Genomic DNA, 72,089 nt, shown 5'->3' with positions numbered 1-72,089 from the left:
GTGTGTGTGTGTGTGTGTGTGTGTGTGTGAAAATGCGTGTGTTTTGGCAAATTATCGGGGCTGAAATGTTCAAAAACAAAGTGTTCGAACTTTTGGTAATTCGAACATTTCGTTGTCGGATATTTCAGCCTTGATAATTTCCCCTTCGGTCAAATCACTGGGATTCCATACAACAATGTGTTAGCTACAAGAAACATGATGTAACGTAGCACCAGACTTAAACCTTATGGGTTCAAGATGCAAGACATGGTTTTAACAGCAAGCTGTATGACACAAACAAGGGAATTTCCCTTCAGTGAAGAAACAAGACACATGGCCCCTTGGGCTAGCAAAAGCAACAAACAAACATTGCAAACATTACATTTAGCAGTGCTCTTCTTAACTTGTCTAGAGGAGCCACCCCTATCATGCATGCATGTAATATTCGAAATAACGTGTCCTTAACATCCTTTATCAGCAGGCATGGCATGCTTTTAAACCTCATGGGCATATGCACTGCACAAAGGTATTTTCCAGCATTAACCACAAAGAATGTGTCTTTGAATCTCTCTCATTCACTCTTGAGGTTTGTTTGTGCACCCAATGATATAATCACAACAGAATTAATTCCGTAGCATCATATGCAGAGAAGCGTGATGTCCTTTCTATGTTTCCTTATCAGTTGCAAATATCGTACACAAGACACGCCTACACATTCCTCATTAGCGAGTAAGGGAGCCGTAACACAGTATTCCCCAAATAGTAGTGAATACCAAAGCACTTATCTGTGTGTCCGGGTGCCTCACGAGAACACCCGGACCCTGAAGAATGACGCAAGGATACAGCCGGGGCCACCTAAGTTCACCAACGTGGCCAAGGATTCGGAATCAGCATGCTGCCGGGGCCGCTCCGAAGGCAAAGTTCCTCCGGCCTCACAATTACATTCAGATCCTCAAAAAACTCCACAGCCGCCCGTGCTGCACATCCGTAATTATCCGCACCGGAGATCGGGCGGTTGACGGCTTATGAAGCCACATGATTACACCCAGCTGGCTTGACGAACGAATGCTCTGATCTACACATTGTCCCACAGCCTGCAGGGAATTGTAGTTTAGAGCTGTTTTTTTGCAAGTTACGCGCCTCCTCTTGCCCCAACCCTTAACCCTGACACTTATGACATTACAGTGGAGGATCTTCTTACCTCTCCAAAGAGAGTAAAAAAAAGCAATTTTTGAATTTGATTGGATAGAAAAAATCAGGCCTTAGCTATGGATGACCATATTTTTTTAATCATTTTAAATATAAAATTAAAGCCTACAATGTCTTACCTTTTTATTTAAAAATGCACCCATCTAGAAAATATAGACAAAACATATTTCATTTTAAACTAAACTTACTCTCTTCTAGAGAGGTAATGGGTGCTGTAAAAGGTGCTAGGGAAAGATTTTGAGGAATGATCATACTTGTAGGTTTTATGGTAATGAAGTCGAGACACTTTTTCCATTTTGTGAGTGTCTGTGAAGTCCGGTCCGAAGTATGTTATGAATTCTTTGGTAGGTTTGTTTATTATGAATGTTTTTTTTAAAGACAGGGTAGTTTTGGTTGAGAATTTTCAATAGTAATGACTTATTTTCATTTTTTTGGAACAGATTTTAAAATAGATTATTGATTGTATGTGGGAAGGCTTTTTTCTTTTGAATTTTATATTTCAAGGATGTTGTTTTGGATAAACTTGCCTCTATTGTAATTAATAATTTGTAAATGATATTGCAAAGGTTTGTTATGAACTATATGCTATTAAATATATAAAGAATCCATTAGAACTGATCTTTTTTCTTGATGTATATGTCGATGGTGTACTGAAACTAATAGGAACTTTGGACATTTTGATTTTTCCCTCTCTTGGTTTGGATTACTTCGTACAACTTGTGGGAACTTTGATGAGGCAGTTTATTGTTTTGAACAAGCCTCTGGAGAAAGAGGAAAGATCTTGGTTTGTTCAGAAACTGATTCCTTCACTTCACACTCCGATACGTATAGACCCTATTATTTTTACTTTTAAAGCAACATACATCCTGATATTTCATATGCTGTGTGATTTCAGTATCCTGTACAAATGTATTACTTTACAATTGTATGTAAAAGGATTTTCAAACTCCTTAAACCTATACATTTTTGTTTCTGTCTCCCTTTTGAAAGGAAATGTTGCAAACAGATAATAAAACTCACATTATGGCTGGTTTATCACAAATGGTGTCAGAGGTGGGTGCAGAATGAGAAAGCTAGAAAGCCTATCCACTACAGACATTCATAAACTTATATCCTGTTAACTAACACTACTAGAGCAGGTTTTTCTGGAAAACCTTTAGGACCAGAAAAGGGGAACAATTCCAATTGACCAGGACAGAGTCCATCAGAAAATAGGTTTTTTGACCAGAAGAATGTCCCGGTGATTAACTTGTTTTTTAAGATTTCTAGGTAGAATGTTTATGATGCATCCACCCAAAGGAGGGACAACAGTTGCCTGTGCAAAGAGTGAATGACCAAGCACAGTAGATTCAGTAAACTGGTCAAAAGGCAAATAAGTGCAGACCCTAAACACTTATGATGTTGAAAGACAAGTCACACTCTACAGCATACTTGGCCCGATTGTTGCAAATCAAGCCACCTCAGAAAGGAGGCTTTGAGAAACTTGACAGTGTTCTCCGACCTACTCCCTAGGATCCTCTGTTCAGGTGGACATGGGAGGGCCATCACTTTTGGATCCGACCCTGGGGGTGGACAAGGGAGGGAGGATCACCTAAGTGGAATGTCACAGGGGATTGGAAGTTGAACTCCTAAGGGCGAGACATGTTATTCCCCCTTTTCCCATTTCACCTCAAAACCCTCCCCCTCAGCTTTCATAGGGTGTTTCCAAGCCTATTACATCTCCCCGTCCCCATTTCCAATCAATACTGGGATGAGGAAGAGACAACCAGGAGTAGTGAAGATTTCTCATAGGAATGACATGGGGAATGTAAGGGAAACTGGCTATATAAAGAACTCAAACTGTCCTACTGATAGTCAGGCTGAGTCAGGCATTTACTAATTATCATTCACACCTGACTCCACTTGACTATTTTCACAACTATGAAAGGTGTGGTCTTTTCCAAAGAATGAGCCAGATGGGGATGTTGTCTGGACCAGTGAGGGCAAGAAGCAGAGAACAGCAGGACCTGAAGCCTGGAGGAGAAAGGCATGCTGAGACACTGAGCTGGTGTGTGAAAGGGGCTGCAGCATGGGCCGTGCCTCCAAGAATCCAGAGTGAGGCACCCTGCATCCTGCTGTTGGCAGTCAGAAAAGTGCTCATTCCCTTTGGACTTGTGCCTGTCCCAAGGGTATCTGAGGGGCTGGTGATGAGACCCTGACCTCAATCCCGTGTATCAAGAGGAACCGCTCGTCAATGTCATGCGGCCTGGTGAGCTTCATGCCAGTGAGAGAGAAACTCAGGAGCATGCGGTTGACTGTAGCAGTGTGGGAGGACACAAAGCGGCATGGAGGAGAAAAGTGAAAGACGCTAGAGAAAGCTTGTAAAGCGGCATGGAGCGGAAAAGTGAAAGAAGCTAGAGAAAGCTTATAAAGCGGCATAGAGCGGAGCGGCAAAGTGAAAAGAAGTGAGAAAAAGCTTATTGAGCAGCACAGAGCGGAAAAGTGAAAGGAAATATGAGAAAGACAGAAAGTGCAAGATATAGATAAGGAAAGCAATCAAAAGGAAAAGGGCTCTAGCGGGGCAGACAGATAGTAAAGACATTAAGAAGGTGCAAGTGTGCATGAGAAAGCAAAGAAAGTGCAAGTGTGCAAGAGAAAGAAGCAAAAGAAACTAGTGCACAAGAAAGCAAGGAAGGCGCAAGTGTGCATGAAAAAGAAGCAAAAGAAACAAAGAAGAACAGGAAGGAGTGAAGGAAGCACCTGAAGGAGAAAGATTTAAAAGTAGGAGCAAGGAATCAAGATAGGGGTTACAGATCAGAGTGGTGATGCCAAGGAGGAGAAAAGAACCTGGTGGTTTCGAAAGTCTCTGATTGTACCCCACAAGTGAAGTGTGTGTGTAAAAACTATATTTGAGAGAAGGCTACTTCCTAACAAACTGAACTTGTGTTTAAATCCAAGAGGGGCCTAAGCTTGGGGAAAGAAACACCGAGAAGTTTGAAGAGGAGCAGTGCATATTTCTCTTTTTTGTTATGTTTAGAACTTGGAAGAGTTAAAGTTTGGGAAGGGATTCCCAAGGAGGTTAAGACATTGAACGTGTTTGAGGCGACTGCAAGCGCTGTGGAGAAGGTCTTAGGAACAGTCCTTATTTGATTGAACTCATTTTTGTGAAACTGACCAACCTACACTTGGTGAGAAGACCACCTGAAACCAACCTTGGTTTCCAATTTTCTGTTGAACCACTATGTTTTTCTTTTAAGAGACTTCTAACACATTTTATCAAAGAGTGAGGGTAAGCATAGGTTTAGACACGGGCGGATTGTTACTTTGGGCTTTCAGACTTCAACGCCCTCAGAAACATCAGTTAAGGGAACCATCCATTTAGATTTAGGGCCAGTTAGGCATTACACCAAACCCAGAAACCATAGTAATTAAAGGATTTGAAAGATCATCTTTGAGTCTGTGTCTCTCTTGATATCATGCCTGTTTCACAAAGCATAGAAGGAACACAAGACAGTTGAAGAGTACAGTCAGTGGCAAGCCCTATCTACCTCCATATAGCGAAAGGGCAAATCCCCAGGAGGTTTCTCATGTTCCTATGAGGCTAACATCCTGCCTAACCATCAATTGTAACCATTGCAGATATGCTGTAGGGATCAGACCTAGAAAAGTGAGACCTGGGAAAGACCCAAATGGAGAAAGAGATCAAAGGAAGAGGAAAAAGCGGAACCAAAATCCTGCAAGAGATACCACCCAGATGGGCCAGAGCAGACTACCAGCACATACCTACATCCAGACCCAGAAGTGCCACGATTGAGACTGAAAATTTAATACAAGGTTGCAGTACAGAAGGAACTTCCCCAGAGCTATCTTCAAGGAACGGGTAAAGGGGCTAATGCCCTTAGATTCACCTTGGCAAAAGCCTCCACATGGCTGCCTGATTCAAAGAAGTAATTCCCAATTTTCTTTAAAAAACATGCCTGCATGTTATATGGTGCACTGTTGAAGCTGTAAACCTGCTGCATGGATGTTGGTCACAGGCGCATTCAGTTCTGATCTATTAATCCTGTAAAGCTTTCTGTGTTCTCTGTAGTTACACACAGTGGGCCAGATTATCAAGCCTTATTGGCTTAAGTGATAAATGTAATTTGCGCATCCCATCACCTGCGCAACAAATGTGCACCCAAATCCACAAAAGGCCTCTGAAAGAGTGCATCTTAAATGCATACATTCTGATGCCCGTTTTCACTGATTTTTGCTCGAATGGGGGAATTTCTGTGCATTTCAATGCACACCCCCTATCCACAAATGAGAGCATCCTTTGTAATGCACAAAAATAAAAGACCTTGCCCTGTGCCTGTTTGGACTAAGCACAGGAAAAGGCCCAATGCATGAAAAGTTAATTTTTGAACCTTTCATGATTTTTTTTTTAAGTGGAACACCACTTCTGTCCCTCTTCCATTTCTATCCTTCAAACAAGGATAGAAATTATTTTTTAATTTTTACTACATTTCACAGCAATAGGCCCTTCAATGGCCCATTACTCTTAAGTACGACCCAAGCACCCATATGGGTGCTGGGAGCCTGTAATACATTAGTGCTGTGAGCACGCTTCCAACACTAATGTATGTGAGGGGGCTGGGCAGCGCATGGTTGTGCTACTGTTCAGCCACCTCTGAAATGCATAGGTCACCGTTGAGAATAAAGGGATGTGAGCATTTCTGAAATGAGTGTGAATGAAAAAGGCACATCCACTGTGCTTTTTTGATTTGCACTCATTTTTGGGAATCTGCCCCAGTTTGTTCCCTATAGCACAACTCCAATAGCAATCTCACCCCCTCTGTGGGGAACATATTGATCATGTGCCTATTGATACATTTAAGTGCCATGATCTTTCAGAATATAGCTCAGTGTAATAAGCACTCATTACAGAGATGTGTGTTCAAATGCCAGATCACAGGACCAAATTCCAGCAAGGCAGACTCAGTTTTTCCTATGTCTGAGGTCAATACATGTGTTTGTACAATCCAAAAAAGCCTGGGATAAACCGGACTGCTTCTATCCTATAGGTCTAGAGTATGAGTCTCGCAGTGGAGTTGGAAATGTCATATAACCCAAATGACAATATTTATCCGAGCAATGTAGTACATAGTTATATCTGTATAGTTTAAATGACTATACTCCATATGTCGTAATGTAGATATCCTTTTTTTTTGTTCAACTCTCTAAATATTTTTGAAGCTACATTGTTTATAACTTTTCTTCAACTTTTTGTAATATGATATATGGAGCATTATGATTTAGACATGTATGAACACACAGTCGTTTTCCAGCCCCAAGAAAGCCTGGGGCGGGATGGCTATGGACTATGACCATTGCTTTTTTCACATGATGTATCATATTAAAATAAAATGCATATACAATAGGATGAAAGTCTATTTTGAATGCTATAATCATAAGTAGCTGTATACAAGTTAATAGTACTTATTATTGATATGGTGGAAGATCCCATGATAAGTAGACAGTTTACATAGTAATTTAAGCTATACAGACATTACCATATACTACACTGCTTGAGTAGAAGCCCGTGTCGCCTGGATTCCTGCTTCATTTATCAAACCTGCGTGTATATATAGTTTTGTGGTAGTAACATCTACTACGATAAAAAACAATGTTCTGCAACAGATAGCACTAGCTATAAAAGGTAACATTGCATTGGTCTGAGGCAGATCTAAAGCTTGGTTCCTTCAAAAAAGGGTTGTAAAATCTGGCAGCAACCCCCAATAAGAGCAGAAGGTTTTAGGTTGGAGAGGTGATTAGGTAGTCAAATTCAAGACTGTGGTACGAAAGTGTTGAGGCTCATATCATCACTTTGCAAGCAGACAATGCAGTGATCCTGGACAAATCATCTTACCTCACTGTACCATACTCTGCGGCCTTCCATGAGAAGGTTTGCCTTATCACATACTGGCAGAATTGATTAGTCAGTTGTCTGATCATTCTTTTTATGTTGGCCATTTTGAGAGAAGGGGTAGAAGAGAGCCAATCAAATCTCACATTCCTATGGTAGGAATGTGATCACCTGTCCTGCTCCATTGCAGAAAGTTATTGTCCTGCAGGTCTTGTTGGACCCTTTGCTCTCCCTGGACTATCACTATGATATCCAGGTCTATGTTCTTTTATTCATGGTCTCTAAAATGATAAATGGAGTGTTTGACTTTTTCTCATGAACTTCAGCTGCCAAACGCTTTTGTTTTCAGTCGCCTGGATTCTTGCAGTGCAGTTTATTAGGGTCTGCCTAATCTGCTCTACATCACTTAGTGATTGTCTATAATGCTACAGCTAGACTCATCTTTCATCTGTGTTGCAAGTCTCATGTCTTCCCAGCTCTGCAAATATTACACTCACTAGTTTGCAGTGGAGCAACAAGTTAAGTTTAAAGCTTTGTATGTTGTGCAAAATTCCTACCATAATCTCCCTCTGAGCCGACTGTGCTGTTGAGGCGGGGCTGCAGCCAGAACCTCCTGGATGGTGAATGGTGGTAGAATGCAGTGCTCCTCTCCCCATAGCAGCCAACGCAAAGTGATAGTGTCAATGGTGGGAGAGGAGTTGCATGGTCCATAAGGATGGATCATCAAAGGCAAGCCCTTGTGCACCGCCAAGCGACCAGAGGAATGCATGGAAGAAGCTTCCACAAGTAATGGAGTGAAGCAAGAGGTGGAACAAAGCAGCTGCGGGCAGGGCCAGGGAGTGATCATCTAGAATACCGTAGTGCCTTTCAAAATAGCAGGACCTCTGAATCTGGAGAATCTACAGGAGGGAAGCGCATCGAACAAGCAAACCTCCACCTTCCAAGAAGAAGAGAGTTCTGTGTGATTAACATATGAACAACGAGCAGCCAAACTTCGGCGGTAGTGTGACTGAGTCCACACGCAGGGACCTAGCCGTTCCTACTGTGTAGAATGAAGGCCTTTGTGTACCTAAGGCTACTCTCTGTGAATTCAATATGTTATTTTTCTTAGAGATACGTTTACTTCGAGAAACTGTAAACTAATGCCCTATTTGATGTTCATTTGGTCTGTGGAGACAGAGTAACTGTTTGTAACTGTCATGGTTGCTGTGTATCGCTGCCTTTCCACAAGAGAATTCTCTGATGGTGTGTCGCATGATTTATGTGTAGCTACGTGTTAAAATCGTTAATAACTTCCACCTTACTCATCAGAGTTTCTAATTTTAGTAAAACTTTCACTTCAAAATTGTTTTTTCCCAAATGATCATTTCTATTATGTAAGGTAACTTTAATCTACCATTAGAGGAATAAGCATGGATCAGTGCGTTTACAAGAGTTAATGAGTTGTGATGAACGGTCGGGGTCTTATGGTTAATGTGTGTCATTGGGTAGAACTTGCCATGCATATGGCACTAAGATTATTAAGGTTTGTGTCACCTTGAATGGAAATCGGTGGCTTTTGCTACACAGGTGGTGTGTGTGTGCTGGAGTGATGTTCATCTGATTTTGAGTTTATTATCACCTCAGTGGAGCTATTTCTGCATGGATGGTGGGCGTGGTGGCATGATGACATTTACCTGATGTTGAGTTTATTGTCACCTCAGTGGAGCCATTTCTGCATGGATGGTGGGCGTGGTGGCATGGTGACATTTACCTGATGTTGAGTTTATTATCACCTCAGTGGAGCTATTTCTGCATGGATGGTGGGCGTGGTGGCATGATGACATTTACCTGATGTTGAGTTTATTGTCACCTAAGTGGAGCTATATCTGCATGGATGGTGTGCGTGGTGGCATGGTGACATTTACCTGATGTTGAGTTTATTATCACCTCAGTGGAGCTATTTCTGCATGGATGGTGGGCGTGGTGGCATGATGACATTTACCTGATGTTGAGTTTATTGTCACCTAAGTGGAGCTATATCTGCATGGATGGTGTGCGTGGTGGCATGGTGACATTTACCTGATGTTGAGTTTATTATCACCTCAGTGGAGCTATTTCTGCATGGATGGTGGGCGTGGTGGCATGATGACATTTACCTGATGTTGAGTTTATTGTCACCTAAGTGGAGCTATTTCTGCATGGATGGTGTGTGTGGTGGCATGGTGACGTTTACCTGATGTTGGGTTTATTGTTACTGCAGTGGTGTTGTTTAAACACAGATGGTGTGCATCCTGGTGTGGTGTCGCTCACCTAATGTGGAGTTTATTATTACCTGAGTGGAGCTATTGCTACACAGAAGGTGTGTTTGCTGGTCGGGTTACCTTTACCTGATTTTGAGTTTATTGTTAGCTAAGTGCAGCTATTGCTACACAAATGTTGTGTGTGCTGTTGTGGTAATGTTCACCTGGTCTTGAGTTTATTGTTACTTCAGTGGAGCTATTTCTACATGGATGGTGTGCATGGTGGTGTGGTGACATGCACCTGATGCACCTGATGTTGAGTTTTTTGTTACCACAGTGGAGGTATTGCTACACAAATGGTGTGTATGCTGGTGTACTGATGTTGTCCTGATGTTGAGTTTATTGTCATCTCAATGGAGCTGTTTCACCACAGATGGTGTACAGGCTGGTGTGGTGATGCTCACGTGATGTTGAGTTTATTGTTACCTCAGTGGAGCTATTGCTACACAGATGCTGTGCGTGCTGGTGCAGCCACGGCACTCCTCTTTTTAGTCTTTTAGTCGGTTAAGTGTATCTGACATCTCGCCACTTTCTGCCCATTTGCAGCGCTATTACTGTGGCGCTATTAGCCCATAGCTATGTACTCATAATAAAATGGAGACTTACAGGCTTATCGCAACTCGGGATCTGACGCTAATAGCACCGGACCGAGTTGCGGTAACGTTATTTGCATTGGGCCGTATCCTGGCGGATTTACCGCCGGGATGCTGCCCAACTTGTGACGAGGCCCTATGTGTTAACATTTTAGTTTGTTGATCTTGCAGCATTTACTGTTCTTCCATGAACCCTATGTCCGAGGCGCAGGCGCAAGTAATCATGTGTTTGCGTGAGGGTGATTTTCTTAGATCCCCCTGGCCTGCATTAGTGGCAATCTAAGAATTGTTTTCTTATGACCTTGGGTGCACTTTGCTATTAATTAACTAGACCCCACTTTTGTGCCTATCCGTCTATAGGGATGCAGGTGTCTTACATTTTGCATCTTTACACAGCCCTGCCACCCAGTTCTTAATCTTGCATTGACCCATTTGTTTCTATTCACAGCTAGCATCACTTTTGGCCGCACTTAACCCTGGGTTACTCTTCACTGGTGGGTGAGAAGTGAGAAGAGGAGTATTATCTGAGAATTAAAAGAAAGGAGAGGAATACAGGAAGAAAAGAGCATTAAAGAGAAAGACAGAAATAAATGGAGCAATGCAGAGCCTCAGATTTAAGACAGAGAAAACAGAGAGATCCAGGACAAACACGTGGACTTGACGAAACGTGTAGTGGTGGATGGAGGGTCAAAATGTCATGTTATCACCGGAGGACAGGAATTAAAGTGCAGTGATAGACAGGGCAGGTGCCTGGCCCAAGTGAGCCCTGAGAGGCGCAGTCAGAGAAAGGGAAGAGTAGCGAGTGACAACATTCTCAGTTCGACCTGAAGATATTTCTTGATTTATCATTTAATCATGTGTTGAGACTAAGAGGAACTTTGCAACATTTTGATTTGCCCGTCTCTTGCTTGTGATTACCTTGAACTGCTTGCTGCAATTTTGAATATACTGAAAATTGATTTGGGGATTGCTTTGGAGCAAGAAGGAAGATCTTGTTTTGACGGGAGACAGGCACCTTCTTTCAATTGACAGCATGACACTTATAGGACATGGGCCGGATCACAGAAACTTTGCACCGGTGCAAGTGCAAATTTGGGCTGTATTAGCACTAGGGCAACCTTTTTCCCATTTCCAAAACAGATGGGGCATATTCGAAATGTGCACAGTGAATCTATAAACACTGGGACAAAAATTGCCTAGTCAAAAAAACGTGCACTTTCAATGCATTCTACATTTTAGCATCAGGGCCGAGCCACATTCAAAAATATTTGCACAAATGCAAGTTTAATTTTCCATGGTATAAGCACTAGGGTAAAAATTGCCCTAGCAAAAAAACATGACCTTTCAATGAATATTTGCACCACTGCAAAGTTTGTATGAGTGCTAATACCATTCCGCATAACAGGATTATGATTGATGGCAAGGCAGTATAAATCCCCATTTGTGGAGTCCATAGAACTTCATGAGGTTATTGGTGGAAACAACTAGAGCGGAAATTCCACTGTAGCAATTACACTGATTTTTGAAGACAATGTGGAAAATTCATTCTTGCTTTGTGTGGGTGGTGAGTGGTGAATCCTCCACTCTACCGCCAAAGTCTGAATTCGGCAGTGCCATAAATATACTAGTAATTATGTTACTGCCAAAGAAATGGGGGGTAATGGAATTACTACTATTTTTACCAGACCGACAAACAGGTATTAAGAACCATTGTGGTTTTACATACATGCCTGCACCAGAAACTAACAGAACCAGAGATATGTATTTGAGAATGACCCAGAGAATAAAAAAGTTACATGTGTATTTGATCAATATGAAGTAGATTGTATTTCCCTCCAATACTTGTCAATGATGTGAGTGAAAATCAAGTAAAATGCATGTTTGAAATGTTTCTCTGATGTCAACACGTGTTGATGTTAGAGAAAATAAAATGTTTTAGCTGGCCTGTTGCTGAGTAAAATAAGAAAATAAAGCCCAGCAGCGGTAATAATTTGAAATTACATTACATATTGTTCAGAATAAGATACATATTGATATTGATTGATAATTAGTGAGAAAAACGGGCAGGTTGTTGTTCTCTTTTATAGGAGTGTGATTATATAATATTGTGGGTAAGTTCCCCAGGATAAAGTTAGAGGATCACCATTTGCTTTTGCATTTACTATTTTAATAAAACTGAATATTCAGATGAAACACAACATTTTTCATGTCCCACCATTTTGTGGTGGGATTATTGTGATTGGGGGTGTTAGATCAAGAATGCTACTCGATAGAATAAGCCGTTAAAGCTACGACATGTTCTATACATCAATAAATTACTCTTCAGTTGTGCAAGGGAGCTGGTTTGTAAAGGTTTTGCATAGACATTTGTGAAATCCATGAGATCACCAGGTATGATGCCTATGCTCTGTCCCGCATAGATGATATGGTGAAAATATTCGGGCAGGCCACATACATCTCTAAGCTCGATTTGACCATGTAATAATTTCCCGTGCTCTGGAAAGGTAGGAAAAGAGCACCTTTTGAACCACCACAGCCGTCTATCAATTCACTCTTCTACTCTTTGGTCATCACAAGGTACCCACAACGTTTCAATGGCATAGGTGTAGACACTATTGTCTAACAAGTGGAGCCTGAAGCTAATGTAGTTGGGCCCACTGCAGTGACAAATAACACCTGCAAACCCCCACAACTCCCACCTTTTCACTTTATCCCTGTCTCCCTGACGGACATGCTTACTATCATCCAACACCTCAAAATGTCCAACTCCTCAGTTGACATCTGCCAGGCCCACTTCATCAATCTGTGTGTTGACTCACTAGCCCACACTATTGCCAATTTCATCAACACATCCTTCAATTCCCATATAGTACCCTAATCCTTCAAAGAAGACTGGGTCATGCTGCTACTGAAAAAACCCTTCACTAGTTCCCACCCTTCCCACCAACTGCCTCCCTATCACTACAGTGCTATACATTCTGAAGATTCTTGACTGCACTGCCTATTCACAACTCCAAACTCACCTTGGAACCCACAACCTACTGGGTATCCGCCAGTCAGGTTCAGACCCAGACATAGCACAGAATCACCCCTCCCCGACCTTAAGATTCAGTTCGATCACATCCGTGACGCAAGTGATCTCTCCATCCTCTGCTTACTCAATATCTCAGTGGCCTTTGATCTCATCGACCACCTGATCCTATGCCACCATGTCACAGCCACTTTCAACCTCTCCTCTGAAGCAGCTAATTGAACCAAGTCCTTCCTGACTGGATGATCATCCAGGGTCTTTGCTGGGGCTGAAGCAGCCAACCCCATCCCAGTCTCCTACGGTATCCCACAAGGATCTTGCCTCTCACCTGCACTGTGCAATATGTACGCAAAGCATCTCTTAAACCACCGAGATACCCTAAACATCCCATACACAAACTTTGCTGACCTGGATGGCCACACACCATCTCTGCCTGAATGATAAGATGGAGCTCCTCATCGTCGACTCTCTACACCGCCTGAAACACCTCGACCCTGCCTTTGCCACTTTCTGCATTGATGGGAACATCACCCCTGTATCAACCCACTTCAAAACACTGGGAGTTGATCTCAACTCGGAGCTAAACATCCAGAAACATGTCGAGGCGGTCGCCTCGTGCGCTGCCAACTCAACCAAACTCATCCAACTTTCCAGAAAATTGCTTACCACCAGCAACTGCCTCACCCTTGTCAGGGCCATCATTGGAAGTAAATTGGATTACTGCAATGCCATCCTTGCAGGAACTTCTCAAAAAACCTCACCAAACTACAACTGATACAAACAATTCCCTCAAGGCAGTTTGGGGCCTGAAACAATCAGATCACATCTCGCTAGCGAGACAAGAAGCATACTGGCTACCAATTAAGGCATGCATTGAGTTCAAAATCCTGTTCATCACTCATCGCTGTCTTCACAACACTTCCCCCTTACCTCTCCGATCACATCACAAAAAAAGCCTAACATACGCAGCTTGTGCTCTTTCTCCTCCTCCCCACTAATCACCCCCCGATTTAACTGAAAAACAGTTGGTGGATCTAGGTTCACTGTAATTGCTTCTGCCCTGCGGAACTCACTACCAGCTTGTATCCAAGATTAACCCTTCCACCCTATTTGTCGCAAAAAAGTAAAAACGGCACTGTATAATAAATATTCATGAACCTACTGGGCGGCTTCACCACAAATGTTTCGCCTGTCAACAAAGAACTGTAACTCTGTTAACAGAGAACTATTAATCTGATACATGTATTACAACAACTTCACCAGAATCTTACTGCCTGTAACAAAAAGAGTAACTCTGCTACCTGTATTGTAACCTCTCTAGCACTGTGATACCTCCGGATCTGGGTGCTATCAACAAATACAATATATAAAATAAATATATTAAATAAATGCCCACACAGCGCTGCTGGGTGGGCATATGCAGATGTTGGGTGGACCTTGCCCGCTCTTGCCCTACCCTGTCTAGGCCTCTGCAATGGACTTTGGGTTATATTCTTGATAACCACCAGGAGTCTCTGAGGGCATACCTATGATAGTAAAATGGTAAGCAGAATGCGTGTGCCATCTGAATTTGTTAATGCAGAGCCTAAGATAGGCAGGCCTCAAAACGATCACAGGCACCTGCTATCTGGTTATGCCCACTGTAAAATACCTACGGTTTAAGGTCAGTAGATGGCCCATAAAACCTCAAGTGGCTAAGGTGTAAACCATTCAAAATGTCCCATGGCATAGCACCAAAAAGAAGATAATGGGGTTTCTAGGAATTGTTAGGTGTCACAGGTGGCCATTCCCCACTATTCAACCTTTCTGGACCTCTCAACGACCAAGGTAAAGCAGCCAACCTCAACAAAATAAAATGGACTAATATATTGGAGGAGGACTTGAGGGATTAAATAACTCATTATGTCAACTAACTGAATTCATAACGCCAGAAATTAACAAAACCTTTATTTAACAAACCGATGCTTCAAGAGTGGGTTTTGGGGCTGCCCTTTCTTAATGATGTAATGGGCTCAAACGGTCCATCGTATAGGTCAGCTGAAAGCTTTTTCCACAGTAGAGAAACCATGTGGCAATAGAATTGTCTAGCCATTGCCTGGCCCATTGAAGCCCTTAAATATTACCATATGGGCTGTATGTTTAAATTGGTGACTGATCATGGCTTGCTAGAAGCAAAGACCTGAATGCATGGGTGCTAAGATGGTTTCTCACCCTACAGCTCTAAACATTTGTGATATCAAACTGGGAGAGCCATTTGAAGGCTAATGGAGATTTTCATAGCAGTCGCCCAGTTGATTACACCTTGTGAGGCTCCGAAGAAGGGGGTAATATGCGACCAAGTGCCCTATGCCTCTGTATATTGGATGGGGTATAGAAAGACAGGTGTTGTCACCCACACTGTTATACTGGGCCTCCCCATCTCTCCCCAGGGATTGCCTTTGGTGATTATAACCAAAGATATACACTGTAGGGGGCACTGTTGAGTGAACAAGGAAGATGGCTTACTCAATAAAGGAGCTCTCTCCCCCGCCTGCTAATCATGTTAAATAATTATTCTGATGAACAACAGTGACTTATTTAGAGAGGGAATTTAGGTCCCTCTGAGAAGGTTGTCATTGCTGGAAGATTGAGGGTGAGCCGGGCGGTAATTGACTCAGTGTATAGTCTTTTGATCACACTGCGGCCTATTCCAAGATGAGAGATGAACAGTGGAGTGTTCCTCTCTCAACTAAAAAGTGCCTCAACTAAAAAGTGCTACAGAGTCTGTCAGGATGTGTAAAGTAAGGAGTCCACCATCCTATTTCCTTCCCTTACACTACAAAAGAAACTAAATAACTAAGGGAGTTTCGAAAAGTCTAAACCTTTTCATTTATAATCTGTTCTTTTCATACAAATTTCAAGTGTGGGGTACAATCAGAGACTTTCGAAAACTGCCACATTCTTTGCTTCTCCTAGGCATGACCAATCTGTTCTGTATCCTTCTTTATCCCTTGCTCTTTCCTTCTAACCTCTCACCTTCAGGTGCTTCCTGCATCCCTTTGTTGGCCTCCTTTGTTTCTTTTACTTGTTCGTGCGCACTTGCACCTTCCTTTATTTTGTTCTGTTTTGTGCCTCTTGCACACTTTCCACACTTTCCCTTCTTTAACGTTCACACTTGCACCTGTTAATTTCCTTCCTGTGTCTCTGCACACTTTTACACATTTTAAATGCCTTTACTTTCCTTGCTCTTGTCTGTCTTCCCCCCCTCACTCCTATTCCATGGTGCTCTCTATCTCGCCTATCTTCTCTAACTGCTTCTCCATTGACTATCCTGCTCTCCTCACTATATCTGGTAGGAAAAAGTTTAAAAAGGACATCCTGGTCTCCAACCCAGGCCTCCCTATCGCTGACACCTACACTAGTGCCTCCTCCAAGAAAACTCTCACTGACATCCTCTTTTTTGTGCGTCACATGACCTATGGACCCTTCATATGGTCTCTGTGCTCTCTCCTTTCTCCTTTTCTCCCATTAATGCTGGCACCCATTGGGATGTCCTCTTGGCCTCCTTCCACTCCTCTAAGGCCATCATTAATGTCTACTCTAATGGGACCGTCTTGGACCAAGGCCCTCAGGCCAACCTTCACCTCTTTGATAGACGCTTCCTGCACCTCATCAACTTCCTTTCCTCTCCTGCTGTCCCCCCTCCTCTGTCCTCGGCTACCTTGCCTCCACCCTCCCTCCCTGCCCCAACTTGTGCTCCTTCTTCACCTTCTCAGGGCGTACTTCTGATCTGTACCCCTCCCCGGAAGTCCCTCAAGGATTGCAACCTTCTCCACATTGCCACTCTTAACTCTCACCCTGCCATCAAACATTCCTCTGATATCTGTCACCTTCTGGAGGAACTGGACCTTGATGTCCTTGGTCTCACTGAGACTTGGTTTACGGCCAGCTCTGTCACCAGCTTTGACACACTCCTACCTGACGGTTACAAGATCCTCTCTGTGCCCAGGCCTAACCATGCTGGGGGGGTGTTGCCCTTATCTTCCCTGAGTGGATTCCTGCCACTGTCACTCCTACGCACACCTACTCCTCTTTTGAATGCCTTGTCTGCCGACTCTCTCTCTCCTAGCCAATCCCTTACCGTGGCTACTATCTATTGGCCACCCGGTCAAATTTACTCCTTCCTCTGCGAGTGGGTGGACCTCTCCTCATCACTCCTGTCCTCAACCACTCATCTCCTCTTTCTTGGAGACTTCAACATCCACCTGGGTGCCTCCTGTCCCCCCTCTGGACTCTTTTGCAATCTCTGCGACTCTCTCTCACTCTCTATTCTCCCATCTCGGCTGAATCATTCTGCAGGGCACACTCTTGATGCTCTGATCTCTTCTGACCTTCCCCTCTCTGTCCCCCTCTCCACTCCTCTCTCCTGGAGTGATCACTTTGTCCTATCCTCCCACCTCACCTTCCCTACCCCGCAGGCAAAGCCACCTTCATCACTGCCACCCTCCTTCTCGGTCATCCGACCCATGACGCGCGTGTCAGTTGAGGCTTTCGCCGCCACCTTCTCGGCCCCCCTCCCCCTTCGGCTGACTCCCACCCTGACACAGCCCTCTCTGCTATATCTGATACTCTTGATATCCTTGCCCCTGTCATGCGAATCCGCCTGAAGCCCAAAGCCAAATGTAACTCCTGGTATGACTCTGATCTCGTCACCCTAAAACGCAAGTGCAGGGTGGCAGAGAGGAAATGGCGTGCTTTATGTTCATCCTCTGACAAACTGGCCTGCCACCTGCTCCAAAGGCAATACCGGCTCTCCGTTCTCACCAAGAAGAGAGCCCTTATCCAAACCTGCATTTCTGCAGCATCTAACAATACGGCTGAACTCTTTAAAATCTGCAAGGAGCTGGCCAACCCTGCTGCAGTCTCTACCTCTCCTGTCCCCTCCCAGGCCCTCTGCACGGCACTGGCCTCTCACTTCATTTCAAAAACTCAGGACATCCTGTCCTCACTCTCCTCCTATCACCTCCCCCCTCTATACCCTGCTCTTCCTCTGGCCCTTCTGCAGCCACCCCTCCTCCCTCCTTCTCTGCCTTTCCTCTTTTTTCTGCTGATGAGGTTTCCAGACAAGTCAGATCTATGAAAGCCTCGTCAAAACTGGTCCACCCCTGTTCCTCCAAAACTATCAAGGACCACATTGACTCTCTGGCTCCTGCCCTGGCTGACTTCTGCAATCACTCCTTCACCTCTGGAGTCTTCCATCCCACCTTAAGCACTCCCTTATGCACCCTCTTCTTAAGAAACCCTCTTCTGACCCCTCCTGCCCGGCTAACTATTGCCCAATCTCTATCACTCCCTTCCTGGGCAAGCTCCTGGAGAAACTGGCCATCTCCTAGCTTAATCTCCATGCTGAATCTGTTGGTAGTCTTCATGACCATCAGTCTGGCTTTAGAGCTGCCAGAAGCACGGAAACTTCTCTCCTGAACATCCATGAGGACCTGCTCTCGAACCTTGACTCTAACACTCTGTGTGTTCTCATTTTGCTTGATCTCTCTTCTGCCTTTGATACTGTCAACCATGCCATCCTGCTCAACCGTCTCCGTGATAAAGTGGGTATCACTGGTCAGGCTCTAGCGTGGCTGACCTCTTTCCTCTCCAATCGACCCTCCCAGGTCCAACTAGGGTCCTTCCTCTCTGACATCTTTTTCTCTACCTGTGGTGTCCCCCAGGGATCTAAGCTCTCTCCCTGGCTGTTCAACCAGTATCTGGCACTCCTTGACCACCACATCGCCGCTCTCTGCCCCAACTTTCAGTGCCATGCGGATGATACCTGGGTATCACTGGTCAGGCTCTGGCGTGGCTGACCTCTTTCCTCTCCAATCGACCCTCCCAGGTCCAACTAGGGTCCTTCCTCTCTGACATCTTTTTCTCTACCTGTGGTGTCCCCCAGGGATCTAAGCTCTCTCCCTGGCTGTTCAACCAGTATCTGGCACTCCTTGACCACCACATCGCCGCTCTCTGCCCCAACTTTCAGTGCCATGCGGATGATACCCAGCTCATTTTCAGGCTACCCTCATCCTCCTCTTCTCCTTCCCTCATCTGTGACTGTCTTTCAGCTATCCAGGAATGGTGTTAGCCAATCACTTCTGCCTTAATGCCAGTAAGACTGAGATTCTACCCATTGGCACACCCATTCTCTCCTTCCCTGCAGCTCTATGCCCGGCCTCTCTTGGCCCTCTTCCTGCTCCTACCTGCAAGGCAAAAAACCTCATGGTCATCTTCGACTCCACACTCTCCTTCTCTCCTCACATTTCTGACATTTCTAAGAAGTCACACTACCAGCTGCACCTCCACAGAGGTATCCTTCCTTTCCTCTCCTTCCCCCAGAAGCTCACTGTCTCCAGAGCCCTGGTTCTCTCGAAGATGGACTACTGTAACAGCCTCTATCTAAATCTGCCTGCCTCTACTCTCCGCCCTCTGCAACTCATCCAGAACAGGACTGCGAGACTTGCCCTTGACCTCAAGCCCAGGGACCGTATCTCTCCAGGACTGAAATAGCTACACTGGCTCCCAGTGGCTGCGAGGATTAAGTTCAAAACCCTCTGCATTGTCCACAAGGCCTTCTGGGGCCTTGGGCCAAAATACCTTCAACTCTCTCTTCCCAAATATCTTCCTTCTCGAGCTCTTCACTCATCCGCCTCCAACTCCCTCAGGGTCAGCCGCTTCTCCAAGCAATGAGTTGGAGGGAGATCTCTCTCCGCAGCAGGAGCCTCCCTCTGGAACAGCCTTCCTGTCTCCCTGAAACTTGAGGAGAACCATCTCTGGTTCGGGAAGCACCTCAAAACCTTCCTCTTTGCTTCTGCTTTGTCTCCCCCTCTCCCCTGATAAATTACTGAAACTGCACTGAATCTGCAACTGGGCCACTCACCAATCTTGGTCCTTGGCCCAGCCACTCTCCCCTGCACTGCCTCCCTGGCAACCCCTGCAGTACGGGACTGTCTCTGTATCCCTACAGCCCCCCCCTTCCCAGCACTTGTCTGCACTTATCTTGCACTTGCCACCAGATGGCCCTTATTATTTATCTTGTATTTACTAACCCTGTACTGCACTTTCCCCTCTCCCTTTCCCCCTTCCCCTCTACCCATGCACTTGCATGATCTGAATGACACTTGGCCTAGTAGGCTCGTTGTCTGTCTCCCCTTGTTCCCCCCTCCCTGCCTTGTCGCACCTTGAAACACTTGTGTATAGGCGCGTTACAAATGCCATATCATATCATATCATATCCTTCTGCACCACTAGCACCTTTTCCTTCTTTCTGCCCTTAAACTGCTTTAATGTTCCTCTTGCTTTACACTTAGTGCTGCTTTATAAACTTTCTCTCACTTTTCCATGCCGTGCCTCTTTACAAACGGTGTCTTTCTCCTGCTCCGCTTCAATCAACCGGCGCTCCCGAGTTTCTCTCTCACATCAGCGTTTCGTTGTCTCTCTGGATACATGGGGTTGAGGTCAGGGTCTCACCCCATGCCCCCAGACATCCTTGAGACAGGCACCAGTTCCAAGGGAGTGAGCATGTGGTCGGACACCAACAGCAGGATGCAGGCTGCCTCGCTCCGGATCCTTGGAGGTATAGCTTCCTAGCCACGCTGCAGCCCCTCACAAAAACTGGGCCAGCGTCTCGGTATGTTGTTCTACTCCAGGCTTCAGGTCCTGTGGCTCTCTGCTCCTTGGCCTCGCTGGACTGGACAACATTGCCAGCTCGCTCACTCCTCTGTGAAAAACCACAACTTTTATAGTTGAACAAACAGTCAAGTCGAGTCAGGTGTGAATGGTCATTATCAAATGCCTGACCTTGCCTGACTCTATAATTGGGACAACGTGTGCTCTTTCTATAGTAGGTTGCCCTTACTTTCCCCATGCTGTTTCTATTGGTAATCTTCACTGATCCTAGTTCCATCCTCCTCGTCTCAGTATTTGCTGGAAATGGGGATCGGGAGATGGGGTGAGATTGAAAATATCCCATGAAGGCTCAGAGAGAGTGGGTTGGGGGTATTATTGGGAATCGGGGAATACCATGTCTCACCCTTGGGTATCCTCCTCCCAATCCCTTGTGACCCTCCACTCAGGAGACCCTCCATCGCTTGGGCGCCCTCAGGGTCGGGGTCCAAAAGCGATGGCCCTTCCCTGGCCACCTGAATGGAAGATCCATAAGGAGTAGGTGGGAGAATACTGCCAGGTTCTACACAGTGGTTAGACTTTTTCTTTGTCCCACTTTCTGAGTTTACCTTCCCAAATTCAACCCTACTCTTCCTCGTCTCAGTACTTCTAGAGGAAGTGATACCATTTAGCCAACAGAGACATATGAAAGTCTGTGCAGTAGGTGGAGTCTGAATAGGGTAAGTGACTGAGATAGGGGTTACTATCTGCTGACTAACCACATTCTCTCTGGACAATCCCTCCCCATGTGATTGTCCCACTGTGTACCACCCCCAGGGGGAACTATTGGGTAGCTGTCTCACCTCCCTGGCCACATGGGAAGAGGCTCCCTCTAGGGAAACAGGGAAACAGGGAAGAAATCTTGAGATTAATCACAGCCCCCGGAACAGATGGCATCAATGATCAATTTTATAAAAGATTAATAGACTTGTTAGCCCTTACGATATGCAGGATATATCATGAGGCAATAGAGGAAGTAACCCTTTTGTCTACCACTCATGGGGTGCTTATTATGGTGTTTGTGAAGCCTAACACGGATTTCAGAGATTGTGAATTGTTCCTTCCACTTTCCATGCTGAATACTAAAACGATTTTTACCCACATTCTTGCGTGTCGACTGCTACTGCTGTTACCATCAATTGTTTTAACTGATCAATCAGGGTTTATTCCTGGTAGGTCGACTGCTCTCAACTTGAGAAAAACGTCAACGTCCTTTCACTAATAGATCCACACTTTAAAGAAGTAAAAGCACTATCAGATGCCGATAAGGCTTTTGACTACATAGATCTGTAAATTCTGGTGATATGTACATTTATCAACCCTTCACTCATAACCGTTGTGGTACCGGATGATTTGAAACTTGCATGGATCACCCACCCCTTTCCTGAAAAAACAGACCTGGCACAGGATATCCCTTCAAATTATAGGCCCATAACGAACACCCACTTCCTCCTCAAAATCTTCGATTGCATTGCCTATACACAGATAGCTCAACATCTAAATCTTTGTCCTATCCTGAACCCGCTTCAATCTGACTTTAGACAGGGTTTTGGGACCAAAACCTCTCTATTGGATTTAAAATCTAAGCTACTTGGCAGAATTGATAAAGGACTCACCTCCCTTCTAATTTCTTTAGATCAATAGGCTGCATTCGACCTAGTCAACCACACTATTTTGGCAAATCATTTGAAGAAAGTCGCCAATTTCTCACCAGCTGCAGTATGTTGGATGTTATCTTTTCTCTCTAACAGAGTAAGCAGGGTCTGTGCGGATGAATCGATGGCCCGCCTATCTCCGTGCTGTATGGAGTACAGCAGGGAGCTTGCACTTCACCTTGTATCTACAGTATTTGTATGGCCTCCTTTTTTGATCATCTCGAACAGGAAGGGATCCTCTTCTCCAACTGTGCCGACAACACTCAGTGTGTCATTCCGCTTATAGGCTCTCACTCTCAAGACGAAATCGAACTGAACAGAATATTTACCAACATTGATCTCTGGATGATGCAGAATAACTTAGCACCAAACAGAGGAAAAACGGAGCTCATGATCGTGGGCTCTTCAGTGACACTGGCTAAATTGGATCCGGCTTATAAGCACTTTCATTTAGGTGATGTGATTATCTCTCCCCAACCCAAGGTTAAAATCCATGGGGTCATTCTTGACCAGTTGCTGAATATGAAATCCTATGTGGGGAGCACGGTTTCAATAGCGATCTGTTACATCACTCACAAACCAATGCTGAAGCTATTGCACGTGCAATAATAGGGGCCAAAATCGACTACTGTTGTAGTCTTCTTACATGGGTCAGTAAAGCAGTTATCAATAGACTTCAAGTGGCCCAAAATGGCACAGTCAGAGTTGTCACTGGTCTGGCTTATCGTGCCCATGTAACTGAGGCTAGACCCTCCTTACATTGGCTCCCAGTGGAAGCACGAATTACCTTCAGGCTACTAGTCATCACATTTAAGTGAAGACTGGGGATTATGCCATTTTACCTTCAAGATCACATTAGGGATAAACTAATTATGGAAGTCTGAGGTACAGTAATCAAAATTACCTCTTTTTACCGAAATGTGAAACCAAGAAGGACCAGTTAGGAGCCTTCTTTAGCGCTGCTCCCCTGATATGGAACTCTCTCCCTACATTACTGAGAGGCCACTCCTCTTTGCATCTGTTTAAGAGAGAGCCCAAGACCCTGCTGTTCTGGTAAAGTGGCCCTCTCCCTCTCTTCCTGCTGTTCTACTGCTTCTCTGCCCAGTTTGGCCCTTATTTGTTATTTGTTGTGTATGTTTTTTGTCTGCGCCCTCACACCTACGGGTCTATGGATGCGCATTACAAATAAAATAAAGTAAAGTAAAGTAGAATGGGAATTCAAGCAAACGGTACTTACTAGAAGGGGGTTGGGGCTTACTTTATATCACTAGTCAAATGAGTCTACTCCAGACCTATCACCAGGGTTTACACAAATGTCATTATGTATCCTTGTTTCGGAGTAAACTGCGGGACACAAAAAGGATGGCTGCTAGATCAATCTTGTTTGCCCTTACATTGAACCACTGGCATGTTTACTCCGGTTTACCATCAACATAGATGCCTCCTCCTATACACCCAACCTATGCTGGTGTCCCTACATGCTGACGACCTGCTAATATACATACAGAACCCATCAAATAATCTTTTTACGATAATCAAAGAGGTACAAAAATGTGGGTTCAACTCTGGCTTGAATGTTAATTGGAGTACATCTGAACTTTTCCACTAACAGAGTACATGTCGGAATAGAGTGGGGGCACCTAGGTTTGTGTAGGGCTCCCAGGTGGGTATTAAATACCTGGAATTGTCATCAATGGAACTCTATGACCTGAACTGTGTTCTGCTTCTTGACAAAGTTAAAAGGCTAGTGAAACAATGCACTAAATTCCCATTATCCTGCCTGGCTTGAATATCTCTAATCAAAATGTTGCTTCTAATAAATGCCTGTATGTTTTTACAAAACGTCCTGATCAGATTCCCATATCAGTTTCTTAAGAGGCTCAAATCATTATGCCTGCAGTTGATATGTGGCCAGAAAGATGCTATTGTTAGGTGGGACACCTTGATTATGGACATCCCTACACATTGTTCAGATTTAGTTGTGAGGATAGGGTTTGGGCACAGATGGATTTTTACATTGACATCAACCATCCTGACATTTGATTTAATTATTCCTTTTATTTTGAACTTAGAATCTGTTGTCTGTGTCTTGCTTCATGATGCCCTCACACAACCCATTAAATACATCAATGGTACTTTTTCCCCACTGGAAAGAAACAACCCCATCATCCAACCTTGGAGTAAAGCCACCCGCTAGTAACCCTTAGTCAGGGAGCAAAAGGGAGAAAAGGAGGAATAACGAATCCGTTTCGTGAGGTAGAAATACAAGCCGGGAATAACCAATCAACACAGGCATCAGGTAATCAGGTTGATCAAGACTACAACAAAAGAGCCCATGCTCTGCAGGAAAGAGCACTATTGGATTTGCAGCTGAAATGTAGACCTGGAGGAGAAGGAACATGTAGGAAGAAGAGAAGCTGACCAAGAAATGTGTGGTTGGGAACACCTTGATATGACTTGTATGCCACTTATGACTGTAACTGCGAGGCTCTTGTATGTAAACATTCACAAAAAAGCTACCTAACTTGCCCAAGTGGATGACCCTTGTAGGGAAAAGCATGACATTGCTTTCAATGGAAGCAGTGGCAGTGAAATTAATGCAAAGACAGCTAATTGAAATGCACTGAGCACGTGTAAAATGCCCCATGTTATAGTAAATGGGCCATCTGTACAGTTGCACTGAATAAGCTAGCCCAGAGTAACCAACTAACAACTTCCCATTAAATAACATTTACCCAGTCATTAATTAATGTACCCTTTAACAGAGCACTGCAAATCATTCAGATGATAAATTCTGTTTTTTTCTGGTTAGTGGAAGTAAACATGCATACAAAATGCTTTGGCTGTCTGTTTCATTATGAAGGCACTATTGTGTGCTGTGCAGGAAGCAAGTTGTGACAATATCCTCGGGAGATGGGGTGTTCGGAGAAAGAAATGCCATGATTCTAGAAGGATCAGGTAAGGTGGCAGGAGACGTCAGGAAAGGAGGCAGGGTCAGTAAGATTGACAGGCCTATGGTATAAATGTAGCTGAAAGGGGGGTGGAGTCAGTCATCATTTGGCAGAGAGAAGAGACCAATAGTGCAGCCAGGCTGTGCAAGGAGGGCAGAACCAGTCTGTGCAGAGAGCTGTCTGAGAAAGACAGGTCGGAGTGAGGTCGCTGGCTTCTAACTGGGCTGCCAAAGCTGCAAATTTTGCCACAATCCTGCTTGCAGATAAGAAACATCACAGAGGGGCTGTTCGTGATAAGCAACATAGAAGTCCCACACATTAGAAGTGAGTAATGGTAGAATTTGAGGAGTGTGCAGATCATTGTGTTTGCATTTCCGTCAGTCAGTCAAGGTTAAATGATTAGTTTGCTAAGACTAACAAGAGTAACAAGGGATAACAGGTGTATATCTGTTTTATGGTCTAGCCTGTATATTACCTATATTAACTTGAACATCGGAGACCGTAAAACCAGTGAATCTGTGCTAGGAGAGTTCAGGTGTGCAGTTGGTTAACAAAACTTCATTTCAAACCTATATCTAAATGGAAAAGACCACATGTCCATTTATCTCAACTGATTTGTGAGGAGAAAACATTCAATTCTACTCACTAGGACGTAATATACTCATAAATATTTTTTATTCATATGTTAACATTATATCAAAACATATATAAAATTTATACAATTCTAAAATTCAACAATTCATCAAAAAGTACCTAGAGCAGTGCAAATCTAGAATTGGTTAATAAAAATATAACCTATCTGATTGGGTACCACGTGAAACATATCTCAAAATAAGAATAACTCAGGCATACTTCATTCAAACACACTCAAACATTCTCACTTTCTCAGTTTTAATATATTAAAATTTAAACAATTATATCAAAAAATATAAAATAAATGTCTAAAATGTAATCACAGTTCATTATCATTCAGGATAGTGAAATATTAGCATATCAACAACTTTCTGAAATTTAAATCGTTACTACTGTTTTGATATGATTTGATTAGCAATGATATACAAAACAAAATAGTTTTCCCCACCCTGATTATTTTGAACAGAGTTTTTTTTTATTCTCTCTCTTTCGCGTGTGTAATTGGGAAACATTGAAGTGTAATGGAGGGAGAATTGGCATGCTACTGCGTTATATGCTTTGTGTCTCTTCTTTTAGAGGGCATATTCTGTAACCGTCTCGGGCTTCAAGGTCTGGGTAAGAAACAATGCAAAGTGGATATTTTTATTGAACTCTCGATTGGGTGGCAGACTACAACTGTAGTGCCTCTATCACATCCATCACCACACAATCATGGATGGACCACCACCTCCTAGCATTCTCACTAGAAGCCATAACACTATCCACTAAAAACAACCCATTGGCCCCCCTATTCCGACTAGGAATGAAAGAAATATTACGGTCGAGAAACTGGTACCGCTAATACTACCGACACTAAACTCCCTACCTGAGTCCACCTACCCTCTATCCTAGTCGAGGAATACAACAAAATATTGTCCGAAGCTCTAGTCTCCGTTGCCCCACTACAACTCAGAAAGAGTAAACCTAAAATGTACCTGAATACCTGGTTCTCTCCATACCTCAAATCACTGAGACTAGAAAAAAGAAAAAGCAAAGCTATATGGAGACAACTACCATCAGATGACAATAGGACCAACCTTAGCAACATATCCTCTCACTACAAGAAGGAAATGCTGCTAGCTAAACAAGACACTTACAACAAGAGAATCCAGCAAGCCAATTCCAGCATAAAGGAATTATTCACAATCCTCAAACAACTCGAAACTCCTACCGTGGTGCCAGACATCTATGTGAAGGACAAAAACTGGTGCACTGGCATTCAAAAAGCCTTATCTAACAAAGTAGCAAAACTCCAGGGTAAGATTACCCAGAAAAAGACAACCTTCACAACTCATTCCCACAACCTAGCCTGCCCATGCCCACACACAAACCCACACACCGCTTTAGCTTCACCAAAGTGTCCATACCATAGGTTGAAAAAGTCATCCTCAACCTCAAACCATCTAACTGCCAAGGAGATCCATGCCCATCCCAAATCATTAAAGATTCTGCCAGAGACCTATCACCCTTCACATCGAAGCTAATTAACGCTTCCTTTTCCACTGGCACCATTAACAGCAACCTCAAGGAGTCCTGGGTACTCCCACTCCTCAAAAAACAATAATTAGACCCTACCGTACCCACAAAGTATAGACCCATCACCACAGTTCCCTTCCTGCTTAAAATTTTAGACAGGGAAGCATACCTCCAAATCCAGAAGTTTCTAGAACAAAACCATCTCTTAGGAGTCCACCAGTCAGGCTTCAGGCCCCTACACGGGACCGAAACTGGGCTGACAGACCTTAAGGCTCAAATTGACACACTTAGGGACAATGGAAAGACTACCTTGCTGCTCTTGCTCGATCTGTCAGCAGCGTTTGACTTGGTAGACCATAAAGTCCTCTGTAACCACTTGGACTCAGCTTCACACTTCTCGCAGGAAGCAATAGGCTGGATACAATCCTTCCTGAATAATAGGACCATGTGTGTTTTCTCACCATCAGCATCCGCCGACCCCAAGCCCACCACCTGCGGGGTGCCACAGGGCTCATGCGTCCCACCCACCTTGTACAATATATTCACTAAGCCCCTTTTCGATGACCCGGATGATCTTGATATCACCTACACTAACTATGTGGATGATACCCAGATCCTCATACCGTTGAAGGGAGATTATGACAAGGATTTGGGCTTGGTGAATAGGGTTTACCTCATCATCCAGGCACGGATGGCCTCCCATGGTCTATGCCTGAATGATGAGGAAACTGAGATCATCATGCTCGGCACCACCCCCGATCTCAATAAACTCAGCTACAAATACACCAGCTTCAACATCAACGGCAACACCATCAAAGTTGCCAAAGAAGTCAAAATATTAGGCTTCTACTTAGATGCCAGCCTTTCCTTCACCAAACAGGTTAACTCCATGGCCTCCGCCACTGCTCTTACCTGTAAATTAATTAGAGCTGCTAAACCCTTCCTCTCTGCGCACAGCTGCACTACCTTGGCCAGAGCCCTAATACCATTGAAACTGGACTATTGTAATGCCCTATATCTGGGGGCAAACAAGTATATAATTAATAAAATCCAGATTCTACAAAACAACGTCCTTAGAGTGGTGCTGGGTATAGCTAAAAAAGACCACATCTGATAGACAAGGAGAATGAATAACTGGCTCACCACCAATTATTAAATCTTGCTAAAAACGGCCTTACTCACACACAAGTGCCTAAACAACGCTGCCCCTCACTATCTTACAGAAAGATCTAAGAGGCAATCCTCCAACCGTCCAACAAGAATGGCCAACACCAACCTCCTTACGGTACCTAGGTTCAAGCTCGCCAGAACAGGAGGGTGTAGCTTCCCAGTAAAAGCCGCTCACCTGTGGAACTCCCTACCCCCTGCCTTAAGAGCAGACCAAACATACCCACGCTTCAGACAAATTATCCTTCATTGCATTAAAGAAAATGACCACTTAAACACTGGGCACCTCCCTTCGGCCCCTCCCTATTATCCTATACTGTAAATAATGTCACCCCACAACACCCCACCTGACAGGTCATCTCTATCTCTTCTTGTATATATCCTCAAGGACTGCCGCTACACTCTACCATCCATGTCGGCTGTACTGCTGTCTGTATATAACTCTGAAATGCTTTTACCTCCTATCTGCTCAGGACGTATTGACTTTGACCCTCATTGTATATACCTAATTACTCTATCCTTATTGTATTATTTTGTACAGCACTGTAACCAAGCTGAAAATATTCATGTTCGCTTTCTGCACCCTGATACCCTCTGGGCTGGTGCGGGTTTAAAATAATAAAACAAACAAACAAATGAACGCAGATTGCTTATGTGTCTATTGCAGAAATAATAACTGTTCTAAAATGTATATCGCAGAACCTATTTTTAAATTACAACACTTATTAAAAAAAACATTTGCTAAAACTGAATCAGTAAAGTTGCATTTTTGTGTCTATAATATTTGCTAAAACTGAATCAGTAAAGTTGCATTTTTGTGTCTATGTGGATTATTTTTGAAAGTGGGGAAATAATAAGGAAGTGTCATGGTGTACCCAGAAGCGATACAAAATATTTACCACATGTGGCAAAGTGGGAGGTAACATTTGGAGAATCATCTATCAAGCTAGAAAACCTATGATGCATATGTGTGTGTCTCTCGGATGTGCATGCTGACAGTTGAGCAGATCCGTCAAAGACGGTAGTCCGGTTTCGTAAATAAGTGACTGGAAAAATATCTAGTGCTGTGTTGTCCCTGCAAGTGCGAAGTCTGATAATCTACACTTTCAGTCAACCCTAAACAGAATACAAATATTAGGAAAGGGGGGATCTGTCTCATCATATAGGGCAGTCGTCTCCAACCAGTAGATCGTGAGCTACTGGTAGCTCGCCTGAGGCTTCCCAGTAGCTCTTTGATCAGACCCCAAAATTAGCACTGTGTGTTTATTTTGGTGTCTGAAGTCCTCATTACTTTTCCTGTGCCACCTCCCACTCCTCTTCCTGTAAAGTAAACAGTCACAAGCTGTGTGCACAGTGAGAGGAGGGGCTGCATCTGGGCTTGGAGGGCTTGGGCAGCGTTAACTATCAATAACCAAAGTAAATGGGGAATGTGTGTTGTGGTCATTGTCACCAAGAGTTGCAAATGATGGTGGATTAGAAATGGCCTGGGTGCATGAATCTGCATTCTGCGTGAAACAAAGCTGGGGCTGTGATTGTTTAATTCTCACTGTGTTTCTTGAGATTTATTTCAGCTACCATTACTTTGCATGCTGGTAATTGTAGGCTTTCAATCAGAATGGGGGAAATAAAAATACAGCTGTAATCGTTTTCCCCTGCCCACGTGTGTCTGCCTAGAAAAATAACAATCCGTGTGAGTGCCAGCTTGCAAGAAAAAAGGTACATCTCGCTGTGCGTGTTTATGGTAAAACTACAAATTATTTTTTATATTTTCAGATATTGAGTACCCGGTTTTAAAGCTCTAGTACCCAAACTGAATTAAAGCTTAGGATGGAATATGGCATGATATCTAGGAGCCCACATCTATGGATGTCCACAGGAATTCAAGTGATAACTGTAATTTTACATTTAAGTAAACATGGGAAACAGCTAGCTGCACTGGATTCTGGTGCTTGTCCGCTTACATTTATAAATCTAAACAGGAATTCTAAACAGGAATGTAAAGTGACATGCCTATCAATACCAGCACTTAAAAAAACATAATGTGAGATATTTTACGAAACGATAGTTGGATTTAAGTGGGAAATGTGAGCAGTGGTTTGCATATATATATATATTGATATTGATAGGATTAATATAGCTTAAACCTAGTTACTAAGTAACAGAGCACTGTACAAAATACAGGTAAGGAACATGGAGGCGAGACATGGGATGGGAGAACAATTAACACGGTTGATCCCCTTTGGCTATGTGCACAAATCGATAGATCTGTAGAGATCTATGAGGAACCTGTACACATGTTCAAATTCTGGCAAGGGATTTCCAGCCTTTCAATACTGGGCTGAAATGGTGCAATTTATGAGCAATGTTTTTGCTACAAATTCTGCAGAACATATAATTTACAAGTACTTGTCTAATACGTGAACAATTCCAATATGTCAGAGAGTTGCATGTGCAAGCCAAGCATGACCCATTGGTCATGCACCAGAATAACATGATTGCTGCAGGGAGAGGCAGCGATCGAGTGAGCTGTTCACTTTGATACTGTCGTCTTTATAAAAGGGAGCAGGTTGGCATGTCACCATCCATTCTGAATAAGTCGCCCCTCGTTACAACCATACTCTTTGCTCAAAATGTTAGTTTACAGACTCATTCATGTGTGCACGCTACAAGTCATCACTATAAAACTGAATGTTATTTTAGCCCTGCCATTTACACTATTCTTTGCATATAACTGGATCACATGGTTTCCCAAATGTTCATTTTTTAAACCTTGCCAATTATTGACATAACAACGTTTAAGGGTAATCAACAAAGTAGGCTTTAGCTTACTTTTCCTTGGCTGCATCCTGTGACCTGGTGAGCAATATGTATGTATTGGGGATATGCTACACTGGCAGTGGATTATATTTTTTGACAAAGCAGAATGTGGTATATGCTGGATTTCTTTTTTAAACTGTGTACCCCATTTACTGAAAAACTAGTCAGATTGCAGTCTCACCATCCAACAAAAGGCAAAAGGCAAAAGATGTACCATTTCCATCCAGAATGGGATACCAATTTGTTTGTTCCAGTGTAAAAAGAAAATGTGCATCTTTAATCTATGGTGCCCAAGTTAAGGTGGAAATAAAATTGTAACATTGATAGGAATTTTTCACTAATAGACACAAATTATGAAAATGATTTTCCAAAAGGAGTTTGTATGTGATTCTTTAAAGTAGGTAAACTAAAAGCTGCAATCCAACTGCTGTTACAGACCCGTCCTTCAAAGGGCACTAATTATTTGATGAAAAAACAAATGCTCTTTTACAAATGGTACAGTTGTGAAGGACACAAGGAAGAGGAGTGGGAGGTGGCACAGGAAAAGTAATGAGGACACAATGGGCCTCATTACAACCCTGGCGTTAAGGGGTTAACGGCGCCGTAAAAGGCTTTACAGGAAGAGGAGTGGGAGGTGGCACAGGAAAAGTAATGAGGACACAATGGGCCTCATTACAACCCTGGCGTTAAGGGGTTAACAGCGCCGTAAAAGGCTGCGGCGCCGTCAAACCCTTAACGCCCTATTCACACTTTAACGCCTGCTTTTTGCAGGCATTAAAGTCCAACCCGCTAAGGGACCTTGGTGCTAATTACGGCACCGTAATTTACGGTGCCGTAATTAGCGCCTTCCCCATTCCCATTGAGCCCTATGGGCCAAAAATGGGAATGGGGAAGGGGCCATGGTGAATGAGGATTTACCGCCCCGCCAACCTTGGAATGGGGCGGTAAATCCGCCATCCACCATGGCGGAATCCGGCATGGACCATGGTGCTAGTAGCACCATTGTCCAACACCAGGGTTGTAATGAGGCCCAAGGACTCCCTTGAGTTTGTTGTAAAAACTGTTCTGAATGTATGTCTGCCATCAGTATGGCTAAAAAATCTGCACTATCAGCCAATGTGATTGCCGGTCTCTGTGAATCTGCCTTTTTTAGATGAACTTCCTGAAATCAAAACCTTGATCCCATCTGACAGCATCTGAGTCGTGTTGCTCTTTCAAGCTTTACACCAGATTATTGAGCACTGGTGGATAGCATGCAGGTTAAGCCTTCACACTGAATTTCCCGATCCGTTTCCTAATTGTGATAAGCTTAACAATTTTTATGAAACAGCATCTAATAGAAAATAATAAAATAAACATGTTATTGAAGTTATTGATATAGTAATATCACAGTAAATACACACAGTATTCCTTTTTTATGTGAAGAGCAAATAAACTGCCCAAAAACATCTTGGTCGAAATTCTAATACTCATGGATATCACCCACTAGCTAGCTCCCGCCTATTGGTCCTTAACTATAAGTAGCTCTTGCCAACGAAAAGTTTGGAGACCCCTGATAAAGGGCATTACCATAAACACTCTGTGCTACCATTATTTTACCACAATGCTAAAATACTGCCCAAGTTAAGTAATAGCCCTCTGACAAACACCCTCCAGAGGAAGAGATTATCCTGCCAAATCTAATGTTTGAAAAGAACCACTGGCCCAGCAGGGCACCCTCTGGCTGAAGGTTTAAAATATCATAGACTGACAAAAACCCTGTGTAATGTTGATGAAATACTTGCACGAAAGAATGTGTTAAAATGTATTGATGTTAGCTCTGGATGGCTAGTGGATGAGAATATCTAGCCAATTCAATTACCCTCAGCAAGGGTGAAGCAATACTTTTAAGTTGGCATATTGCCAAGAAGCAAGCAAAACACTCTATGCCTTAGAGATTCAAGAGTCAGCCAGTTTCCTATATGGCTTGGACAGCCAAGTGCCATACATCTTGCTCTATACCTTGGAATGAGGAACTATATCCCAAGGAGTATGAAGATGAAAGCAGGGGACTACGTGCATGAGACTACCAAGAAGCAAGAAGGCTGCTTAATGTTTCTAACTGGGAATGATAAGTGTTATATTTAGATTAATATTGTTGAGGGGAAGATTTGTTGTATTCACATAGTTACTGTTTGGTTCTATCCCAATACTCCACTCTGTGTCTTCCATGTTCAATATTAGCACCCTCAGCCGGTGAGGGTGCCAATTAGGTTGCTCCAAACCCTGGCTAAATCTGACTGAGCACTGGCCCTCCCCCTGTGCTATTCCATTCTCCCCTGCCTCCCGCCCCCAGATCCAGCCCCTCAACACCCCCCTCCTCTCCCAACTTAACTTAAATGGGCTCCTTTGTCTAGTCCCTGAGCCCTTTGTGCATGTCAGCTTTGCTCCCTGGTAAGCCATGGAAATGGAAGAGGGGCTTCAAGCTGAGCCCCGCCTTCCATTTCCATGGCAACCCTGATTCTCCCTATCTGCTTCTGTTAACAAAGCAGCGTGGGAAGATTTTTTTTCAATTGTAACTAACACCTTGAAGGTTTGCCATGGGTTGCGAATAGCAATAATTCTGCATTCTGCTTGCTTCACTGGCCTGGTAACGGCACCGGGGCCAAACATTAAGACCCTTGCTTCGCTCAGACCTGTAACTTAGGCCACATCCGTTACCGGCCGATGGAACCCACAGAAGGCAGGATTATTGCTTAATTTGGAATATGAAACTCTTTCCCTAACAAAACAAAAACTATGCGAAAACAACAGTAAGTATACTTAGGAAATCCTGGGGAAGACCTGTAAACCACAGAGTGTACCTTTAGCAATGCCACGCAGTTTATTTCCACTTGGATTCCTCTAGATGTGATACGGATGAACCCCATCCTTCCAGAGAAGGTTTATAAAAATGATGAACTTTAAGACCTGGGTGCTTGTGTCCTATTCATCCTTTGTCACAAGAGTAAGAGGGAAGGAAAGGTATGAGGCGTGGGCCTAAAAACCTAGATAGTACAGTCGGAATCCATAGAAGTGGTCTAGTAGGTCGCACTGAATCACGAAGAAGTGGATACACTGTGTCTCAGAAGCAGGACAGTCATCATGGACAAAAGATTGAGATCATTGGATTGAAGCACAAGTTATACGTGCCAAAACAAACTCTCAACCTAGGCACATTTGCTAACAGCAAAGAAATGGTGATTTGGGCGATCACAATCTAATTAATTAAACAAGGGATGTTATCTTTTGTTACATGTCATTTGCGAACAGCTTGACTGGCCTTGAAGTGCTGATTAGTCAGTCATGTCGGCTTACTATTGCGACTTAAACACGCTGTTTACTCACCCCTCTGGGCACCTTCATCTCTCGTCTGAGCACCAACCTCAGCTGGTATGGTATGCTATGGTATGGCATAAGACTTACAAAGTGAAAACAATTACCCTGAAATAACATCCTGGCTCCGAACAAGAAAAAAACAACACAATAGCGAAACCACAAGCTGAAAACAACACTATCGCCAAAATAGGAAAGTCTTCAGTTTTTGCCTGAATTCCATAAAGTGCTCTGTAAGGCAGAGACTAGTTGTCAAGGAAGTCCAGAGTCTTAAGGCCTGGACTCAAAAATCTAGACCGCCCCATGAACAAAAGAACAGTGGTGAGATTGTAATGAAAACACAACCTGGTGCACCTCCATCCAAATCACCCGTTCCAACAAAATTCTATACTAAGGGATAAAATCACACTCAAACTTTCCCAGCTTGACGCCAAACTTCTCCTCACCAAGGCCCCCTTCCACACAGCCATTAAGTCTCCATGACCCCATACCCTTCCAATTCTCCTCAGTAGTCCCCAACGACATTATAAAATTAGTCAGACAGCTCAAACCATTCACCTGCAAAGGAGACACCTGCCCCACATATATTGTCAAACTATGTGCCAACACACTCGCCCCCACCATCACAAATATCATAAATGCCTCCTTTGAGTTTAACACTGTCTCCACCAGCATTAAAAAGGCATGGATCAACTCCTGCGCATTGACTTTAAAATCTGGCTATCACTCACCGAAGCATAAACATCTCTGCGCCCTCCTACCTCAAACCTTACATCGCCAGAAACGTTGCATCCCGACCTCTTTGCTCATCTTCCTCCATTGCTCTCCTGAACACCAGAATCAAAAGCAAGCAAGCAGGTGGCTCCAGTTTCACAGTCACCTTACCCATCCTTTGGAATTCCCTCCCCAATTTCATCAAAAACAAACCCTCCCACTGGATTTTCAGGAAACTCATAAAAACCTGGCTATTCAACAAATATGACTAAAAACTGACCCCTGCATCCTCGTCCCTGTGTGCTGTATTTGTTCCCTCCCATTCTGGTACAAGTTGCATGATACCCTCAGGTCTGGGTGCTATACAAATAAATACATAAATAAATAAACAAATAAATACATACATACATACATACATACATACATACATACATACATACATACATGCATACATAAGCCTTGTGTACCAGGCACACGGCTTTGAACATTATCCTTTGTTCCCCTTGAAGCCAGTGTAGTGAATGCAAGGCTGGTTAGGCATGTGCTCTGTATCCGAAATGAAGCACCAACCTAGCAGACGAATCTTGAATTATCTGAAGTTTATGGAGTAGTGCTTTGGATAACCCCAAAAAACAAGTGTTTCCAAAATCCAATCAGCTGGTTGCACTACTTTTACCCTCTGTTTTTCAGTCACCACTCTGGTCACCTTCTTCGCCCTGCTCTTTTGCCTTGATGGGTATTCACACCCTCTTTGGCTGCCACTTGCTCACTCCTTACCAACTTCTCCATCTCTCTTAACTTCGTGCTCTGATCCCCTGAGTCACTTCTCCAACTCCCAGCTCCAAAGCAATTCAGCCTTTAGACCCTCATTCCAACCTTGTGGGCCTTGCACCATGTCTTGCTTTCTCCTACAATTTTCTCCAAATTGGCATCTACTTTACCTCTAAGGTCTCCAGCATCTACCCCAAACAGCCGCTCTGAGCTGGTGGGCTTTTAGAGGCCTTTCATTGCATCTCCCAACCTCTCTCTCCTCTCTCTCGGATGAAAGGGGACTCAGGTGTGGTAGCTAGAATAAGGATTGGCTGTCAGACTCCTGGGAGTGGCTTACAGACCTGTTATGGGAGTTGGGACTAGCATGCCCTTCCCCTTGGTCAGTCTTCTCTCTGCCTGCCACACCCTGGATCTGCCTTCCAGCCTCTTTCTAGGCTAAGGGAATTTTAGGCAGAGTGGTCTAGAGACTGCTTTGTGGGCACACTTCTCAGAATGGCTTCCATTTCTGGTAGGATTCGAGGATGGCTAGTCCCCCCTCTCGGTGATCCTCTCTCTGGTTGTCGCACCCTAATCCTTCCCCCAGGGTGGACTCCCTTAGCCTGTCTGTACTTAGCTGTATGGGAGTGGAGGCCTTCTGTCATGGACAGCTGTCCGACTGTTGAGTTATCCATCCTAATACAGGTCACTTTGGTTCCCCCTGTAGGTTTGTAAGGGATTCCTGCACCCCCACGTGTTGGGCAGGGCATGCATGCACTGCTGTATCGGTTGGATTGCAATTTCATAAGATAAATCATTTTGTTTTGGGTTTAGAGTGATCCTGTTTTCTCTATTATTACATGGTCTAGTCTTTCCGGATGAAGGGGGTGTTCCTCTTAAAGTGACCCAATCCCTCGTTGGCACCATCTGCTTGTCCCCTATTTCAAGATGAGGACCTAGTAGGGAAATCAGTGAATCCTCCCGTTAATCACCTCCTCCCCACGGGTGCATCATCGTCTAGCTTCAGGACATATTTGACCACCTCCGTTACCAACAAGATGTCCCCATGCATAGGCTGGACATTTTGTCACACTATCCAAAGCAGATGCAGATGATTAAATGAGCTATGAGGTTCTCCGATTATGTCGATAGACAATGTCTTATTTGTCAAGTGGCAAAGAAGGTTGAGGTTAGCAGTGAATACGATATTCTGACCGTATGCTTACACAAAATACAGGGACTGTTTTACAGATTACCTCAACACTTTAAAAGAAGTGAAATAACAGCTGACCTGCTAATAGGTATCATTAATTATAATTGGTCAGGTTAAACTAGTTAAAATGGGAATACTTTTGTAGTTAATTTTTTGTTGGACTCTTATCACTATTTAAAACATATCACATTTTTCTTGTATGCTTTCCAGGCAGACTTGACCCATTTATTTCTCAAAATAAAGTCTCACCTGGAGGAAGTTGAGTCTTTTCCTAAAAGCAGTGTGGCCTCAGAGTATCATGCTGTAATAAAAGGATAAACAAGCTGCTGCTCGCTAGACATGTTGGACTGCATGTTGGACTGCAAGTCCCGTCATCCCTCACCATTGACTAGGCTGGCCATGACTGATTGGAGTACTAGGCCAAAACTTTGGAAGGGGAAATGTCTCAGATCCCTGCAACAAGTGTTAATCTTGGGCAGCACAAATAAGAAAAGGGTGGACATTCTTCCACCCCATGAGGAGGCATGAACCGTTTCATTCATGATTGAAGCACTGGTGTATCTGGACTCCATCTGACGCTTAGTCCTAAAGGTCAGTAGTCCAGTCTTTAGAAGCATTTCCTGATCTCAGTGAGAGACACCTTTCATACATGGTCTGCTCCAACCTATATCATCTCCTAAGTCTTCATGATCCACACATGTGCAAATGTGGACATAATAATTATAACATTAGCTGGATACATCACACTTCAAAGTACAGTAATAACAGCTGTTGTCATAACCTAATTTAATGGAACTTAATCGACGTCGGAAAGATGAAGGTCTAACTTTTCATTTTATGGGACTATCTCCGTCTCAGAAGAAAGCTGAAAGTATGCCATGGGTAGTACGTCATGTCGTGGTAACTGATAGCTGCAGCAGTATTTCTTATCTTGTGATTTTCACTGAATCAAAAGTTGTTTAATATGATTTTTGTGAAGTCATCATGGGCAAATGTTATCTATTGTCACTTCCAGAGAAGTCATCAAAGGGTCCACGTGTCTTGTCACTCACTTCCCCTTCTCCTGTTATTTTGTTGAAGGGGCTGCAATGCTCATTAGACTCAACACAGAAGGCACTGCTGTTTTCGGGCAATTTCAGGTTTTGTGACGTAATGCCCAACTGAAAACCTTAAAGTGACTCTTAATGAATATTCTGTCTTTGAGGAATGGCTATTTTTTAATTCTAATCAATGTCAAAGACAATCAAGAATACACTTAGGTGTTTAAAAAACATTTTATTGGAAGTGTACATTGCGCTTTCATACAGACTGATTTACAGACATTATGAGAATCATTTACTAGAATCTTATAGAGGATTTCAATGGATGCGATCAAGCGGTGTGGTTTCAAGAGCCGCTTTTCTGCAAAATGTTGATCACTTTTAAGATAGAATGTAAAAAGTGCAATGTGATTATTCTGATACATTTTCCATTCTGAAATGCCTTAAGCGTAATTCAGAAGACCAAGAATCATTGAAAACTGAGCAATGCAAGACAGGAAGGATCAGCCTGGGATGGATTCCACCATCACGGTTGATTCATCCACAGTGAATTGGTGCATCTGCAGTCACAATTATCTCAGCCACTTGAGCCCCGATGTACTCCCCTCTTACATCTTCAATATTAGTCGTGTCATCCTCAAAGACCGTCTTCATCTTTCCTGTCCAGGGGATGTCAGCAGTGTATCGTGTCCCAGTGACATAGTAATCCAACGAGAACTGGGGCTGCACTTCCACAATGGCATTAATGGAGTCAGACCTTGACTCCATCCGTCTGCCCGCGGTACCCACAGTGAAGCTAGTGGTGACCGATGAGGACACAGATGTTTCTCCAAAACCGGGGATTGCGGCACTAACCTCAACGGTAACACCAATTTCAACAGAGGATTCAAAGCTCCAGCTAGATTCTGTTTCTACAGTGAAGGTCAGTTGCCTCTCAACATTAAGGGGTGGGCTACCTTCAGGAGCAGCACAGTTCTGGGCTTTGGTCTTGGCAGTTAGCTGCAGTGGCTCGGTTCTCAATATCTTCTTATCATTAAAGTTGTACCTAATATCATACAGGATCACCTTTTTGGTAGGCTTCCTATTTTGCACTTGCACATACTTGCTCTTCAGCACATATGCAGGAATATCCATGTTTCCATGCCTTCTAACACCTGACATAGCATTGATGGTTTGACCGTCTCCATTGGTTGCATCTGCTTTCCAGATACTGACGTCATCCCTTGCGCCACTCCCTGCATCATTCCAAACCCAGGCCCACTGCCCTGGAGTTACATAGTCAGATTTAACACAGCGGAAATCCTGAACAGAAGGAGATGCATAGTTCCCTGTAGCAACATAACCCAGAGATACATAGTAGGGGGGACACACAGGACGCCAAATAGCACCATCTCTTTTAGCCCCAGAACCCCTATCTGTCCAAACCTGAACAAACGAGGTTGGCTTAGCCAATGCCCCTGGTTTTACTTCTTTTGCAAATATTCCAGTAGCTCTATTATAATTATTAGCAGCGACGTGTCCAAGACTGCAGCAGTGGTCGGCCCTCCAGAAGGAGACATCCCTCTTTGCTCCGCTTCCTAAAAAATGGCAAATGCATAATAAGTCAAATAATTATAGATCCCTCCCAATGCAGTCAATTACCTTTTTCTCTGCCTGTGATGAACATCCTCGTTCTTGTAGAAATGTAAAATCTCTAACATCTGGTCGGGTCGAAAGACATCCTTCACCCCTACCTTTGGTGAGCAAGACTGGTAGAATGGCAACTAAGAAAGCCAACAGTGAAATTACAAAAATGCATGTCCCCCCAAAAGACTGCGATCACATAGAAATTGCTATTTGCCATTGGGGTGTCAAAACAGAGGTTTTAGGTTAAAAATACTAATGAGCCTATGGAAAGACCCTCGCCACTGCACCCCGGAGATGCTGCTTTTTCAAGTTTGGAACATACTCTCTTGACTCATTTCCACCCATTCTATCTTTTACCCAAGGGCCTAATTCAAATCCTAAGGTTATTATCTTCCAGAGCCATATATTGGGTTCACATTTTCAGGTGGTTTTATGGCAGTTGCATAAATATCGCTTTATGGGGAGAGCGTTGCTAAGAATTTCACAAAATGTTCTGTCTACAGAATGCAGTCGGCCGTAAGCAGCCAATGAAGAGCAAAACCCAGAAGCCCTTTCGCCAACAAGGGAAATCAAAACATGTCCATTTAGGTTTGTGTCCAACTGGCCTGATTTACAAAGGGTTTTTCCATAGAAATGTGCATTGTACATCAGCCCCAAAACGTCATTTCGGTTTTGAGCTTCTAAGAATGACAGTCTCCTCTCTGGTCCTGTTCATCATGAATACCCCTCCCGATGGCCTGACATTCATGGTAACCTTTGGTGGCTGTGGCCTTACCTTTGTCATCCCAAATGTTGACCACTTCATTCGTCACGTAGAGAACCAGGGCGACATCTGCTGAAGCTCCAGCTGAAGGGATTGTAATTTTGTCATAATTCAGGACATACGCCGTCTCTGAGGGTCGGTTATAATTGCTTATGGAGAGGAAGGTCCCAGATGCCAAACCTTGAAATTGAAAACATAGAGGATATGTTGTAGTGCAATTTCTAGCAACACTGTGCAGTTTTGTCAAAGCCAGATTCTGCTGAGTGCAAGGAGCAAGGTCTTTATGGTGTCTTTGTACTGCGTGCAGCTACTTCAGTGCCATTTTCACACACCAGAAAAACCCACACACCTATTCATGCATATACATCTCCATCCTTAGTGTCATTACACCATCCATGCTTGTCCCACTTTTCTCGCAGTCATGAAGTATATCTGTGTTGGGGAAATTGATGACGTGGGATCCTGCCGGCCAGTGCTCCTCGATGCTCAGAAAGTACATCTGCCCTGAGAGTACCATAGTCTATATTTAAAGCCAATAAGGGAACCCCTGGAAGTAGGATGAGAGCATATATAAACTAATGCAGGGTTCAGTGTAGTTCACACGCCACCTGCTACGAGACATAATGCTACTGCCACACGGGTTATAACTTGATAAATAATGGACATTATGGAGGAAAGAAATACCAAGTATTTGGCCACCACTTGAGAATTTGGTGTTACATTTGCATCTCATACACAGTCTAATGTATCTTTATTATTTTAGGAGACAGCTGCATCTTGCCAATTCCCTGTAGAATGACCCTATCCGTGACTTTCCTTTTCTGCACATTTATTTCCTATGCATGCACAGTGACCCTGGAGTACCATGTACACAGAAGCTATATGATGACCTTATTCAGACACACTATGCATAGTCCATCATACAAAACAGGTCGTATTTCAACTTGCAACACATTCAAGCAATTTGGTATGGTGCCTCTCAGAATGTAAATATCCAGGTGTTGCCGTGCTACTAGTTACAAATGCGTAGAAAGCACCATTTTAGCTGCAGTAACATTAAAGGGGGCAAATCAGTGTACATTTGTGTAACTGTTAGATGTGGTCATTTGCTTACTGTCATTTTCTAAAACAGGGATTCTAAAAGGGATGGGTGGGTGTGGATGTCCTTCGTATTATGCAGGTTAACTCAGCATAGAATGTGCAACCTTGTTAAGGAGTGACTGTTAGGCTGAGGGGGTGTCCCCAACATTACTGCTAGGGCTGGGTGACACAATTAATATGGCCATTGAAAGATGACTACAGTAGATTATTAGAGTTTGAATGAAAAACATTGCAAAAGGTTCCTCACACAGGCATCTAGCGTTAAATTCGAAAATAAAAGCATAAAAGATTTAAGCTTGGAAAATAAGGTTTGAAAAACAAAAGAGAGGACATCTGAGAAATTGTCTAAAAAATGATGCAGCCATTAAACGTCATAAGGAGAAAGTGTTCATGTGGCTCAAGGTTTAGGAACCAGCAGTAGAAAAGTCATTTTAATATTAAAATATATCTTTTTAAAAAGGTGGAAAGATAAAAAGATTCGGGAAAAGAAAAAGAAAGTGTCTTTCAGACAAAGGGGGTGGGATAATGGGAAGACTCCTCCTTTTTATGTAAAAATAAAATGCATCACTATGGGATGAGGAACATGACGGGATGGGAGAGAGGACAGGATAGGTAGGTGTGGTCTTCAACCAAGTAGAGAAACATGTTAGTCTGATAAAGAAATTATCTAGGCAACATTCTGTCTTATTTTTGTTGTTGATGTTTTTTAAAATAATGACTTGTTCTGTTTGTCTGTACTGTACATCGGACTCCAAGCAGTCTTTCCTTTTTCCCTATCAAGGAATTTGAATTGTGTAGCACATAACATTGACAACGTGAACCAGTGTTGTTGTGAGTTGAGGACATCTGATAACCACATTAAATGGGCCCTCCAGTGCACATTTAATATTTTTATATATTCAAGTAATCACTGGTTGAACCCCAGAGTAAAGCAATATACTTGCTAAAACATTTTAACTAACCCCAGAAATGGTCTCAGATGTTTGCTTCTCTAGGAAGTCCTTTCACATGTTATTTTTCAGGCAGACTGCTTTCTTTTTAATAGAAGGTTCAGAGTTATAGATATCCTGGTACAACCTATCCACAATAGACTTGATGAGCATGAAATACAATCTACAACTCTGAAGTTCAGTCAAGTTAAGTCAAGTTAAGTCTACCATGGTTACATTGCATAAGGATCTCTGTGGCTCTAAAAAGTCTATTGAAAACAATGCTTCTTTGATTAAAATAATATGTAAGAGTGACGGAGTGAGTTAATTAAATGACATGATTAAGATATGTTTACAGATCTGTTGCTGTTCTCTAAGGTGAAACTGGTTATTACTTCAATATTTAAATAAAATAAAATATGCATATTATCTGTGAAACCGGAATCTAAGTAAATGTGGAAGTAAAAGTGGAGATATCTAGAAAGGTTTGTCTCAATCTTATAACAGACGTTGTGCCTTGGCATATTGAATAAGTGTGGCAGGAATTTGTGGGCATCACTTTCAAAACAAACATAATCTGATACAGGGCAGAGCACGAAACACTTTGCCATTCTGTGACCATGGCGATGTGAAAACCATCATGATGAGTATTTAAGGACAAAATAATTCTTGCAAATCGTCTGTATGACATACTATAATAAAGTGCTGAAGGTGTGTTGTATATTTTTTACTTTTTTTAAAAGTGCAGATACATTTTTCAAAGTATTGTTTAACATTCTGAAAAATTGGGAAACTTAATTGTCTAGACATATTATATCAAAACAAATTATGAACCAAAAAAAAAACTGCAATTCAATTAGATTACTAAATAATGATATTGTCGAAGGAAAGAATAGTTATTCAAACAGTTCTACAAAGTATAATTTATTGAGATTGCAGAATTGAAATGAACTGATCAGACTGGAATTTCATCAAAATACTACTCTTCATAATCATCTAGAGAAATGTTAATCCCTACTCTAGCACATGCTGTTTCCCCCCCGCCCCCTGCTGACTCACCCCCAGGTAAAGAAATATGATTGTGACAAGGCTGCTTGATGTTAGAATTAGCCGTACCAAATTGAAAGGACAGTACAGCTGGATGTTAAATGGTTGCCTTGAGAAGTCTTGGAAGTGAGGTATGGTGTGGAGCACAATACTTTTCTCTGAAGCCTTCAGATGATGGTTTGCAAACTATGTGGGTTTAGGGAAATCAATTAGGAACGTTACACTTTTTAAGACCTTAATACAGCAATACTCACTTGCAGGTTCGGCAGGGTCAATGTCTACTGACCATAAACCAACATCGGCGTTAGCACCTGAACCTCTGTCATCCCAGATAGGAAAAAGGAAACCGGTTCGTACCAGATCTTCTTGGACACACCTGCAAAACATTGTTTTTTAGTATTGTCGTGGCCCGGAAGGATTTCTAGAAGCTATGCTTCACACACAAACATACAAAATGTAATGGTAGGTAAGCAAAATATGCCGTTTACATGTAACAATGACTAGTTCTTAAAAAGATAGGCACCATTTTGTATTTTCAAGGGGTGCAGGGTTCCAGAGTGTCTGATCACTAATACTGCCAAGCGCGTTTTCTTACCGATACTTGTTTGTATCAGGGTTACTATTGTAATTGCCTTCAGCTGCATTCCCCAAACATACATATCCTGGCGCCGGTATCATTTCATAAATGGTGACATCTTGCTTAGCTCCACTTCCTGTATCTTTCCAGATGGGTCTGAAAACATACAAACAATATTAATCGTAAAACATGACCTCCTCAGGATACATTTATACTTTCATTTGTATAAGGAACTTACTGGAGAGTCTCCATGATATGTTATTGGGAAGCTACTTTGGAAGCCGGGCGGATGGCTCAGTGGGGAATACGTTTGTCTTGGAAGCAAGATAATGCAGAGCAACACAGGTTTCAATCACGGTCCCGCTCCTAGAGACTGCCCTTCGGTATTACGCGCGTTATGAAAGATTAAGTGTAAACAATTGGCGAAAAAGTCTGTGAATTTCAACTTTAGCGTGCATTGAGGTCATCCAGCAGGGTGTCAGTGGTGCCTGTGGAAGATGCACCTTCGCGGGGAGGGGGACTAGAGCTCCATTGGGAATTGCATGAGGGTTGGTGCAAGTCTAATTGTGATGGTTATAAGCTTCCCCATCCTGGCGGCATAGACTGAGAATGCCTGATTCCTGTGAATGTTTACAGCTCTAATCTGCCATTGAGTTGTGAAGTTGATTGAGCTTGAATAACCCCCGCCCCACCAAGCTAAAGCTAGAATACTGTGCTACTGCTTTTATTTCCAAGAGGCAAAATAGCCAATGAGATATGAAAGTCATCCGTTGACATGGATACTTGGCAAACTGTTCCCCATCGCCATGGATACTTGGCAAACGCTTCACTTGTTGGCCTTGCCGAGAGTATAATTGGTGTAACCCAGTAGTAAAATCAATAGTACCTGAACGACTGAGGTGGACTAAGGAGCCCATTTCCAATGTCCTTCACAATGACTGCAGCATTAGGAGGTGGTGAATGGTTAGGCACAGCAGTATCTCCAAGTAGAAAGAAACCTAGAAAGACGTAAACCCGGGATGAAGACAACATAAACAAAAATACAACATACCAGAATGATTTTACAGACAGAAGCATTCTAACCCTAGATCACATAGAAAGCACTGTGCTGCGCAGTGCACATAATGGTCTCTCCTACAGTGCAGTCAGTGCAGCTCTCTGTGTCCTTAAATTCCTCCCACCTGCAAACTTAGAAAAGTGGACTCAGGCTTATTCTTCTAACAAGCCTAAATATAATGTGATGAATAGTTGACAAAGCCAATGGAAACCTTGGAAAGTTTGTAAAGCTTGAAAAACGTATATTTTTCTTCAAACAAGCATACCGCTGTTTGCAGCAACGGCGGTAACAATAAGACACAAGAGGAAGAAGTATTTGGAATGGAGTGTGGCCCCAACACAACATTATCACATTTCCAATGTAGCAAGATGGGGCTGGGCCTGTGACATCAATCCCCCAATTGCTAGGTCTCTGTGACTGTGCATTTGTGGACTAGGGTCAAAATCACCTGGCATATACACAATAACCCCATTTGCCACAGGAATATACAGGCATAGAAGGGATTATTTGTCCACTTTCCAGATATCCTTGTGTGGGAGACGAGACGATCATAAGATCATATTTTAGAGGTTTGTTTCTGGAGGCAATAAGGAAGCATGTGTGCTTGGAGCATAAATTGCTGCCACATTTGCTAAATCCACTACAATGCACATATCATGAGGGGCACATTTTTAGAAACATTTCCAGGCTATTAGTCTACTAATAATGTCTGATATTGACATTTTTCTTTTCTCTTTATTATTTATTTATTTAGCTTTTATGTGTTTTAGTTCAAATTGAACTTTTCACATATAAAATATGTCAAGCACATCAATAAATATCATAAAAACATTTGTTCGGGAAACATTTCGACAAATAAAACAGGACTAGCCTCATCATGTAGTTTCAGTCAATTCATATAGTAAGATTCCTTGAAAGCTCACAGTTATTATACAGTCAACCCCACCTTTAACCACACATTTCTCCACCGTCAGTCTGTTGTCACTTTACAACAAATCAGGTGGAAATTACTGCCTTTTAGAAACATCATCAGTGTGGATTCTATTAACTGCCAAGGAGGGAGATTTCCCACTGAGGCAGCGGCCAGATGATTTCACTGTTTATCCACTTGGGATCATGTACAAATATTTCTAAAAAGTATAATATATATATATATATTACGCGGCCCGCGGTAGCGGCCGTGTAGTTATGGTTAAGTTGCTTAACTCATACGAAGAGCACTTTTTCGGTGGCTTATATCTCCGCTCCCCCTGGACGAATCCTCACCAAACTTTGCAAAAAAAGTATATGACCGGCTCTGAATTTATTTGCCAAGTTGGGCGAGATTTTGTGCAGGGGGGGGGAGTTATAGGGGGTCCCAAAATGTTTTTTTCCCCATAGACTGAATGGGGAAGAAATTGGCGCACGTCTACAGCCCGAACGGCTGGACGGCCTTTTTCACCAAATTTGCGGCAGGAGCGGGGGCTTGGGCCATAAAGCATGCTTTTGTGTGTTTGGAGGAAATCGGACTGGTAATTTTTTTTGAAAAGCACTGAAATGGAGGTCCCAAAAAATTAGTGATATCTGGGTCTGAAGTTTGATTGTACTGCAGTGTGGGGTGACGGGATGTGTGAAAAGTGTGCCATCCCGGCAGTATGTTGTATCGGAAGACAATGCGGCGGCAAAAGGATCAGAAAATCATAGTGTACGCCATCATAATGCCCCTACACACATGTGTAGCAAACCACAACGAGGCAAAGGATGTGAAACAGAGGGGAGATTGAGACAATTAATCTACTAGGCCAGGTGTGAGTTAGATCGCCGAAGTGCATGGGTGGAGGGAGGGGAAGGTACAGTACATGGGATGAAGAACAAATGACAAGTAAAAATATAGGCCAATTGTGCCAAGTGTACAGATAAGGGCACACACGAGGTGGTGATTCACTGTTAGGCATACAGGAAATAGTCCTCAAGTCCAGGGTTTGCTACAAAGCTAGTGTAGGGGTTTGCCTGGCAGGGGGAGGTGACATGGGTCCGATATCACAGAGTCGTCAGGTAAGTAGTGCAGATTAAGTGTACGTCATGCAGTTAGCTGGGGAGATGAGCAGAAACAGCATATGCAAAGACAAAGACTTTGAGGTGCTTCCGGAACCAGCAATGTTTTCCCTAAAGTGTCAAGGAGGCAGGGAGCATGTTGCAGAGGGAAAGCCCAGGTGAAAAGCACATTTACCAACAACTGTTTTTTTGTAGAAGCGTGTGACCTTGAGGGAGTTGTAGACAAATGAGGGAAGAGCTTGCACACGCACATATATAGGGAGTTAGATTTGAAAGTATTGTGGTCCCAGGGGCCTGAAGGCCTTCTGCATAATGTATAGTCTGTTCCCTTTACTCCGTGAAGGCACTGGAAGCTGTTGGCGACATTTTAGTGCAGGACAGATTCCATCCCAAGTCGAGCACTCCTCTTCTGGATGTGTTGCAGAGGGCGGAGAGTGCAAGGGGGTACATTTAAAAAGAGCCTGCTGTAATAGTGCAGCCTACCCAAAAGTACAGTTGTGCAGACAATGATCTTTTAGAAAGTTGTTTACACTGGGTATGATACAATTAATGCTGGTATTGATGCCATTTGTGTACACTTTATGTAGGAGGTGGGTTCATGGGGAAAACATGTTGTACCATTGTGGGAAGCAAAGCAAGGAATTTCTGTGTCAATATTATATTGTCTGATATAGGTCAATGAGAATGTTGCAAGCACATATCACTAACGTGCCACTTCATGGGGATGGGGAAAAAACAGTATGCTTCTAAAGACCGAAATGGCCGCTCAGTGGCAGATACCGTGCGCAGAGTTACTTACAACACAGTAATACGCATAGTGCAGAAACATTTTTGGTACCTTAAATTTGTGGTAGTGGGTGCGCAAGTGGATGAATGTGGATGCACACATTTTAAAATCTTTTACCGAAATTTCTACTGGACGTGCTTGCAAGTGACAGTACAGTAGCAGGGTGATTTTCTAACGGTACCTATGAAGTGTTGTGCAGCACAGCCAGTGTTAGATGGTAAGATCTTGGATGGCATTGGTGGAATCGTGTGTGCCCTTTTACGCGTACCCAAGCAGGTGGTGCTGGACAAAAGGCAATGGAAAGAGAAGAAGGACTAGTACTGGTTTCCTGGGTGCGGCCCTCGTGGTACTTTGGGAACCGCACGTGCGAGAATGTTCGCTTTTTACGTTGTTGTCCAATGAACATGGGAGTTTCGGAATTGTCCAATCAGGTACTGTGGGTGTGGTTCACTGGAAGGGGTGTTCACAGTGCTGTACATTATTCTCTGCGTAGTGAGGCTGGTTGACATGGCGAAACCTATTGTGTTGCCTATAGATGATGCCTTTCTACTAAATCTGCCCAAGTATGCCTTGGAAAGAAACTTTGATGGGAATTTCAGGTTGGAAGGAGTGGTCGCATTTTGGAACGGTGTCTACGAGCGCAGTTTCGCTGACATGGATGCACTTTGCAAAGACCTGGCAAGTTTCTTTTGATGCGACGTGATCGTCATTCACTACAGTGGCATGCACATGGGTTATATGTCTTGTTTAGGCTTGTTCCATCGACCAAAGAGGTTGCTAAAGCTAGTGAAGAGGCTTTTTCCCACTACAAAGGTGCTGTTCTCATCGATAACACCACAAAGTTTGTGGGACACTGATCATGAATGTTGTTCCGAGCCAGACGCAAGAAGGTGTCTCATCAACAGAAGCACAAATACTTTTTTGTCCGCTGCTGGGATGTTCTTCTGCAACAATGACCTCATTAGTCGTGGAAATGCTGAATCTTTCCAACCAGATGGCATTTCTTTGTCGCTGATTGGTAATGCTGTTTTGTTTGCCCGTTTACAATATGTGATTAAGAGTTTACTTTAACAATGTCCGCACAAGAAAACAGAAAATAAATAAAAAATTGAAAAGAAGTTCTTCCTGTAGAAGCCTTAAAATACGAAAACTAACATAGCTCTTTTAAGAGCCACCCCTTACAACAAACCTCCCCTACCCTTGTTGCACGTTATGCCCCCACGCTTGCACGCAGCACAAAAGCCACATCTGACAATTTTCAGGATGGCGCAGATGAAAATGGGACTATGGAGCCATAGTGATTGCGCAATAACATATCTGGCCGGGCTGTGTACGCAGAGGACTATTGTACAGAACTGATACTGGTACATGGAGACCTCTTCAATGTTATTGGTGGAAGCGTGTGGAACCTTTTAACAGTACGCAATGACGGAGGGCTGCAAAGAAGAAACTGTAAATGCAAGAAGAAATGTTTGTGCTACATTTGGAGAAGGCCGTCGCTGTATTTGGGTATACCAAATGCAGATCTTCCCTTTTTCTGGAAGTTACCAATGACATTGCAAAAATGGGGACTATCGCTGCTGCGGGTGTGGGTGCCACCAAGGCCCGTTAATAATTTTCGCCACTAGTGTGCGTACCTAGGCATAGTGACATGGCTGATATTAGTTGCAGACACACTGTAGGTGAGCAAATGTGCACCATTACTTGCAGGGCAAACCTATGTGCTGCACTCCCTTGCTCAGAAAAGGCGCAAACATGTTACACAGCACTTCTACGGAGATTTTTCACCCGGAACCAGCCATACATTTTTTGGAAACATGCATACATGTGCAATGGGACATAGTGAATGTTTGTAAGCCAGCCCTTTCCAAAAAATATTGCGTACATTGCTCAACCCTATGCTTTGCCGCTGTTGGAGAGTCCAGCTCCTGTTCCCGAAATGAGGGCACACGCGCACCGTTGGTGTGGTCAGCTGGTCACGTTGGCACTGGTGTCGTAACGCAGCTTGAAAGGCAGATCCGGCGACTTTGAGGATAGCGCCTATGGAAATGGGACTGTACAGGCACAGGGATTGCAAAACACTGTTTGTGGCTGTGGTGTGTACAGAGAGGGCTGTTGTAAACAACTAATACTGTCACATGGAAAGATCTTCACTGTTATTGGTGGAAGCATGTGCAACTTTTTAAGAGACCACAATGTCGCTGTGCTGCAAAGAAGACAGTGCAAAGGGAAGGAGTAATGTTTCAGCTTCATCCGGACAAGGCCGTTGCCATCCTTGGGTACACGCATGTGCATATACTCCCTTTTTCTGCAAGCTACCTATGACATTGGGACAATGGGGAATGTCGCTGTTGCGGGTGTGGGTGACTGGAACGGACGTTTATAATTTTCTCCACTACTGTGCGTATTCAGCCAGAGTGAAATGGTTGGTGGTAGTTGCAGACGCACTGAAGACACCACTTTTAGCCATTCCACCATTGTGAAAAGTGAAATACACCCAATTTCTTCTACAAATGGTTTCAAGAGACACTATTTCACCCCAGCCTACCCAGGACTGTTACATGCATTTGTGACATTCTGCTGAAGAATATTCAGAGGCCCCCGCAGTGTTTGTGTACAGTGTGCGCTGTGACTGATTGTATAGAAAAGTGAGGGATATTTTATGAAAGTCACTAATGCACTTTGTACAAACCCCCACCAGTGTATCTGTATCCTGTAGAGAATTGTACTTAGTTAAGGATTTTGGCACACATTCATTGTTTTATTCAGCCATTTCTGATTGTCACTTTAACATTGCAAGGGTTCAAATCCATTTTTCTCTCTTGTTTGGGGAGGGAAGGTTGGATTCAAATTCTGTTTCTTATTCCTCATTCCTGATTACCTGCTGCTTCCTTATATCTATTTAGAATTGATTATTTGTGGGTTGAGGAATATTGCAGGGGGAAATCCTAACTTGAGTGCTATCTTTCCCAAAATTCAAAAGTATCTCTATTCTCTGGTGTTTTCTATCTTTGTTGCTAAAGGGTTCATTTAAATGCATTGTTCACATTCCTATTTGTTATTATCACCCCATTGGTGATTGCTGCCCCATATATTAAAATGTGTGTGATTTTCTTGAATTTCTAATTTAATAAATCAATATTACCTTTACCTACCAGCCTGGTTCCTGGTCCATTGTGACCCGGGGTATTTGAAACGGGGTGTGATATGAGTGGTGTATCTCTCAATATTGAACCCATCTATAACAAAATAAGCATTTCAGTTGCGTGCTGCATACTAGGCTGAGGCCAGGGTGTATCGCCTGATTGAAATCCTTAACAAGAGTCCGGTCCGCGGACCGATCAGGGAAATTAGTCCGCGGACCGGACCCAGATATCACACATTTTTTTGGAACTACTTTTTGGTCGTTTTGAAAAAAACTACTGGACGGAATTCCATTAAATTCACAAAAGCACGCGTTCAGGACCAAGCCGCCAGTCCTGGCGAAAATTTGGTGAAAATTGGACGAAACCTCACCAAACTTTGCAAAAATATTCAGAGCGGGCCATATACATGCAAAGTTTGGTGAGCATTCGTCCACGGGGAGCAAAGTTATAAGCCGCCCAATAAGTGGTCTTCCTATGGGTTTTTCAACGTAACCATAACTACACAGCCGCTACAGCGGGCCGTGTGATATATATATATATATATATATATATTTATTCAGTTAAAAAAACGTTGCTAAAGGGACATTATGGTTAAGTTGCACTAATAAAAACCTATAAAATTCAATGAAAAAACTTTGTTAAAGGGACATTGTGGTTAGAAGTAAAACCGAAAAACCTCATAAATTCGCGAGTTATGGTAAGCTAAACAACCATAACTCAGACCACCACCGTGCATTGCTAAGACTAACACGCAGGACATCAAAGATGACATCACAAATATCATTGATGACATCACTGATGACATCACATGTGAAATTAATGTTGATGAAAAGTCCCTACAAGAGGTTGTGTTTATAATGTTGGTAACAAGATGTCAGGGGTGATCGGGAGACCTTTCGTGAACTACTTAATTGATTAAAGAATGTACTCATCTAAACAACATTGTATTTGAGTGTTGTTAATAAAGCAACCTAATCATATATATTCATAGGCAACGGCTGCAGCATACATCATAGAAGTACAATATTTATAATCTTGTAATTTTGGATAGTACAATAATGAATGCTACCTTATCACAGTTTTGAGTAATGTTAAACATTTAATAACTAGGCCAATCAGAGGCCACTCCGCGGATGGAACAGGGAAGTGAGTCCGCAGACCGGACATAGACAGCACTAATTTTTTTGCCTTACGTTTTGAACGTTTAAAAGAAAATACAGGATGGATTTACACCAAATTAACAAATGCACGCTTTTGGGACCAAGCTGCCGCTCCTGCTGAAAATTTGGTGAAAATATGTCCAGCGGTTTGGGCTGTAGGCGTGAGCAAAGTTTTTTGCCATTATGTCTATGGGGAAAATGAAATTTTGGGGCCCCCCCTATAACTTTGCCCCCCCTTGACCAAACCTCACCAAACTTTGCAAAAACATTCAGAGTGTGCCATATACGAGTGTAACAAAATCACTGCCCCAGTTTGGTGTCCAACGAATCACTTGAAATATGCTTATGGGTTATAGAATCCTTCAAGCAGGATGTCTTGGAAGCGCCATGTTTCGGGCTCGGACATTTAATAAAGGACTGCACAGGCTCTTCACTGCCTTGATATATAATACTCCACGCCTAACTATAAGCAAACCATCCAAAGACCTAAGTCCTGATTCCAGCCTCATGGCTTCTACAGGGACACACTGGGAACCGCCCAGATTTCTACGCCATATGTTGGCCGCCAACGCCTTTAACCATTTTAAAAAGCTGGCTTCAAGGCCATTCAATATTGCCAGAACCACAGACTATTTGTAAGCTTGGATCTCCCCCTTTGCCCGAGAACTTCTCTGGAAATACTTTAATCGGTGTCGCTAAAGCAGTAGCTCTAGACTGCTTGCCAGCTATTAGCCCGATATTCTTATTAGGTGAATTTCCCATCATTTAACCCAAATAGTTGTACATGTTGACATGGTCAATACACCCAACCGACTGCTGCCCGTCTCGATGAATTCTCCAACTCGATCCAAAGGGCATCAGCTTAGTCTTGTCAAAATGTATCTCAAGGCCATTCTCCCTTGCATATACATAGCTCCATCACTGATCTCTTTAACCCAACAAATGTGTGGTCTAGTAATACCATATCATCATTTTATGAGAGCCATCTAACGTGGGTGTTACCAATTTTAGGAGGTACATTGTTAATTTCCCTCAATCTCCCTTTTAGGCTAGCAATGTACAGGTTGAACAGCATGCGAGCAAGCACGCATCCCTGCTTAGAATAAAATAAAATATGTTTGTCCACCTATGCGTGGGCACACTCATTACAGTATTCAGTAGGCTAATTCCAGGTCCTTCAGCTTAACGATATTGGCTAAACCATCAGGATCGGGCGCCTGAATATTTGTGTATCTATTAAAGATAATCCTGAAAAGGCTGACGACCACTTCAGCATGATTGGAAAATCAGTCCTGAACATTGGGGCTGCTCTACTAATGTTCTCTGACTCGGTAGAAAGAATCGCTCCTTACATCGCTTATGTCTTACCTGCTGCTAAGGGAACTGGTTTCCAGATAGACACGTCCTCCCTTGCCCCACTGCCAGCGTCCGTCCAAACTGGCGAAAAATCTTTGGTGTAGGCATAGATCAGTTTATCTATAATTGGGAAAACAGAGAAAACATCAAAAATACAATGTGATATGAAAAATCTGTCTAATGGAAAACAAATGAGGAAAGGTTTTGGCGAATTAGGAGTAATCTTATACAGTATAAACAGTGACAATCACATTGAAAGCTATTAGCCATCCTCGTCTTATCGAGGACACCTAAACATAGAGAGTTTCGTATCAACGTGGACCACTAGTGGACATGCCCCTTTCTCTGTTAGGCTACTTTACTCAAGTGCCACTTTATGCAAGTCTTTTCTTAAGAGTACTATCCACAAGTTAATACAAGTTTACACTATAAATTACTACTCAAGTACTTTGTAGTTTTTGGCTCACTATTTCACTTACATGTTATCTAGTTTAGCCAAACACCAATGCACTGTATTGTTTTGTGTTGTATGGGGACTTGTAGAGCGCAAATTATGTCCCGTAGGCATCTAGGCACTAGCAGCAATGACAGGGGTGGGAGCAGCTGATCAGAAAGGTCTGGGCTCAAAAGACATACATTTTTAGGTTCTTCCGACACTGAAAATGATCAGAAAGGTCTTGGAGATATATTGGCAGACAATTCCAAAAAGTGGGAGCCAACACTGAGAAGGATCTTGCCCCAAATTGTGACCTACGGTAACTTGTGATTCTGAGCAAAATTTGGGAGGAAGAACGAAGGTTTCTAGTAGGTGTATACACTGAATGTGAGGATGAAAGAATAGCGATCATTGAGGGATACATACAGCTAACAAAGTTCTTTGGCCATGTCCTCTCTTTCAATGCTCATGCTGCAAATCATTGTTTGACCAACAAAATAACAGCGGATGTCAAGCTCCTGCTATGGGTCATTTGACGCTGTCATTCAGACTTTGCAAGTGCAAACTATAAAGGAAGTTGTGTAGATCAGGTTCACATTCTCTGATCTCATTCAGTGTCACATTAAATAGATTTTGTGTGAAGCTCATGGGCTGCAGAAGTGGGAGGGTTCGTCTGAAGCTCTGAGAATGCATAAGTATTACATATTATTTCTTCTGTTTAGATTATTAAGTTCATCATCCTTACTCGTATTTTTAGGCCTTTTAGCTTCCTATTCTGGGTCAGGATAATTAAAACATGTTCATATCATAGGAAAATAGCTTGTAAAATGCACTTTAATAGAATATCATGTTTAGCTGCCTTCTGATCCATTCTCAAACATTAGCAAAGAGACACTTGCCTTCCTTCTCACCTAATGACTTCCTTCATGGTTTTTACAAAATGACAAGACATTTAATGTCCAAATAGCATGTCTAAAAGTATTAAAATTCTGAAGAAAATGAATGATTTCCAGACTATGTGGAATGGAAATGCATGGCTTTCGCTTGAAAATGGTTTCATGATGGCTGGACTTTCTCAAATGAGTAATTATGGTGTCCAGTCATAATATCGAAAAAAAAATTTCGAATGTCAAAAAAGTCGAATCAAAAATGTCGAAAAAAAAAATGTCGAATTATTTTTTTTTTCGATATTTTTGTTTGGGCTCTAGTTTATATTTAAAAAAAAGGTAAAAACAAAAAAAAAAAAAAAAACGGGGGTTGGGGGGGGAACCCCCCCATTTCGAAAAAAAAACGTCATAAAAAATTAATTCGACATTAATTTTTTCGACATTTTTTTTTCGACTTTTTGACTTTCGAAATTTTTGATTTCGAAATTATGTCTATAAACCGTAATTATCCCAGGTGCCAATAAGACAATCAGCATCGATTGGCCTATGGCACTTTGCTTTGTGCCCACAAGTACATTTTTAAGTCTGGCTAGAGTGTGCAATACTCTCTGCTAGAGCTCATGGAGGCAGGTAAAAAGGGGCACTGGTGTCATCTATCAGATTCATGGTGCAAGGTTGTTGCATCTTCACTAAAGCAGCATTCCTACAGCTTCCATCTTGGAATGGTAGGAGACTCATTGCACTGTTATAGTTTATCATAACCCAGCACACCCAAAATATTTAATCAGTGTCCATTTTACTTGTAATTATTTTGAGCTAAAGCATGCAACAACACATTATAATAATAATAATTGCCAGCATACTCTGTAAAAAGATAAAGCAGTAAACATCTTAACATATAGTTACATAGCAGTCGGCAGAGCAAAGTCTGACATATAAAAGCCAAAGATGCACAGGGTGAACATAGCTGCACTTTGCAATCTTAATGTGGCAAGTGTTGCAGTGTTGAAGATGGAAACAGATGAAGTGTGGGAATAGAACAGTGGATATGTGAATGTTCTTTTGCAGTGTATAAGAGGTGACAACATTACAGATAGTAGAAGGAAAAGGCCCTAAATAACTCAAGCTTCTCCGTCACTTCATGTGGGTTTGGCAGCCATGGTAGAAGGGAAACTACAATGTTGACTGTGTATGGATGTTAATGGAGATTAAGCACCACTGACTTGAGGACCTTTACATGAACTGTACTGCTGTTAATGCAATGACAGTGGGCTTTGGCCATCCTCAGCAGGTACTGCGTTCTTTGAAAGTTGTGAAATGTCCTGAGGCTCAAAACTGGAGAGGTAGCTCAGCAGGTGGAGGGACTGTTACTGAGATTAGTAATTTCTGAATGGCCTGTAAAGGTTTTGCCTTTTTTCCAATTTCATCTGAAAAATCTTCTTTGAAGTGCACCGTTTTCACCTATTATTTTAAAGTGATATACGCTCTCTAGGGAGCGGTTGGTCTCCATCACTTTGCTTGGTTGCTTGCGCTTATTCAGGGTGGAGGAGAGGGGATGCACAGTACCTCTAGAGAAAATCTCACTTTGGCACTCATGTCCTGCAAGTGTAAAAAAACAACCAGCCTCCAGCTCTGCCAGAAGGCACCACCTGGGGGTGAATAATGCCTGTTAGGATGCCTCAGGCTCTGCCAGGAGTATTTGTGTGAGTTGCCTGAGCATTATTCCCTACATCCGTAGGGAATAATGCCTGTTAGGATGTGTCCGGCTCTGATAGGAGGATTCCTGTAAATTGCCTGGGCTGCAGAAACCTCTCACCATCTCTAGGCAATAATGCCTGTTAGGATGTCTCTGGGCTCTCCCAGGAGTATCCCTGCAAGCTGCCTGAGCTGCAGGAACCTCTCACCATCTGTAGGGTATAATGCCCGTTAGGATGTCTCCGGCTTCTCCCAGGAGTATTCCTGTAAACTGCCTGCGCTGCAGGAACCTCTCACCATCTGGAGGAAGTAATGTCTGTTAGGATGTATCTGGCTCTGCCAGGAGTAGTCGTGTAAACTGCCGGAGCTGCAGGTACCTCTCACCATCAATCTGGAGGGTATAATGCCAGTTAGGATGTCTCCGGCTCTGCCAGGAGTATTCCTGTAAATTACCTGGGCTGCAGGAACCTCTCACCATCTGGAGGGAACAATGCCTGTTAGGATGTCTCCGGCTCTCCCAGGAGTGGTCATGTAAACTGTCGGAGCTGCAGGAACTTCTCAATCTGGAGGGAATAATTCCTTTTACGATGTCTCCGGCTATGTCATGAGTATTCCTGTAAACTGCCTGGGCTGCAGGAACCTCTAACCATCTCGAAGGAATAATTTTATTTTATTTTATTTATTTGCATTTATAAAGTTCACTGGCATCCCAGGGGCATCGAGGCGCTGTTACATGAGAGTGTCTTAGTTACAGGTTACAGCATTGCTACTGGTTACATGAGGCGTTGCAGGTTTGGATCAGGTTAGATGGATGACAAAGTATATACATGACAGTCATTTAGATAGGAACGATACATGCAGGACAACTGAACGCATTTAGAGCCCTATGGGTGGCTACTGATAGATTTCAGATGAACAGTCGTGTTTTGATTTCGTTGCGGAAGGCTACGTGGGATGAGATCCCTCTGAGGTTGGGTGGAAGAGAGTTCCACTGGGTTGCAGCGATGAAGGGGAAGCTGGAGCCTCCCGCTCGTGCTTTTGAGACCTTGGGCACTGAGAGTAGGTTGGTGTATGGGGTTCTGATTGGTCTTTCTGGGAGTGGTCTGGTGAACCTCTGAAACAGGTATTCAGGTGCTGCTGTGGTGGATGCATTTATGGGAGACGGTAGTGCTTTTAATATGACGCGTTCTTTGATGGGTAACCAATGGGCTTGTTTCCTGGCGGCTGAGATGTCTTCCCTTCGAGGGATGCCAATGGCAGCTTTAAGTGCATTATTCTGGAAAACGTGTAGTTTTTCAATGTTCTTTGTGGAGGTCCGACCTGGACGCCGTTACAGTAATCGAGTCAGGCCCCAATTATAGCTCTAGCTATAGTCAGGCAGTTTAGCTTTGTAAGGGAAGGTCTAGCTGCGGTGAGGAGTTTGGAGTGGTAGAGCGCTGACGAGGCGATGGTGTTTGCTTGCCTTGGCATAGAGAGGTTGGAGTCTAGGTAGACTCCCGGGGTTTTTACGGCCTGGGAGACTAGGATTGGTATGTTGTCTGTGGTAAAGACATTGTATTGGTTGTCAAGTTTCTTTAGTGTTTCTGGTGATCTGATTAGAAGGAGTTCTGCCTTGTCTTCATTTAGACAGAGCCAGTTCTGTGCCATCCAGGTTTGGATCGTGGAGTAAACGGCGTTTAGAGTTTTGGAGTCGGTCTCGTAGTCACCCGAAAGAGCTAGGAGGACCTGTGTATCATCGACGTAGTTTGTATATGTGATGCCTAGTGCGTCGAGAATGCTGAACAGTGGCCTGGTAAACATGTTATATAAGGTTGGTGAGATGCACAAGCTCTGGGGGACACCACATTGTATGGTTCTCGGGTGTGCACTAGTTAGGTCTGAGAAGACTGTTATGGAAGGAAGGAAGGAAGGAAGGAAGGAAGGAAGGAAGGAAGGAAGGAAGGAAGGAAGGAAGGAAGGAAGGAAGGAAGGAAGGAAGGAAGGAAGGAAGGAAGGAAGGAAGGAAGGAAGGAAGGAAGGAAGGAAGGAAGGGAGGGAGGGAGGGAGGGAGGGAGGGAGGGAGGGAGGGAGGGAGGGAGGGAGGGAGGGAAGGAGGGAGGGATAGGTTTACCTTGCAGGAATGAGATGATCCATGCTGTAGCGTTGGGGGAGAAGTCTGCAGACTTTGAGAGGTGTAGCATAGGGTTTTGTGGTCGATGAGATCAAAGGCCGCTGAGAGGTCATGGAGGAGTAGTAGGGCTGGTTTGCCTGAGTCTCTTATATCGTCCATTTGGTTCTTGTGGTCGAGTAAGGCTGTTTTGGTACTGCGACGTTTGGGGAAAGCCAGACTGGCGGAGACGGAGAAGGTTGTTAGCTTCAAGGAACTGTTGGACTTGAATGTAGGCTGCTTTGTCTAGAATCTTTAAGAGAAAGGGAACAGTGATAATCGGTCTGTAGTTACCTGGTGAGGTTGGGTCTAGTGTAGGTTTCTTTAAGAGAGGGCAGACCCAAGCTTCCTTCCGGGAGGCTGGGACAAGGCCCATTGAAAAAGAGGCATTAATAAAGGCAGTGATGAATGGTGCAAGGGTGAAGGCACATTCTTTAATGCCACCATTGCAGTTTGATGGAGTTCATGAGTACCAGGACTGCCTGTTCATTGACTTCTTTAAAGGAGAAAAAAGGGTGAATTGTCAGAGTTGTCAATAGGGATGTGAGGAACTTGGTGGTTGAGTGACTATTGGTTAGCTTGGATTTTGCTGTGTAACGTATCAAGTTTGCTGAGCATGGCATCTTGGATGCTGTTGCACCAGGCTTCTTATTTTGTGATGGGTTGGGGGGGAGTAGGAGTGTCTGGCTCCCATGAAAATGGAGAAGATCTCTTTGGTGTTGGAGTTAGCTGAGTCTAACCTGGTATTGAATGAGGTGGCTTTGGTTTTGATGATGGCTAGTTTGTATTCTTTTGCGATTTTGTTAAACTCACTTTTAGTGAAATCACACAGGTTGGCTTGCTAGATGCAGAGTGCTTCCCTTTTGTTTGGTGTAAAGTTCGGGGAGGTCGGGAGTGATGCCTGTTAGGATGCCTCCGGCTCTGCCAGGAGTATTCCTGTAAACTGCCTGAGCTGCAGGAACCTCTCACCATATGGATGGAATAATGCTTGATTGGATGTCTCCAGCTCTGCCAGCGGTATTCCTGTGAACAGCCTGAGCTGCCAGAACCTCTCACCATCTGGGGGGAATAATGCCTGGTATGATGTCTCCAGCTCTGCCAGCAGTATTCCTGTAAACTACCTGAGCTTTAGGAGCTTCTCACCATCTGGAGGGAATAATGTCTATTAGGATGTCTCAGGCTCTGCCAGCAGTAGTAATGTAAACTGCCGGAGCTGCAGGAACCTCTCACCATATGGAGGGAATAATGCCTGGTAGGATGTCTCCAGCTCTGCCAGCAGTATTCCTGTAAACAGCCTGAGCTGCCAGAACGTCTCACCATATGGAGGGAATGATGCCTGGTAGGATGTCCCCAGCTCTGCCAGCAGAATTCCTGTAAACTACCTGAGCTGCCAGAACGTCTCACCATCTGGGGGGAATAATGCCTGGTAGGATGTCTCCAGCTCTGCCAGCAGTATTCCTGTAAACAGCCTGAGCTGCCAGAACCTCTCACCATCTGGGGGGAATAATACCTGTTAGGATGTCTGGCAGCTTCTAAAGTTCCCACCTTAGTCCCTTTCGTACATAAAAAGGACTTAGGAACCACACTGTATTTGGCCTCTGGATTCATGCCTTTGACGCTCCTATGAGTCAATAAGGGTTTGCTGGGTGGGTAATGGGGCCAGGAAGATTTATTTGCCTTGTTTTAAAAGGAATCTGGCAGCAATTTATATGTGTGGCTTTCTTTGAAATGTGTGAATCGTTGTCAGCCATCATAAATAGAAAAACTGAATTATTCTTGCCTATCCAAGCAAACATGGAGGGAGTCATGCATGTGTTTTTTAATGTAATTTAGACTTGTATTTTCCAATCAAAGGCACAGAAGATTCATATCTTCTAACAAAAGTCTCCTCTCTGACCCACCCACCCATTGACCGCTATTCCGCTGTTTCCCATTATATCTGTAATGAATTTAATGTTCTAATGCAAAGAAAGGCAGAGCCCAAATTTGAAAACAAGGTTCCTGGTACCAAGCACAGCCACAACTAGCAGTTGTGTGCACTGTCCTCTACAATCATACTGACCACACAATGCATTTTGAAACCTCACTCACCAATAATTGCCACATATGTAGCCTTGCTCAACATATCCTAATTATGAATGCCAATAGCCTATTGCTGAGCAGCTGTATTGACTATTAATGTCGCTATTACTCTGTAATAAGGAGTGTGGTGCATGTGATGCTTCAGACATGCTCTGCTGGCAACGAATTAGATGCAGCAATGGACTATTGAAGGGTCTTTCAGCATCTCAAGGCCACACTGTGGTGTTTAGCACTTGGCAAATAATATAGCAGAACATATGCCGATGCCAAGTTTATGATGGGAGTACCTGTGTACATACTGACAATACCTGGCATTTGGTGGGAATGGCTGGGTATATTTTGACAATAACTGCCATTTAACATGCAGCGTTCTTACACATATGATGGCATTGCATGCCACATGGTGTATAGGGACATGTTATGTCAATATCTGCCTTATGACAATTGTGCGTACCCAAATGATGGGATTACCTGAGTATATGGTGTCATTTGCACACTATAATATGGATAGAAACCCTGAACCCAATGCACTGACCATCTGTGCATCCACTCACAGAACCACACATTTGTAAATCATGCACTGGAAAACAAATACACACCCTAAAGCACAAATTGCGGCACTCTCCACCAAAGCTTCCTTCCACATACTGCTCAATACATACACTAACTAGGCATGGCTTTACTAATGCTTGTTTGGTTTAGCCTCCTGGTTGTATTAATACACACACATGTATGAGAAAAAAGCTATTGTATGTACTTATGGACTTGAAACTTTTTTCATGGCATTTGTTGGAGGAGCGCATGCGCGCGCACACACACACACACGTGCGCGCACACACACACACACACACGTGCACGCACAGACACACTACCATGCAAGTCATCTGTTATCTGAATTGTTGTTGCATTGTTGCATTTGGGTGAGATAAATAGCCATTCCATTCTGCAAAAACAGCTGTATGAATGGTAATGAATTAATTGCAGTCATTTAGCAGCTCCATAGCTGGATCCTTGTCACATTAATGTGATTAAAGGCAGTCGTTTCTCCCTACAAAGACATATTTCTGAAGGTAATGGATTCATTGAAGCTATCATGCTGGCTCAAGTGTAAAAAGAAAACACTTATTGGACAAGTGTTCCATTGGAGGCTGGATGACAGAGCAACATGGCAATTTAAATAAAAGAAGCAACATTCATTTTGTAAAGTAATCATTTTAATTGGATCATGTGCAGAAAATTGGAATATGTAAAAAGCTGTGAAGCTAAAAACATCTGACATGAAAGAACAGGTAGAAAAAACTGTTCAATATTTTTTTTTAAAAAAACGTTTGGCTTTGCCAGTGCTTGTTTTGGAAAGGTACGGGGTAATCAGGCAAACATCTGGCGCGTGTCTTACCTGCGCCGTCAGCGGGGCTGCTGTGAAGTACACAGAGGACGAGCAGGAGTAACACAGAGACGCTCCCCATCGTGATCAGTCGATTAGTGTAAGGGGGGTGACTGAAAAGGAAAGTGGTAGATTTAAGGTGCAGGTGGATTTAAAGGAAAGAAGGGCGTGAAGGATGTGCCAGTTATACACAACAATAACAGCTGAGGGGAATGGAAGGGTGAGCACGAAAGGGGGTGCAAGAGAACGACGAGAGGTGCTAAAAAGGACTGATGAAAAAAGGGATAGAAGAACAAAAAGGGAGTGGAAGAAATGAAGGCAAGGTGGGTGGGGAGAAAGAAGAGAGGGAGAAAGAAGAGAGGAAGCAAGGAAGGAAGGAAGGAAGGAAGGAAGGAAGGAAGGAAGGAAGGAAGGAAGGAAGGAAGGAAGGAAGGAAGGAAGGAAGGAAGGAAGGAAGGAAGGAAGGAAGGAAGGAAGGAAGGAAGGAAGGGAGGGAGGGAGGGAGGGAGGGAGGGAGGGAGGGAGGGAGGGAGAGAGGGAGTTAGGGAGGGAGGAAGGAAGGAAGGAAGGAAGGAAGGAAGGAAGGAAGGAAGGAAGGAAGGAAGGAAGGAAGGAAGGAAGGAAGGAAGGAAGGAAGGAAGGAAGGAAGGAAGGAAGGGAGGGAGGGAGGGAGGGAGGGAGGGAGGGAGGGAGGAAGGGAGGGAGGAAGGGAGGAAGGGAGGGAGGGAGGAAGGAAGGAAGGAAGGAAGGAAGGAAGGAAGGAAGGAAGGAAGGAAGGAAGAGGAGGAAGGGAGGGAGGGAGGGAAGGAGGGGGAGGGAGGGAACGAGGGAGGGATAGGTTTTCAGCTTTTCATAAAGTAGTTTGCAGCTACGCCAGTCACTTTAAAACACTCTCCTCGCATCTGCAATGTATCTCTACAGCCCTGGGAGGAATATGGCCCATTGGGGTAATGGATTAATAGGTCGCAAGCAATCCCTACCTCTGGGTGAGCAGTTCTACCCCAGTAGAGACCCGTCCCTAAAAGCTCCGCCGCAGCCATTGCTCACTCCCCCCGGCTCAGAATGGGCCCTAGTCCCGCGCCTCTGTAGTCAGATGGCTTTCAATGCATGGTCCCGCACCCCCACTCTGTTGGCGTCCAAACCCCGGGGTGCTTTTTGAGATCGTAGTTCTGGCTAGCTGCATTATGAGGTGAACTGGGCACCCTCCAATTCTACACTAAAATGAGTGTGTCACTTTGCTACGTGCAGTGGCCATAGCGAAACAGAGACACGAGAGGCCTGATTCAGAGGTTGTGCAAATATAGAAATGTGTTGTTCCAAGCCGGAACAACACATGTTTTAAATCCATCATATTCTGACAGGAAAAGAACGGGGTGCAGGGAAATGAAAGCATTAGCTTTTGCACGACCCTGATTTACGGCTTGACAACAGCCCTAGCAACCATGAGGAATGCAGGGCAGCCACATGAAGGGGATTCTCCTCCCTGCAGCACTGGATTGGCGTGACAAAAAAAATGAGTACACATGCCGTGCCCTTCAGGTGCCGTTAAACTACACTGCACACGTCTTCCCTTTATAAACAATGTATTTCTTAGACTGCAGCACCACTTTTCTAGTTTAATGAAAGAAGAAAACGTTCTTAAACTATAAGAGTGGCAGTCTATCAAGAAGTGCTCGTAATGTCAATGGGGCACGTGCTCCTCCCCACAGTGAGTGATTTAGCAGCTTTTGCTGCTGGAAAGCACGCCATGTCCCCTCCAATATTTCCACGCACCTCAGAATGATGGTGCTGGAAACTGGAGGGGAGAATGTCTGCTTCCCACACACTTATTATCACGAGCTCAGAATCAGGCCCTGGGGCAGAGAAGGAGTCTGCAGGAGATAGAAGAGGAATATTCACCGAGGGATTAAGAGAGTGCTTTCCAATTAAAGAAAGCCTGGTACTGCGAGTATGCTAATTTGTCCAGAATTTTAAGAATAAAGTGAACGTTGGTTATGGGGCAATAGTTACTAACTTCTGCCGGACATTGAATGCCACTCTGCCATACCTTCTGTTACCCCCACTGGCTCATCAGCCCAAGACATGGCCCCCTTAAATAGTGGGGGGCCCCTTTCAATATGATGGAGACAAATACTGCCAGGGGTTAATACCCACCGATTATCATGAGATGGTCAGCCAGCAGGGAGCTGAAACACTAAAATACCTAATGATTATCACCTATGTGTCCTGTAACACTGTGTGCTCCAGCTCCTTGCTGACAAAGACAAATGTATTGCTTTTCAGTGGGCACTTAGCCCGCTCTGCAAAGAGCACATTTAAAACCCCAGAAACGAAAGTAATATCGAAATGAATCTATTGCCGTATTATAAATGACTGGCAACATAGGAGCAGTTTCGGAGGCCCCACTGAGGCTCAAGGCCCCTTTCATTTGAAAAAAGTAGAAAGGCCCTGACACTATCTCTTGTCCAAGAATACCTTCTTTGCGTGCTTATTGTGGAATATTGCCCATAGAATGCTCTTCCTATGTGCCCTCTCTGGACTCCAGTGATCTCATCATGGCACTGGAAAGGCCCGTCTGAAGTGCCCTCTCTACGCTCTGGGCCATCCCCCAGAGGACGCCTCTCTGAGGGGCCCACGGTGCATGATCAACCCCTCTCTGGTCTATGGGCCATATGCTGGAACATCCATTGAAAGCTGCTCTTATGGTCTCGCTCTCACTTTCTCTCTCTGGACCCTACTCTGACTCTTCCCTTCTGATGTGTCCTCTCTGGATCATCAGACATGCATGCACATCCTGCATGCCCTCTCTGCTTCCAGAATCATGTCACATACAGCACCCTTCTGATATACGCTCCCTGGTCCATCACCCATAGAACATCCCATTGATGTTCTCCCTCTGGACCCCACTCATCTGACTCTTTCCTTCTCAATTGTCCAACTCTGGTCTATCACCCATCGAATGCCCTTCTAATGTGTCCTCTCTGGACCATCGTACATACATGGCCCTCTGAGGTGCCCTGTCTGAGCCCCTGAGCTATACTCACATCAGCAGCAGGTCATCTGGACCACCCTCTGCATTCAGCAAGGCTTCTCCTGGCTGCAAACAAGCTGTGGATCTGGAGCACTGGAGCACAGTTCAGACACAGCTGCAACCAAGGATGCAGTGGACCCAAGTGCCACCAGACGCTGCTCACCCTCAGACCCCAGAGCTCTGCCTTTTATGGAGAAAACTGGCCTGTCGAAACGCAGGAAATTCCATTTTGGTCTCTTTAATGGGACCCATACTTGCCAGGGGGCAAGGTGTGGGGAGGGCATGTAGAGACATCACCAACAGACCCCAGAACTCTGCGTTTTATGGAGAAAGCGGACCTGTCGAAACGTAGGACATTCCAGGACCCATCCTTGGAGAGCGATGTGGGGGCATGTTTTGACAGTAAAGACTTTTCTACTGGGATCTATGATTCTTTGAAATGTCAGAAGTCTCGCCTCGAGCATTTAAAACGAATTTTGGGATATGTGTGTGAAGGCTCTGTTGGTCTTGCACAATCAGATCAAATGAGAACCCATTTGTATAAATAAACTGAAATTACTAAAATCTACACATAACAAAATTAAAAGCAGCCTTGCAGGAAACTTAATTCACCCTTTTATTTTAGATTTTTGTTTAATATGGGTCAATGTGTTAATGTGGGAATAGTGTTTTGTTTGTACATTGCTATGGTTTGTTTGCTTGTTTGCACTTCATACGTAAATGCTAGTTTTGCGGTGTGGAATGTTGTATGGAGGTGATGGTAAGAGAATTGTTTGTTTTGAGGTAGTTATTTCAGTAAATGAGGGTGATTTAATTGAAAGTGTTTCGTATTACTGTGTGCGTTTTTAAAACATATTGCATGCTTGTAATGTCTGTTGGTTTGTTCGTTGTGTATTTTATAAAGAGATTGAGTTAAGGTTACACCAATGCTGGTGTTATTTTATAGGCAGTGTTTAATTTTTCCACACAATCTCAACATTGATATTCTCAACATTTACGGTTTTTAACTTTTTTTTAGATGGTACATTTTACTGTTTTGTAAAAAAAAATCTACAATGATTTCTTCATTTATTTTTAAATAGGGGAACGTAATTATTTTTTTTAAATGTCCTTACTTCTACATATATATCTTTAATTGTAAGATAAGTGACTGGTGTAAGTTGATTTGCTGTCCATTTTGTAGGATGACTGCAACGCTCTGCGGTTTTTATGAGTGTGTCAGCAGATGTGTCTCACTATACAAGACTTACATTTGTGGAAGTTTGTTTCTTCGGACCGTGGGCCCGATTCATAGAAAGTTTTGTGTGCCGTGAAGGCACTGTGTGACGAATAAGTGCACTTTGTGTTGCGCAAAACTCATGTTTCTGATTCATGGTTCGGTCTTTGCGTGGGTCTGCACTCACTTTACGCAGGGCCTTACCAGTTTGCGTGGTGCTGAGGGCTTTGCGCAACACACTGCGCAAAGGGCGGGAAGGGCCAGCACGAAGAAACAAATAGGGGTCGGAACATGAATATTGTCCATTCCTTGTGCAAAATGAGGAAGAACGAGGCTATAGGCTCATTCCAGCAGACCAGGTGTTGCGCTGCATAACATCATATGTGCGTAGGCACATAAACATGCCACACACACCCCAGTAAAGGCAGAGAGTATGGCAGGAGTTTTATGCCATAGCACACTTCCCACGGGTACTGGGAGCCAATGATTGTACGCATGTTGCGTTATAGCCCCCCAAGCGACTGTGTACATGTACCGAAACCAGAAGCATTGGCACACAATCATTGCACAGGTCATTTGCGATGTGAAGGGAGTTTTCATGCATATGAATACAAATTTCCCTGGAAGCACGCATGATAGCTTATTTATTTATTTTATTTCTATAGCACTGAAGACAGAAGCCCTGAGGCATAAGAGCGCTAAGAGCACATTCAACAGAAAAGAAGAATCAGCAAGGACTGGGACGATAACCAGGGGGAGTGATTCATCAGTGAGAAATCGTATTAAAAAAGAAAGGTTTTTAGGTTTCATTTAAAAGAGGGGATGCTAGGACAGAGCCTGAGATCAAACGGAAGGGCATTCCACAGATGAGTGGTAAATGGGAAACAACCCCTCTGTGCCAGCACCAGTTTGGCCTTTGGCACCAGAAGTAGACCTGTGTTGTTAAATCTTAGGCTGCATCTGTCCAGAAGCCATTTCAGCTGAGCGGCCAGGTAGGATGGACTCTTGCCATACATGCAAGAGTGTGCGACACAGAGGGTGCGAAACAGGATTCTCTTTGTGATGGGAAACAAGTGCAACGCTTGACACATGATCCATTTAACACAGACCGAGTACAGCCCTCACTGTTTTCTTCTCTACAACTTGCAGCCGATTGAGTTCTAATTTGCCCACACCTGAAAGACTGCTAGCACAGTAATCCAGTCGGGTCCAATGATAGCCCAGGCTACCATGACACAGCTGGATACGGTATCCAGTTAAAATTTCGAATGCATCATTTCGAATGCATTAATGTGGAAAAAAAAAAAGTCGAATTTTTTTTTCTCAAATATTTCTCTTTTTTTATTTTATAGTTTAGTTAGTAAAAGAAGTGTCAATAAAAAAAACAGGGGTTTGGGGGAGAAACCCCCCATTAAAAAAAAACAAAAAAAAAACAACATTTTTTTTCCGACATTATTCATTCGACATTAAGGCATTCAAAATTATTACATTCGAAAATGTCACTATAAACCGCTGGATACATTGAGGTAAGGCCTGATTTGTGTCAGAAGTTTGATGCAGTACGTAGCACTAGATACCAGACAGCTAATGTGGTGTTTCATTGATATCTCTTGGTCGATAGTAACTCCTAAAGCTATTACTTTTTTCAGGGTGGGGAGGAGACAGTCTGCAATTTGAATGTATGGGTAGGCCTGATCTATAAGGCGCAGATTAGGGCCTGTGCCCAAAATTGTAACCTTGATTTTGGAGTTATTCAGGGCCAGTCCATTTAGCGCCATCCAATGATGAATTTGGTTGTAGATAGCATTGATGACTTCAGTGTCCTCAGGGTAATCACCAGAAAGCGGAAAAAGACATCAGCGTAATTGACGTAACAGGTGCCATCCGCATCAGGATAATCAAACAGAGTAAGCATAAATAAATTAAAAAAGGTACGAGATAGACAAGAGCCCTACAGCACACCAGATTGTAAAATAAGACCCTCTGACATGGCGTCTCCATGGAAGACAATGGCCATCTGTTCTGACTGAAACAAACGCACCCAGTTTACTGCTTCCTTATAGAAAGATGCACGTTCAATCAATCTACTAGCAAGGATGGAATGATCAACCAGGTCAAAAGCGGTTGCTAGATCTAACAGCATCAGTAGTGAAGTTTTACCCTTGTCCATAGATTGTAAGATGATGGTTTTCAAGTCCAACAAGGTGGACTCAGTGCTAGGCACACTCCGAAAACCTGATTGTTTATAGCCTAGAATACAGTATTCGGTCAGAAATGCCTGAATCTGTTTGTGTGCTACTTTATCCAGCACTTTCAGGAGAAAGGAAGAGTCAGTAATCGGGTGGTAATTGCCAGCCAAACCGGTATCTAGTGAGGGTTTTTTTAAGAGAGGGGTGATCCAAGTTTGCTTGACATCAATAGGCACCAACAGATAATTAAATGAAGAATTCATAAATTTCGTGATTAATGGGGCAAGTAGTTGGGCACAAGCCTTAACTGTTTTGGCCGGACAGATGTCGCCCTTGCAGCTAGTGGGCTTTAATTTGCCTAAGAGATGGATGACTTCTACTTCTGTCACCTCTGAAAAGGCAAAAGGTTTTAATGCGGCTGGCTGGAGTTCAGCATCAACCAACGACGGAGGAAAAGTCAGATGGGTACACCTAGATTTAATGTCTTCTTTAATTACAGATATCTTGTTGGCCATGGCACTTTCAATTTGAGTGCACCAGTCTGAATCTTTAACGACTGTTGAGATGGTGGGGCAAGGATCTTCAACTTCTTTAAGGATCTTAAATAGTTCCTTTGTATCTGAGAGAGCTTTACTAATTCTCTGATTATAGAAACACTTATTTTGCGTCACAAATCGCCTTTTTATGTTCTTTAGCTGCCTGGCTATGGTTGGACTTGTCAATGTCTGAAAGTAATTTCTGCCATTTCCGCAAGGTCTTACTTTTTTTGATTTTCAGGTTTTGTATCTTAGTTGAATGCCAGCTTTTGGAGTGCAAAGTTTTACCTGGTCTTAACTCCAGGGGAGCTAGACTCTCTACTGCTTCAACCATCATCTTGTTATTACCTGCTGACAGGTCAGCTGCTGAGTTGCACTGAGCAAGATTGTTCAAGTAGGGAGCAAAAAGAGGGGCTAAGACCTCTGGGGTAAGTTTGCGTAAATTGCGACAGAGGACTTTCTCCCGTAGCTGTGTGACTTTCCTTTTAACAGTAGTAATGGGCAATTCAAATTTGATGAAGTCATGATCTGACAAGGGGCAGGGTTGAACTTCGATCTTGTCAGGTTCAATTCCATGCGCCACTACCCAATCTAGAATTCTACCATCTAAGTGGGTAGGTTTCACATTAGATTGAGAGAAATCCAAATTTTCCAGTGCCCTCTTTACCACCATGCTCCACTGAACAAGGCCCTCGCATTGGGAACATGTGTCAACACGTGGTTCATCATTGAGTATCAACTATCACACACATGCAAACAGTCACATGACACACATAATAACAGAACATGACAATCAATGCTAACAGCAACCATTTCCACATTTGCAGCGGACAGTGCCTACTCCCTCTCACCATTCCTGCTCATGTCATTCCGGAATCCTGCCACCCCATCTAAGATAAGGTATGATTGAGCACACACAGCCTCCAAGGCCATCGTGGAGCACACGTTCTGGGTGCTAAGTCACGCTTCCACTCCCTTGACTAATCTGGTGGCATTTTGCTATATGCCCCACCAGTAGTCTGCAAGATCATCGTGGCATCTTGTGTCTTGCACAATATTGCTACTCGGCATAGCATACCAGTTGATCTGCATGAGGACATCGACCTCAGCCACAGGCATCACCCATCCACTTGGCAGGCCAAAGGGCACAGGGACAGGATGCACGCAATCAGGTTGTGCAAACCTACTTCACCTAAATAGCAGTCACTGTGGAGCATGCACAGTGAAGCCACATTGCTGGTGCCCTTCGATGATGATTCAGAGCTAATTCACCTTGCCCATAACAACACCCTGAGAAGGTGTGTATCGGAGAGCCACACTGTGTGTGTCCATAGCCATCAAATCAAGTCCATAAACCACTGAAACATTCATAGCAAGTGGAATCCTTGTCGCTCACACAAAAGCACACAACAAAATCAATAAAATCTGTTACCCTTTCACATGCTCACAACAACTTATTGTGCACACATACAGACAACAACACACAGGACAACACAAGTAGAAAGACACAGCATGTAATTGAAGCAGTAACACACACTTGTGAGGACTGCTCTGGCCGACCTAGATGTGTTTCACCCTGATATACAGCTGGAATGGCTACTCCGTTTGCTGCCAACAATACAACTCATAAAACACATATCCATAAAAATAGTCACACAGACTGAGAAAGGTGCATGTTCAGTTCAAGAAAGATGTCTATCTCTTTTCCCTTGAGAATCTCCTCCAGCTTTCATGTAGCAATGCACTTCCCTGAAGGTGGTGAAACCAGCCTAGACTGCAGAGGTGTAGTTGTAGTGTGCAGGCATTCCAAAGCCCTGTGACGTTGCATAGAAGCAACTGTCTCCCTTTGCAGAATTCTGCAGAAGAAAGGAAAACATAAGGCCAGAGCAGGTAATACATTCCTTCACCCAATTACATTGTACCCCATGCTCCCCTGAGTGCCATGCAACAACTGCAAACAATGACTCACCAGCCTCTCATCTCCATATCTCCCTCCACACTGATGCTGCTGGACCTGCTCACCTCAGGCCAACATACATGAATACACAAAACACATTGAATACATCTATGCTACCAATGACACCATACCCTCTGCTCCAGTGAGTGCAATGAACCAGCTTGCACAAAGTACACACTTTGCTACTATCCACATCATTTCACTCAAAATCACTTTCTCAGCTTGCATAGACATGTTGTGCTTGAAAGAAAGACAACTGGACAGCCTTGAGGTGTCCCATAGGAAACAAGGTAACTTGTCATCTATGGTCTATCCAGTGGCACCAAAGGGTGGGGTAGCACCCCTGACCATCCAGGGCCCTGTCCTCGATGCTTTTGAGCTTTGCCCTCCAGAGTGAGCTAGGTCCCCTCTGAGGATCTCTGCTGAGTAACGTGTCTGGCACGCTGCATCAGAGGCAGGTGCAAAATGGCA

The 72,089-nt window shown here is 43.6% G+C and overlaps 1 protein-coding gene across 1 annotated transcript; it reads right to left on the bottom strand.

Moving 5' to 3' along the window:
• Positions 1-38,691: 38,691 nt before the first annotated feature.
• Positions 38,692-66,012, bottom strand: LOC138521057 (uncharacterized). Its single transcript, XM_069633579.1, has 8 exons — positions 65,734-66,012; positions 62,702-62,802; positions 54,072-54,179; positions 45,406-45,517; positions 44,538-44,675; positions 44,197-44,318; positions 40,878-41,045; positions 38,692-40,053 (listed from the first exon to the last, which is right to left on the bottom strand). Exons 2-8 carry the CDS (start codon positions 62,769-62,771, stop codon positions 39,014-39,016), a joined length of 1,758 nt encoding a protein of 585 aa, XP_069489680.1. The 5' UTR covers positions 62,772-62,802; positions 65,734-66,012; the 3' UTR covers positions 38,692-39,013.
• Positions 66,013-72,089: the final 6,077 nt, after the last annotated feature.

The sequence above is a fragment of the Ambystoma mexicanum genome, chromosome 13, assembly GCF_040938575.1.
Source record: "Ambystoma mexicanum isolate Mex_15411 chromosome 13, UKY_AmexF1_1, whole genome shotgun sequence".
NCBI classification, from domain to species: Eukaryota; Metazoa; Chordata; class Amphibia; order Caudata; family Ambystomatidae; genus Ambystoma; species Ambystoma mexicanum.
The sequence above is the reverse complement of the archived record's forward strand: the minus strand, read 5'-3'. Positions and strand labels throughout refer to the sequence as shown.

What these genes read in the sequence shown, in the direction of transcription:
- LOC138521057 (XM_069633579.1), bottom strand. Translation starts at nt 62,771, where the DNA reads ATGGGGAGCGTCTCTGTGTTACTCCTGCTCGTCCTCTGTGTACTTCAC. An exon ending in AGTCCACCTCAGTCGTTCAG is followed by an intron (nt 44,676 to 45,405) that starts GTACTATTGATT and finishes GTATGTTTTCAG; the next exon opens with ACCCATCTGGAAAGATACAG. An exon ending in CCTGATACAAACAAGTATCG is followed by an intron (nt 44,319 to 44,537) that starts GTAAGAAAACGC and finishes AATGTTTTGCAG; the next exon opens with GTGTGTCCAAGAAGATCTGG.